Raw genomic sequence first — 60,948 nt, forward strand, 5'->3', positions numbered from 1 at the left:
GGCAGACGGTGGTGACCGTCTGCAGGAGGAGCTGATCGACGCAGAACCGTAGGACCGGGGAAGGGCGGTGGCCCGCCGGTACCGAACCGGGGAGCGAAGAGAAGCCAGCACCATTCGGCAGGGCCTACGGACCCCGACCAGGCTTGGAGTCGCCGTTAAACCGGTCAAATCCGTTAGCGACGGGAACCTCCGGGATTTCCCAGCAGCAAAGACCCAATTGAAGGCAACCGCTCAACCGTGAAGGAAAATACAGTCACCGCCAAGGCTACAGTTCCCAGGGCCAAGCCTGCGGGCAAAGGGGGCTCCCTCGGCATCTATCCACGCTGGGGAGCGGGTTACCGGTGGGAAGCCATCGGGGCCGAAAACACACTACAGGTGCAGGGAAAGGCAGTCACCACCAACCTACCGGGAGTGACCACCGCGGCCGTCTGCGGAACCCGTCCATCCAGCCGTTTGTTTTACCAGAGACTCCGTGTACGTTACTGGCTGAATGAGTACCACAGTGCTGTCTGGCACCGCGCTGCCCCCGCGACCCTGCACCTCACCAAACCCTGCCATCCACTCCCTCCAGTTACCCTCACCGTGCCCCGGGACCACCAAAACCCCCCCTACCCACGGAGGGGAGAGAAACATCTCGGCTGCTCCCTGTCATCGCTCCCGGGATCCCTGTCCAGAGCAGCGGTGGTGTCCCAACCTCACCACAAACCGTGGGTGGCGTCACGGACCGACTTCCTAAACCCCAAAAACTATCCCCTTTTCACTCACGGGCGAGGAGCGCCGCTCGAGTACCCGGATCCGGCCCACCGCTCGAGCCACCGAGCAGCCGCACCAGCAGCGCCGGACCCGAGCGTTAGCGAGAGCGCAGCGGCGGCGGCCTCCTCCCCGCCCGCAACAACTTGGCGTCACGAACAGGATCTTACCGCTCTACCGCCTGCTAGAGGTGTGCCTTGTGTCCCGCCGGAGGTGTCCGGCCGAAAAATTCCAGAATCCGCCATATTGGGTGTGGCTCCCTGGACAAGCCAGGGGCCACAGAGCACAACACCCACACACCCCACACTCCCTTTCAGGCACACCGAAGTCAGACACAAACCCTTGTTGCCTTCCTCCAGGGGCTGATGTTCACACCAGGGGGGTGGGCCAGGCGGTTGGCCCCGCCCACCGAGGAGTTCACAGTCCTGGAGGCGGGAAAAGCAGGCAGTTTAGTTTTGGAGGTGAAAGTGGAAGGAAGGAAAGTGGTAGTGGAGCAACTAACTGACAGCGTCCGGGTGTGTGGCCCGGGCGGTACAGCAAGGTTGGCAGACGGTGGTGACCGTCTGCAGGAGTGGCCGATCGGAGTCTACCGTAAGGACCGTGGACGGGCGGTGGCCCGGCGGTACCGGACCGGTACACAAAGAGAAGTCAGCACCATCCGGCAGGGGCTTACGGACCCCGGCAAGGCTAGGAGTCGCCGTGAATTTGCCAAATCCGTCAGCGAAGGGAACCTCCTGGGTTTCCCAGCAGCCAAGTCCCGACAGAAGGCAACAGTCCAACCGTGAGAGGGAAACACAGCCACCGCCAAGGCTACCGTTCCCAGGGCCAGAGCCTGCGGGCAAAAGGGGCTCCTCCGGCCCATATCCAAGCCGGGGAGCGGGTTACCGGTGGGAACCCATTGGAACCATTTACTGTACATAGGTGCAGGGAAAGGCAGTCACCATCAACCTGCCGGGAGAAACAACACCGCAGCAGCAGTCTGTGGGACTCGTCCATCCAGCCGTGTGTTTTACCGAGAACTGTGTCCTCATCATTGGCTGAGTGAGTACCACCGTGCCGTGCGGCACAGCGCTGCCCCCGCGACCCTGCACCTCACCAGGCCCCGTAACCCGCCTGCCATCCATCCCTACCCCATCACCGGGCCCCGGGACAACCAACCCCCTACCCATGGAGGGGAGAACTAACAACAAAGCTGCTCCCTGTCACCGCTCCCGGGATCCCCGACCAGAGCAGCGGTGGTGTCACCAATATCACCACAACCGTGGGTGGCGTCACGGACAATAACCAAATCCCCACAATCAATCCCCACCCTTTTCACTCACGGGCGAGGAACGCCGCTCGAGTCCCCGGGATCCGGCCCACCGCTCGAGCCACCACAGAGCAGCGGCAGCAGCCGAACCCGAGCAGTGGGAGAGCGCGGCGTCCCCTCCTCCGCCCGCGACAACTTGGCATCACGAACAGGATCCTACCGCTCTGCCGTCTGGTAGAGGTGCGCCTTGTTACCGCCGGAGGTGTCCGGCCGGAAAATTTGAGAAGCCGCCATCTTGGGCGCGAAAAATTCCCGCTCGAGCGTCTTCTCGAGTAGTGGAGGTGCGAAGGCCAAAACCCCGCCTTGTAGAGGAGGAGCCGGAAAGAGACTAAGGGGGACTGATGGCGTCTGGCCGCATGTAGCCCGTGGCTGTAAAAATAGGGACGCTGGGACCCCACGATCCGCTAACCCCTTCAAAGAATGGCCGCTCCACCCAGCTATGTGGAGGCTACCGAGCCGGTACCCGGAACAGCGGCATGGCTGAGGGCCTGAACGGCAGGGATCTGCCGACACTACCGGAGGCAGATATGTAGGCTAATAGAGCAGTGGACCGCGGAGGTGGAGGAGGTAGCTGCGGTCGCCCGGGTGTACGGAATGGAAGCAATGATGGAGGAGCTGGTGAGTGACCCACGCCCCTGTGTCCCCGAGGGACCGGCCACTGCGGCTGAGGGACCCGGTCTACCCCTGGCCCCAGGGCCGGATTAAGGTTGGTGGGGGCCCCTGGGCAGAAAATCTGGTGGGGGCCCAATAACGTTAACATTTTAACCATAACAGTAGAGCACGAACTGTAGCATTTAGATATAAATACTGCACCTCAGTCTCACATTCCCCCTCCTCAGTATACTGTGCCCTCACACTGGCCCCCATGCTGCCCCTTCTCTATACTGCCTACCTCCTTCACTATCCAGTCACTATACTGCACCTTAGTCTTGCATTCCCCTCCGCAGCATACTGTGTCCTCCATACTATGCCCTCACACTGGCCACCATACTGCTCCTTCTCTATACTGCCTACCTCCTTCACTATCCAGTCACCATACTGCACCTTAGTCTTGCATTCCCCTCCTCAGCATACTGTGTCCTCCATACTATGCCCTCACACTGGCCACCATACTGCTCCTTCTCTACACTGCACCTCAGTTTCACATTCCCCCTCCTCAGCATACTGTGTCCTCCATACTGTGCCCTCACACTGGCCACCATGCTGCTCCTTCTCTATACTGCCTACTTCCTTCACTATCCAGTCACCATACTGCACCTCAGTCTCACATTCCCCCGCCTCAGCATACTGTGACCTCCATACTGTGTCCTCACACTGGCCACCATGCTGCCCCTTCTCTATACTGCCTACTTCCTTCACTATCCAGTCACCATACTGCACCTCAGTCTCACATTCCCCCTCCTCAGCATACTGTGACCTCCATACTGTGTCCTCACACTGGCCACCATGCTGACCCTTCTCTATACTGTCTACTTCCTTCACTATCCAGTCACTATACTGCACCTCAGTCTCACATTCCCCCGCCTCAGCATACTGTGACCTCCATACTGTGTCCTCACACTGGCCACCATGCTGACCCTTCTCTATACTGCTTATCCCCCCTCCCCCACTACCCAGTCTCCATTCTATGCCCCTCACACTTTTCTTTCTCAATACTGTCCACTTACAATTTTCTCCCACCATACTGCTGCCTCACATTTTCCAATTGTGCCCCCCTGATTGCTGTGCAGGGGCAGATATGCCGCATGCCCCCCAAAGGTACGCCCCTGTACAGTGTACAGGAGAATACATGACTGGTACACGCAGGGCCGGCTCCATGTTTTTGTAGGTCCTGGGCGAAAGAGTCTCAGTGGGCCCCATCCACACATAGACATGCACAGATACATACACATACAGGCATACGTACACATACAGTATATATTTAAAGACAAATTCACAAAAACACATATAAACAGACATAAATCTAGACACAGTCATACACACCGACATACATAGATGACACATAGATACGCATCACACATGCACACACAGACACATTTTTATATTTTTATCTAATTTTTAATATTGGGAAGCCGGCAACAGCCTCATTCACCTCCCCGCTTGTCTCCATCCAACTCCTCCTGGGCATGTGTCTGTGCCACGCTGATTGGTGGCAGTCACTAACAGACATGGCCACACATAGAGAACACTAAGGCTATGTGTCCACAGTAAAAGGTCCCTGCGGATTTTTTTGCCTGAAAATCCGCAACTTTCGCGGCAAATCCGCACCCGCGGATTTGCCGCGGATTTACCGCGGATTTGCCGCGGATTTTGATGCGGATTTTATTTTTTTTTTTTTCCCCATTCAAAACAGAAAATCCGCACCAAATCCGCACCAAACAATTGACATGCTGCAGTTTGTTCCGCATCAAAATCCGCGGCAAAATCCGCAGCGGAAAAATCCGCAGCATGGGCACAGCATTTCCAAAATGCCATTGAAATGGCTGGGGAGTAGCTGTGCTGCAGATTTTCGGCAAATCCGCGCTAAATCCGCGTCAAAATCCGCGTCAAATCCGCGATAAATCCTGTAGCGTGGGCACATAGCCTAACACTGCTGTATATACATCACAAGAGAGGCTGGAGGCATACACATTACTGGGGACATCCATATTACTGAGGAAAGGGGTACATAGCAATGGGGGGCATACAGCTCTAGAGGGGGGCAGTGGTTCTGAGGTGGGGGGGACAAAGAGCTCTGAGGTGGGGGGATGACATGCAGCTCTGGGGATATGCAGCTCTGGGGTGTAGAGGACATACAACTCTGGGGGTATAGTATTATGCAGCCCCCATATTCCTCCATATAGTGTTATGAAGCCCCCATGTGGCACTATGCAGCCCCCATATGGCACTATGCAGCCCCCATATGGCATTATGCAGCCCCCATATGGCACTATGCAGCCCCCATATGGCACTATGCAGCCCCCATATGGCACTATGCAGCCCCCATATGGCACTATGCAGCCCCCATATGGCACTATGCAGCCCTCATATGGCACTATGCAGCCCCCATATGGCACTATGCAGCCCCCCATATAGTACAATGCACACCCATATAGCATTAGGCACCCTCATGTAGTACACAGCCCCTATATAGCACAGTGCAGACCCAGATAGCATTAGGCATCCTCACATAGTACACAGCCCCTATATAGCACAGAGCAGACCAAATAATATTAAGCACCTTCACATAGTACACAGCCCCTATATAGCACAGTGCAGAGCCAGATCGCATTAGGCATCCTCACGTAGTATACAGCCCGTATATAGCAAAAAGCAGACCCAGATAGCATTAGGCATCCTCATATAGTGTCCAGCCCGTATATAGCACAGTGCAGAACCAGATAGCATTAGACACTCACGTAGTTCACAGCCCCTATATAGCACAATGCAGACCAGATAGCATTAGGCACCTTCATGTAGTATACAGCCCCTATATAGCACAGTGCAGAACCAGCTAGCATTAGGCACCTTCATGTAGTATACAGCCCCTATATAGCACAGTGCAGAACCAGATAGCATTAGGCACCTTCATGTAGTATACAGCCCCTATATAGCACAGTGCAGAACCAGCTAGCATTAGGCACCTTCATGTAGTATACAGCCCCTATATAGCACAGTGCAGAACCAGCTAGCATTAGGCATCATCATGTAGTATACAGCCCCTATATAGCACAGTGCAGAACCAGATAGCATTAGGCACCTTCATGTAGTATACAGCCCCTATATAGCACAGTGCAGAACCAGCTAGCATTAGGCACCTTCATGTAGTATACAGCCCCTATATAGCACAGTGCAGAACCAGCTAGCATTAGGCATCATCATGTAGTATACAGCCCCTATATAGCACAGTGCAGAACCAGATAGCATTAGGCACCTTCATGTAGTATACAGTCCATATATAGCACAGTGCAGAACCAGATAGCATTAGGCACCCTCATGTAGTATACAGCCGCCATATCATTTAATGCACCCCCATGGTCGTCTGGCCACAGTGATTGTACATACTCACTTCTCCTCGTTCCCCCGCTCCTCCGGTCTCCTCAGCGCATCCACTGCTGTCGCTTTCTCTGACCTCTCAGCAGGCGCGCAGTGATCACGTCACCACGCTCTGCTGCAAAGCTGTCAGAATGCCGACAGACACAGCGAGGAGAATCATGAGAGAGAGCGCGCCGCTCCATCTCATCATTGCTCTCAATTGTATCGGCAGCTGCGATGCCGATACAATTGAAAGCGCGATCCTCGGTGGGGGGAGGCAGCGCGGGCACCGGGCCCCCCTTATTAGCGCTACGCCACTCCTGCCACCGTGAGTGGGCCCCCCCGGCATTTGACCGGGTTTACTGTGATACAGACACCAGATGTTATAGAATATACACATTATTATATACCATCTGATGTGTGTACACAGTATATCACACTGCTCTGTACACTGGATGTGATATACCATGTACAGATGTGAAGCCCCACAGGTGTTGTGTCGGTGCATTACCTTCAGGGACTCCACTCGGCTGGATCTTTGTCACAGGTAGGGAAATCTTCTGTTTTGATTGTCGTGACGCCACTCTCAGTATTGCGGTCAGTGGGGACCGCCACTGCAGGTTGAGGGACGCCTGGGGCTGATGGTGAGTGCAGTTAGTTGGAATAGCCTCCTGAGAGTGAGGCAAGCCCCAGGGCCCTGTGTAGGTGCGTAGTACCACAAGGCGCAGAATAACTCCACACACGCAGGATGTCTTTCAGGGGTTTTACTCACTTCAGATGGCAGGGTGAGTAACCCGGGCGTAGCTGGGATGAACCCGGCAGGAACCAGGTATCCTTCAGGCTGACTTCTGATGGTGACTACCAACTCGCCTTCCTTAGCCCTTGGTGGTTTGGGGTAACCCCGACTTTTAGTCCCTATGGGGGTCACCCAGGGAAGTTGCTGAAGCCTCTCTCCCCTTCGTTTGCCGTTTGCTTGTTGCCTGGGCCAGATCACTCCAGCTGCTTGCCTCCTGTGAACTATGGGCCCTAACTGTGGCTACGTGGCTGCGGCTTTTAGGTGTTGTGGTGTGGGCTTTGAGGGCCCCACACCGGCAGGTTTAGCAGGGAAAGGTGGATCTATCCCCGCTCCGGGATCTGCCGCCCGTTTGGGCCTGGTTCTCCCTAGCAGTCTCCTTACTTCCCACTCTGTGCTCTCTCTCTAGCTGGAGATGGGTTTCGGGTAGCCCTCCTAGGTGACCGTTCTCCCCCGTCGGTAGCCACTGCGCGGACGCTGTCAGACTGCAACAGCCCCAGGGGTAGGGGTCTGCTCCTCTCGGAGCTCACTGAACTGGCTCACTGCTCCTCCTCTCCTGTTCTTGCCTACGCCACCTAGCAACCAGGCTCTCTTACCACACCCCTTGAGAGGAGATGGAGGCTTTTGGCCCCCTCCACTATTCCAGTGGAGGTGAAGGCTTTTCCCCCTCCTGGGATCCCCAGGGGTCCTCTCATAGGTACATGTGTGAGACCTGATCACTATGCGCCTGTGTAGTCACACCTCGGTCAGCCTTCTGGATTACCTGTTCGTACTGTCCCCAGCATGGGTGCAGTACTCAGTGGTGCCTGACCAGGTCAGGGGCGCCACACACAGATATACAATGCCCTGCACTGATCACACCTGGACCTACAGGACCTCACATATTCTATATGTAATATGGGCCGCAGGGCCGGCTCCAGGTTTTTGTGGGCCCCGGGCGGAAGAGTCCCAGTGGGCCCCATCCACACACAGACACCGATACGAACACGTACATATACATATTTAAAGACAAACTCACAAAAATACATATAAACAGACAAATCTATACAGTCATATACACTTACAGACAGACACACACACACACAAACACAAGTCTGCTGCATACAGACAGACACACACACACACACACACAAGTCTGCTACATACAGACAAACACACACAACTCTGCTACAGACAGACAAACACACACAACTCTGCTACATACAGACAAACACACACAACTCTGCTACATACAGACAAACACACACAACTCTGCTACAAACAGACAAACACACACAACTCTGCTACATACAGACAAACACACACAACTCTGCTACATACAAACACACACAACTCTGCTACAAACAGACAAACACACACAACTCTGCTACATACAGACAAACACACACAACTCTGCTACATACAAACACACACAACTCTGCTACATACAGACAAACACACACAACTCTGCTACGTACAGACAAACACACACACAACCCTGCTACATACAAACACACACACAACTCTGCTACATACAGACAAACACACACAACTCTGCTACATACATACAGACAAACACACACAACTCTGCTACATACAGACAAACACACACAACTCTGCTACATACAAACACACACAACTCTGCTACATACAGACAAACACATACAACTCTGCTACATACAGACAAACACACACAACTCTGCTACATACAGACAAACACACACAACTCTGCTACATACAGACAAACACACACAACTCTGCTACATACAAACACACACAACTCTGCTACATACAGACAAACACATACAACTCTGCTACATACAGACAAACACACACAACTCTGCTACATACAGACAAACACACACAACTCTACTACATACAGACAAACACACAACTCTGCTACATACAAACACATACAACTCTGCTACATACAGACAAACACATACACAACTCTGCTACATACAGACAAACACACACAACTCTGCTACATACAAACACACACAACTCTGCTACATACAGACAAACACACACAACTCTGCTACGTGCAGACAAACACACACACAACCCTGCTACATACAAACACACACACAACTCTGCTACATACAGACAAACACACACAACTCTGCTACATACATACAGACAAACACACACAACTCTGCTACATACAGACAAACACACACAACTCTGCTACATACAAACACACACAACTCTGCTACATACAGACAAACACATACAACTCTGCTACATACAGACAAACACACACAACTCTGCTACATACAGACAAACACACACAACTCTGCTACATACAGACAAACACACACAACTCTGCTACATACAAACACACACAACTCTGCTACATACAGACAAACACATACAACTCTGCTACATACAGACAAACACACACAACTCTGCTACATACAAACACACACAACTCTACTACATACAGACAAACACACAACTCTGCTACATACAAACACATACAACTCTGCTACATACAGACAAACACACACAACTCTGCTACATACAGACAAACACACACAACTCTGCTACATACAGACAAACACACACAACTCTGCTACATACAGACAAACACACACAACTCTGCTACATACAGACAAACACATACACAACTCTGCTACATACAGACAAACACATACACAACTCTGCTACATACAGACAAACACACACAACTCTACTACATACAGACAAACACATACAACTCTGCTACATACAGACAAACACATACAACTCTGCTACATACAGACAAACACATACAACTCTACTACATACAGACAAACACATACAACTCTACTACATACAGACAAACACATACAACTCTGCTACATACAAACACACACAACTCTGCTACATACAGACAAACACACACAACTCTGCTACATACAGACAAACACACACAACTCTGCTACATACAGACAAACACACACAACTCTGCTACATACAGACAAACACATACAACTCTGCTACATACAGACAAACACATACAACTCTGCTACATACAGACAAACACATACAACTCTGCTACATACAGACAAACACATACAACTCTGCTACATACAGACAAACACATACAACTCTGCTACATACAGACAAACACATACAACTCTACTACATACAGACAAACACATACAACTCTGCTACATACAGACAAACACATACAACTCTACTACATACAGACAAACACATACAACTCTGCTACATACAGACAAACACATACAACTCTACTACATACAGACAAACACATACAACTCTACTACATACAGACAAACACATACAACTCTGCTACATACAAACACACACAACTCTGCTACATACAGACAAACACACACAACTCTGCTACATACAGACAAACACACACAACTCTGCTACATACAGACAAACACACACAACTCTGCTACATACAGACAAACACATACAACTCTGCTACATACAGACAAACACATACAACTCTGCTACATACAGACAAACACATACAACTCTACTACATACAGACAAACACATACAACTCTGCTACATACAGACAAACACATACAACTCTACTACATACAGACAAACACATACAACTCTGCTACATACAGACAAACACACACAACTCTGCTACATTCAGACAAATGCACACAACTCTGCTGCTCTGTGGGGCCCACACCCGCGGCTCGGCGGGGACAGCACCCGCGGCAGCACCCGCGGCTCGGCGGGGCCCACACCCGCGGCTCGGCAGTACAGCACCCGCAGCAGCACCCGCGGCTCGGCGGGGCCCACACCCGCGGCTCGGCAGTACAGCACCCGCAGCAGCACCCGCGGCTCGGCGGGGCCCACACCCGCGGCTCGGCAGTACAGCACCCGCAGCAGCACCCGCGGCTCGGCGGGGCCCACACCCGCGGCTCGGCAGTACAGCACCCGCAGCAGCACCCGCGGCTCGGCGGGGACAGCACCCGCGGCTCGGCGGGGCCCACACCCGCGGCTCGGCGGGGCCCACACCCGCGGCTCGGCGGGGCCCACACCCGCGGCTCGGCGGCGACAGCACCCGCGGCTCGGCGGGGCCCACACCCGCGGCTCGGCGGGTACAGCACCCGCGGAATCGGCGGGGGGGATTGGCAGGGGCCAGGGCATACATCTGGGGGGTTAGAAGCAGCTCACCGGGGCCCATAATGGGGAGGCGGGGAGGGCACTTACCCGATTAGGTCACGGTGGAGAGGGGGCCCACACAGCGCCGGACAGAAGCTCGCCTCCTTCATCTGTGGGACTGAGAAGGCGGTAGCTCCGCCCACAGATGAAATTCAAACCAGGATGTCTGCGCGCCTTAAAGTGACGGCGCCGCAGATTGCTGCCGAGGACTGCGGTCCCCGGAACTCGGCCGGGGACCGCAGAACTGTAAAGGCGAGTGGGCCCCGGCCAAGGGACAGGAGAACTGACGAGGCCGAGTGGGCCCCCCCGGCTCTCCAGGGCCCCGGCATTTGCCCGGGTTTGCCGGGTGCTGACGCCGGCCCTGATGGGCCATATAGTATAATGTGTGCTGCAGGCTCAGATGTGATCAGTGCAGGACTCTGTATAGTGATGTCTGTGCTGGAGATCAGTGTGAGTTATTGCAGAGGGGAGGGATGAGGCCGATGACCCGGCACTGACAGCCCGACCTGTACTGACAGCCCGACCTGTACTGACAGCCCGGCCTGATCTGCTGCAGTTCAGACTCCGGCAATAACTCACACTGATCCCGGGCAGAGCTGCCGCTGACACTATGGAATCCGGTCTGTTGTTATCAGCGGCGTCCTGCTCCTTCCTCACTGCAGCCCCCTGCCCGGCCGACACCATGATTAATAACATCATACTTACCGGGATCCACTGAGACCTCCGGTCCTCCCACAAGCTCCTCTACGGCAGGAACTTAGAAGCAGCAACAGGTGCGCGGTGACGTCATCCTAGCAGACGCAGCCCACAGAGCGTGCCGTGGGCGTGTCTGCAGAAAAGTGACGGCCGGGAATCGGGATTGAAATTCTTTAAAGGTACAGTGCGGTCCTGAACCACACTGCGGCGTTAATAAAATGACGCCCACAGTGATGGTGGTGGGGGCCCCCTCAGAAGCTCTTGTGGTGGGGGCCCCTGGGCGGGAGCCCCGTCTGCCCCGCCTATAATCCGGCCCTGCCTGGCCCCCATGTTGCCCCCGTCTTCCCTGCCCGTGCACCCCGCTGATGCTGGTCCGTCTAGCGTACATCCCCTCGTAACAGTAGCTGGAAGAGTGGCGAGCCCGGAGACTGCGGCAGCTGGCGGCAACCCGCCTGGAGTAGGGTCAGACGATAGTGACTCCGGACCTGACACAGAGCCTGTTTCAGAGGAGGATGAAGGAGTCATCGCCCTGGATGGCATGGAGGCCACTTACATTCCCCGGAGCGGAAATAACGGATACTGGGCGGCCCTTTCTCGTCGCGCTTGCTATGAGCTGGAGGGGCTGGTGCCTGTGTTCTTCCACCCAGGACCGGCGGAGGATGATGAAAGCACGCAGTGAAGCCGGCGGTCCTCCGCTGCAAGCTGTCCCCGTTGGGACCATAAAAGTACCGTTTAAATGAATGTAAAGAATAATCCATCGAAGAGTCACCTGATTGTCAGCTTGATTGCACCGGTCGTTGCCGGCAACTGGTCCCCGTTGGGACCCCTTTACCATATACGTAGAAACTACTACGGACAAGCCCGAGAACTAGCAGGGCAACCACAAACTTGTGGCATGTGAATAAAAATGTTTTATGCCTTTCACCGTTACCGGCTCCAGAGAGGCAGATTGGAGGAAGGGCCCGCAGTGGAGCAGGCTGGGGCCCAGCCACCACCGGAACCGGTGGCAATCCTCTGGGGGTTTCAGGGGTTCCCCATGGACGTGGGTCCCCTGAAAAGGACAGAACCCGCTCGGGCAACTTGTTCTGGACTGGGGTCAAGGGGTGCTGCCTGTTTGCTTAGGGGCAGCATCAGGGCCAGGTTGCTTGGGTGGGAGACAGCGGAAGCCGTAACCGTTTGCAACGTTAAAATAAGAGTACCTCCCGATGTGGGAAGATGTTATTTTACTTGTAATCACTGTATTACCGTTATCTTTTTCAGTTTGTGAAAATAAAACCGGTGATGGACGGGCAGCCCGCGGACGGTCTGCATTTTACTAAGGGGGAATGTGGCACCCTGAACAAGCCAGGGGCCACAGAGCACAACACCCACACACCCCACACTCCCGGTCAGGCACACCGAAGTCAGACACAAACCCTTGTTGCCTTCCTCCAGGGGCTGATGTTCACACCAGGGGGGTGGGCCAGGCGGTTGGCCTCGCCCACCGAGGAGTTCACAGTCCTGGAGGCGGGAAAAGCAGGCAGTTTAGTTTTGGAGGTGAAAGTGAAAGGAAGGAAAGTGGTAGTGGAGCAACTAACTGACAGCGTCCGTGTGTGTGGCCCGGGCGGTACAGCAAGGTTGGCAGACAGTGGTGACCGTCTGCAGGAGTGGCCTATCAGAGTCTACCGTAAGGACCGTGGAGAGGCGGTGGCCCGGCGGTACCGGACCGGTACACAAAGAGAAGTCAGCACCATCTGGCAGTGGCTTACGGACCCCGGCAAGGCTAGGAGTCGCCGTGAATTTGCCAAATCCGTCAGCGAAGGGAACCTCCTGGGTTTCCCAGCAGCCAAGTCCCGACAGAAGGCAACAGTCCAACCGTGAGAGGGAAACACAGCCACCGCCAAGGCTACCGTTCCCAGGGCCAGAGCCTGCGGGCAAAAGGGGCTCCTCCGGCCCATATCCAAGCCGGGGAGCGGGTTACCGGTGGGAACCCATTGGAACCATTTACCGTACATAGGTGTAGGGAAAGGCAGTCACCATCAACCTGCTGGGAGAAACAACACCGCAGCCGTCTGTGGGACCCGTCCATCCAGCCGTGTGTTTTACCGAGAACTGTGTCCTCATCATTGGCTGAGTGAGTACCACCGTGCCGTGCGGCACAGCGCTGCCCCCGCGACCCTGCACCTCACCAAGCCCCGTAACCCGCCTGCCATCCATCCCTACCCCATCACCGGGCCCCGGGACAACCAACCCCCTACCCACGGAGGGGAGAACTAACAACAAAGCTGCTCCCTGTCACCGCTCCCGGGATCCCCGTCCAGAGCAGCGGTGGTGTCACCAATATCACCACAACCATGGGTGGCGTCACGGACAATAACCAAATCCCCACAATCAATCCCCACCCTTTTCACTCACGGGCGAGGAACGCTCAAGTCCCCGGGATCCGGCCCACCGCTCGAGCCACCACAGAACAGCGGCAGCAGCAGCCGGACCCGAGCAGTGGGAGAGCGCGGCGTCCCCTCCTCCGCCCGCGACATGGGCGCGAAAAGCTCCCCGCTCGAGCGTCTTCCCGAGCAGTGGAGGCGCGAAAGCCCAAGCTCCGCCCCTGAAGAGGAGGTGCTGAGAAGAAACCAAGGGGAGACGGATGGCGTCTGGCCGCATGTAAACCGCGGCTATAAAAGCAGGGACACCAGGACTCTGCGGCCATCTTTGGTTCCTGGAAGAGGCCGCTGCAACGATGTATAGTCCGTCCGGCAACACCGTCGTCCCCGCGCCCGCGCCTGGTACGGCGGCGTAGGTGGAAGTCCGGACCGTCCAGCTAAGCAGCCGTCTGCAGGTCCGTGTGCAGCTCCTCCTGGAGGAGTGGGAGGCCGACATGGCGGATGTGGTGGCGGCTATACGGAGACGCGAGGTGGAGGAAGAGTTGGAGAGGTGGGTAAGCGACCCACGCCCCTGTAGTCCGAAGGCATCGGCCGTTGCGGCTGAGGGACCCGGCCTGCGCCCGCTCACCCTGCTGCCTCCCCCGCTACCCGTATTAGTTGCTACCACCCCGCCACTAGGCCCGCTACCTGCCCAACCGGTAGTGGTACCCTGCCCGTCCGCCCAAGCAGACCGACATGCAGTCGAAGCCCATAACCGTCTTGAACCGCTTCCCTGGAAGCTGCCGAAGACCGAGCCCATCAGCGGAGATGTACCGGAGGCACATGCAGTGACCGTGCCTGGTCCCGTACCGACTCCGGCAGCCCGTCCCGAGCAGGAAGAGGCGGAGGGCCAGCGGGAGAGGAACCCTGTAACCATCCCCCACACCTCGGCAGAGGCTGCACCGGGTCGTTGCTGTGAGGCAGCACCCCAGGCCATGACACCGCGGGATCTTCCACAGAGGGTGCCAGTGGTGGGCAGCGTGTTGGAAGTCTCGCGGGGCCCGACCCGCGCGCAGGGGCAAGCAGTAGCCCCTTACTGGGACAGGGAACCGACCCCGCTGGGCCGAGAAATTGCGGAGAGGGAAAAGCTGAAGGCTGAACTAATCGCTCGCACCATCAGAGAAAAAGAGAGCCTCCGCCGAGCCACCTTCCGAGTACGGGGCCCAATCCACGAGGGGCAAGTAAGGAAATTTGATGTCCGTCGGGGATACGGGTTCATCTATGAGCCGGGCCTGGAGGCCGAAGTTTTTGTAGCCCGCCGGGACATTAATGCCCACTTACCAGAAGACCACCCGGGCCGTAACATACTCCCAGGGGATTTGGTCCAGTACACGCGGCATTGCGGAGAGAGGGGCTGGTTTGCCCTGGACGCCAAACTGAGGGGCAGTCAGGAGGCCCAAGCACCGGCTCAGCCTCCTCCTCTGGCCGCTGTGGTGGACCTGCAGTAAGTCAGCGGTCCCTCCGCTGTGCAAGTTGTCCCCATTGGGACCATCAGAACCGTTATGTGAGTAAATGGAAAATAATCAGCCGAACTGTTACCAGATTTGCAACCGTGATTGAACCGGCCGTTGCCGGCAAGTTGTCCCTGAGAGGACCCTTTGCACCGTTGGCGTAAGGAACTACTTACGGACACGCCCGAGAACTTGCAGGGCGACCACAAACTTGTGGCATGTAAATAATTTTTGGCATAAATCCGTTACCGCCTCCGAAGAGGCAGATTGGAGGAAGGGCCCGCAGCAGAGTAGGCTGGGGCCCGGTCACCACCTGGACCGGTGGCCATCCTCCGGGGGTCAGGGATTCCCCGTGGACGTGGGTCCCCTGAAAGAGACCGTACCCGCTCGGGCAGCTTGGTGATGGACTGGGGCAAGGGGTGCTGCCCACTTCTTAGGGGCAGCATCAGGGCCAGGTTGTTTGGGCGGTAGAGAGCGGAAGCCGTTACCGTTAATAAAAATGTACCGTTAAGTAACGTTTAAGTACCGTACCTCCCGTTAAGGGAAGAGTCATAAAAAAAGGCTTGTTGAATGTTTTTATATGTTTTACCTTTTTGTTTCAGTTGTGAAAATAAAACCGGTGATTGACGGGCAGCCCGCGGACGGTCTGCATTTAACCAAGGGGGAATGTGGCGCCCTGGACAAGCCAGGACGTCACAGGTACTGCAACAACACACCCCACACCCCGGTTAGGCACATCAGTCACACACAAATCCTTGTTGCCTCCCTCCAGGGGCTGATGTCCACACCAGGTGGGGTGGAGCCAGGCGGTTGGCCCCACCCACAGAGGAGTTCACAGTCCTGGAGGCGGGAAAGGAAGCACTTAGGCTCGGGCAGAGCTAGAGAGTAGTTTTGGAGTAGGAAGAGAGAGGAGTAAAGTAGTAGTAGAGGAGCAGACTGACCGTGTCCGGGTACGTGGCCCGGGCACATACAGCAAGGTTGGCAGACGGTGGTGACCGTCTGCAGGAGGGGCCGATCGACGCAGAACCGTAGGACTGGGGACGGGCGGTGGCCCGCCGGTACCGAACTGGAGAGTGAAGAGAAGCCAGCACCATTCGGCAGGGCCTACGGACCCGACCAGGCAACCCGATTTGAAGGCAACCGCTCAACCGTGAAGGGAAATACCGTCACCGCCAAGGCTACAGTTCCCAGGACCAGAGCCTGCGGGCAAAAGGGGCTCCCTCGGCTTCTATCCACGCTGGGGAGCGGGTTACCGGTGGGAAGCCATCGGGGCCAAAAACACACTACAGGTGCACAGCCCCCCACACAGTATTATATCCCCACAGTCCCTAACATAAGTATGTCTCCACGGCTCCCACAGTCAGTATGATATCTCCACATCTCCCCAAACAGTAAGCTGTTCTTACAGCCCGCCACCCATTACTATATCCCCACAGCCCATAACACAAGTATAATGTCCCCACAGCTCCCACACACGGTATATCATGTATGACGTCACCACAGCCCTTCACACATTATTATCTCACCACAACTACTCATATAAGTATAGTGTACCCACAACTGCCACACATAGTATGATGTCCCCACATCTCCTCATACAGAATAATTTCCCCACAGCCCCTCAGACATATGATCTCCCCACAGCCATTCACACAATATGATCTCCCCACAGCCCCTCACATAATATGATCTCCCCACAGCCCCTCACACAGTATGATCTCCCCACAGCCCCTCACACATAATGATCTCCCCACAGCCTCTCACATAATATGATCTCCCCACAGCCCTTCACACAATATGATCTCCCCACAGCCCCTCACATAATATGATCTCCCCACAGCCCCTCACACAATATGATCTCCCCACAGCCCCTCACATAATAAGATCTCCCCACAGCCCCTCACACAATATGATCTCCCCACAGCCCTTCACACAATATGATCTCCCCACAGCCCCTCACATAATATGATCTCCCCACAGCCCCTCACACAATATGATCTCCTCTCCCCACAGCCCCTCACTCAATATGATCTCCCCACAGCCCCTTACACAGTAAAATGTCCTCATAACCTCTCACACAGTATGACCTCTCCACAGCTTCTCACACAGTATTATTTCCCCACAGCTCCTCACTCAAGTATAATGTCCCCACAACACAAACACATACCGTAGTATGATGTCTCCAAAGACCCTCACACAGTACAATGTCCTCATAACCTCTCACACAGCATGACCTCCCCACAGCTTCTCACACATTATTATCTCCCCATAGTTCCTCACTCAAGTATAATGTCCCCACAACACAAACACATACCGTAGTATGATGTCCCCAAAGGCCCTCACACAGTATGATGTCCCCACAGCTCTCACACATAGTATGATTCTCGCACACACACACAAGTATGATGTTCCCACGACCCCTCCTACAGTATTATGCACTCACACACAGGTATGAGGGCCCCATGGCCCCTCTAATAATACAACGTCACACAGCTTTTCACACAAGTATGATGCTCCCACAGACCCTCTGACATTGCTATGATCCCACAAATGTCACTCAGACAAGTAGTGAGTGGTGACTGATAATTAAAAGTAAAAAAAAAAACAAAAAAAAACTACTCCCCTCCCTATTCCCTCCAATGTGCTGCTTCTCTGTGTATGGTGTGTACTGACCCGTGCACAGCCGCGCACTCTTGTACCATCATCGCGCCTGCTGAGCCAAAGGCTGTCGGGACATAATATTGTATGAGGAGTTGTGTGGAAATTATACGGTATGGGGAACATCATACTGTAGGCAGCACGGTGGCTCAGTGGTTAGCACTGTATGGTGGCTCAGTGGTTAGCACTGCAGCCTTGCAGCGCTGGGGTCCTGGGTTCAATTCCCACCAAGGACAACATCTGCAAGGAGTCTGTATGTTCTCCCTGTGTTTGCGTGGATTTCCTCCGGGTGCTCTGGTTTCCTCCCCACTCCAAAAACATACTGATAGGGAATTTAGATTGTGAGCCCCAATTGGGACAGTGTTGCCAAATGTATGTAAAGTGCTGTGGAATTAACAGCGCTATATAAATGAATAGATATATTATTATTATTATTATTATTATTATTATTATATTATTACTGTGTATATAGGCAGGTGGCAGACAAGCAAAGGATCAGGGCAGGCGGCAGACAAGCAAAGGATCAGGGCAGGTGGCAGACAAGCAAAGGATGAGGGCAGGTAGCAGACAAGCAAAGGATCAGGGCAGGTGGCAGATAAGTAAAAGATGAGGGCAGGCGGCAGAGAAGTAAAAGATCAGGGCAAGTGGCAGACAAGCAAAGGTTCAGGGTAGGCGGCAGACAAGTAAAAGATCAGGGCAGGTGGCAGACAAGCAAAGGATGAGGGCAGGTGGCAGACAAGCAAAGGATGAGGGCAGGTGGCAGACAAGCAAAGGGTCAGGGCAGGCCGCAGACAAGCAAAGGATCAGGGAAGGTGGCAGACAAGTGTCGCAGGCGGAGCAGGGGACGCTGCGCTCTCCCACTGCTCGGGTCCGGCCGCTGCTGCTGCGGCTGCCGCTGCTCGGTGGTGGCTCGAGCGGTGGGCTGGATCCCGGGGACTCGAGCGGCGCTCCTCGCCCGTGAGTGAAAAGGGTGGGATTTGGATGGTGGGGATTTGGTGATTGTCCGTGACGCCACCCACGGTTGTGGTGAAGTTGGTGACACCACCGCTGCTCTGGACGGGGATCCCGGGAGCGGTGACAGGGAGCAGCTTTGATGTTAGTTCTCCCCTCCGTGGGTAGGGGGTTGGTTGTCCCGGGGCCCGGTGAGGGGGTAGGGATGGATGGCAGGCGGGTAACGGGGCCTGGTGAGGTGCAGGGTCGCGGGGGCAGCGCTGTGCCGCACAGCACGGTGGTACTCACTCAGCCAATGATGAGGACACAGTTCTCAGTAAAACACACGGCTGGATGGACGGGTCCCACAGACGGCTGCGGTGTTGTTTCTCCCGGCAGGTTGATGGTGACTGCCTTTCCCTGCACCTATGTACGGTAAACGGTTCCAATGGTCCCACCGGTAACCCGCTCCCCAGCTTGGATATGGGCTGGAGGAGCCCCTTTTGCCCGCAGGCTCTGGCCCTGGGAACGGTAGCCTTGGCGGTGACTGTGTTTCCCTCTCACAGTTGGACTGTTGCCTTCTGTCGGGACTTGGCTGCTGGGAAACCCAGGAGGTTCCCTTCGCTAACGGATTTGGCAAATTCACGGCGACTCCTAGCCTTGCCGGGGTCCGTAAGCCCTTGCCAGATGGTGCTGACTTCTCTTTGTGTACCGGTCCGGTACCGCCGGGCCACCGCCCGTCCACGGTCCTTACGGTAAACTCCGATAGGCCACTCCTGCAGACGGTCACCACCGTCTGCCAACCTTGCTGTACCGCCCGGGCCACACACCCGGACGCTGTCAGTTAGTTGCTCCACTACCACTTTCCTCCCTTCCACTTTCACCTCCAAAACTAAACTGTCTGCTTTTCCCGCCTCCAGGACTGTGAACTCCTCGGTGGGTGGGGCCAACCGCCTGGCCCACCCCCTGGTGTGGACATCAGCCCCTGGAGGAAGGCAACAAGGGTTTGTGTCTGACTTCGGTGTGCCTGACCGGGAGTGTGGGGTGTGGTGGTGTTGTTCTCTGTGGCCCCTGGCTTGTCCAGGGCGCCACACAAGCAAAGGATCAGGGTAGGCAGCAGACAAGAGACAGTGAGTAGGACACTGTGCTGGGAATTCAGGGGAAGCACAGAGGTGAAGTGCAGGAGGAGAGCAGTATTATTATAATAATTATTATTAGCTTTTCAGATGTGGATCAGCCTCACAGTTTCTCTGTATATAATATGTAAGAAGTAAAATATAAGACAATATCTGGATGACACCACAAGCGTCTCCCTGTATCGTTGCTCGCAGAGTCTGATGGGGGCATTTTCCATGAATCTCCTGTTACGTTAAAGCCGGAGGATCAGCGAGTATTTACGTTCAAATTGTTTTATCGATATCACTATGCGCCGGCATGGAAAGTGAACGGAGGCCTTTGATGTATTTATAGATCTTTCTGAACATGTCAAGTGTGTGAGAGGAAAAAGCAGGCCCAGCTCTGGGGGTATATAAAGACCCCGCACCCGCAGCACACCGAGCACCCAGAGGAACTGGTCTAGCCTCGCCGTCTACCTTGGGGGGTAAGTACTGCTTTGTATTCTCCTGTATTCGCCCCAGACTAGTTCATTAGGTAAATAAGTATATATAAAAATACAACAAACAAAAAATCTATTAAAATGTTAACAGAATTTTTAAAGTAATAATTAACATAATAAGAAAAAATTGTGATCACTAATGGACTCATAAATCTGAAAAAAAGAATAAAATATTAACATTAAAAGAAGAAATACATAATATATTATTATTTAATATTAATGTACAATTACCCACTACAAAAAAAAGTAAAGCAAAAATTGAACACTACAATATAAAGAAGGAAAAATTATAAAACTAAGAATAAATCAGAAAAAATAATAATATAAACGTATAACATCTAATTAAAAAATATATGTATTTATTATCATTATATTATTATTATTATTATTATTATTATTAATAATTTTAGCTAAACCACCGTACAATTTCCTAGGACAAATATATACGGTATATACATATATATAAATATATATATATGTATATATATATATATATATATATTTATTTATTTATATTAAAACAATACAATATATATATATATATATATATATATATATATATATATATATATATATATATATATATTGTATATATATTGTATTTATTATATATTAAAAATATAAAAAATACATATTCAGCTCTGGCAAAAATCAAGAGACCACTTCAAAATTGTCAGTTTTTGTGATTTTTCTCTTTATATTTTTCAGTAAAATGTAAGTTGTTCTTTTATTCTATAAACTACTGACAACGTCTCCGAATTTCCAAACAATAAATGTTGTCTTTATTTTCTGAAAATGAGAAATGGGGAAAATAACAAAACAATACAGTGCTTTCAGACCTCAAATAATGCAAAGAAAACAAGTTCATAATCATTTAGAAACAATACTAATAATGTTTTATCTCAGGAGGATTCAGAAATCAATATTTTGTGGAATTACTATGATTTTTAATCCCAGCTTTCCTGCGTCTTGGCTGCTTTCCACCGGTCTTTCACACTGATTTTGAGGAACCTTATGCCACTCCTGGTGCAAAAATGTAATCAGTTCTTCTTTGTTTGATGGCTTGTGACTATCCATCTTCCTCTTGATTACATTCCAGAGGTTTACCATGGGGTTCAGGTCTGGAGATTGGGCTGGCCATGACAGGGTTTTGATGTGGTGATCCTTCCTCCACATATTTATTGACCTAACTGTGTGGCATGGCGCATTGTCCTGCTGGAAAAAGCAGTCCTCAGAGTTGGGGAACATTGCCTGAGCTGAAGGATGCAACTGTTTTTCCAGGATAACCTTGAATGCGGCTTGATAACTTTGCAAACGACGTATGAATCAAGCCGCATACAAGGTTATCCTGGAAAAACAGCTGCTTCCTTCTACTCAGGCAATGTTCCCCAACTCTGAGGACTGGTTTTTCCAGAAAGACAATGCGTCATGCCACACAGCTAGGTTAATGTGTGGATGAAGGACCACCACATCAAAACCCTGTCATGGCCAGCCCAATCTCCAGACCTGAACCCCATTTAAAACCTCTGGAATGTAAATAAGAGGAAGATGGATAGTCACAAGCCATCAAACAAAGAAGAGCTGCTTAAATGTTTGCACCAAGAGTGGCATAAGGTCACTCAAAAGCAGTGTGAAAGACTGGTGGAAAGGATGACAATGTGTGACGCCCCTGGACTATCAGGTCGTCACAGGGTATTGCACAATCTGCCCTCCCGTGCAGTATCCACCTCCTTCTTGGTTTTGGGTCCCTAACCATATGGTGTTGCCTACATCAGCCAATCAAATCCTAGAAACACCCTGCACCACACCCACCAAACACACCAGTGGATGGCTTGAGTGGAATAGAGTCACCCACCAAAGGGGTTGGGGAGGGGAGGTTAGGAGTGTCAAGAGGAGAGAGGGAGAGTAGTCTGAAAGTGAAAGTGATAGGAGGTCGGGAGCGGGGCTCCTGGGAAACAATCTGTGTGGCAGACGGTGGTCTGGGCGTAAAGGAGTTGGTCCCCCGGTCGCAGGGCATCATGGCAAGGGACATGGATCTGTCGAGGAGGACAGCCGGTGGCCTTGCATCATCACCGGGCTGGGACCAAGACACAATGGGGTATGTGGACCCTAGGTCAGGGAGTAGCTTCAGACAACCCGATAATTTACCAGTAGAGAACGGAGTCTTCAAGATTTGTTTCCACCTGCTCCAGAATTGAGGCATTAGCGCAACGAGGGGGATAGGACTTTCCAATCCAAAACGGTCCAGAAAATCCCAAGTGTGAGCCCTGAGAGCAAGCTCCCACACTTAGCCATAGTGGGGAGCTGCACCCGGCAAGTTTCACACTACCGGGACCACCAAAGAAGTAAACTTAGTGCCAGGAGGCAGGTCACTGATCACCAGGCAGCACCATTGGGGACGGGACCCGAACTAAGCTCCCCTCAGCGGCAGCGGTGTCCAGAGACTTGTTTTACCAGTTGTCGTTGTCTGCTTAATGGACTGAGTGAGTACCAAAGTGAACCCCCTGCATCCCACGGCACCCCTTACTGAGTCCCGGGGTATTCCCCTACCGGTGGAGGGTTCTAACACCTGGCTGCCCCATTCCATCATCCCCAGATACTCTCAACTGCAGCGGTGGTACTCCTATTTACCACATACCACGGGTGGCGTCACAAGCTCTAATAAATCCCTTGTACATACCCCCCTTCATTTGAGGGGCCGCATGACCCCCGGGTCCGGAGACCCTTGAGCCACTGAGAACCCGGATCCGAGTAGCTCGGCTGCTGGCACGGGGGCGGCACACATGGTCTGACATTAACCTAAATTTCCTACCTAATGGTAATATCTTAAAGTTTTTAACCCCCATTTGATGGCTGAACACTCCTTTTTCACGATGGAGTAATCCTTCTCCTAGGAAGACAGTAAACTACTCGGGTACAATATTGAGTGTTCTTAGCCATTCGCTTCTTAGGACAAGACGGCACCTAACCCAACTTCTGACATGTCCGTCTGAACCACCTATTCCGTATTGAAGTCTGGTGCAACCAACACTGGCTGTTTACACAGGGCTAGCTTCATTAGGAGGCTGTCTCCGCTTCTAGAGACCACTTTACCATATCCGACTTTGTGTCCTTTAGGAGGTCAGTCAGGAGTGTGACTACCATGGGGAAGTTAGAGATGGAGCGACAGTAGTAGCCTCTGATGCTCAGGAAAGCTCTAACTCGTTTGTTCAAGAGCCGTTAAGGCCAGTCCTAGTTGGCATCTGTCGCGGGCGGAGGAGGGGACGCTGCGCTCTCCCACTGCTCGGGTTCGGCTGCCGCTGCTGCTGCGGCCTCTGCTGCTCGGTGGCTCGAGCGATGGGCCGGATCCTGGGGACTCGAGCGGCGCTCCTCGCCCGTGAGTGAAAAGGGGTTTGGCTTTGAGGATTTATTGTCCGTGACGCCACCCACGGTTGTGGTGATTGTATGGACACCACCGCTGCTCTGTATGGGGATCCCGGGAGCGGTGACAGGGAGCAGCAAGGTTGTTGGTTCTCACCTCCGTGGGTAGGGGGTGGTCGTCTTGCAGGGTGCAGGGCTTGGTGGGGTGCAGGGACGCGGGTGGCAGCGCTGTGCCTCACGGCACTGTGGTACTCACTCAGCCTGAGACGGGGACACAGTTCTCGGTAAAACACACGGCTGGAAAGACGGTTCCCACGGACGGCTGCTGTTGCTTTTCACCAGTAGTTGACGGTGACGGTCCCTTTTCCTGCACCTAAGTCTATGTTGGTAGCGATGGGTTCCCACCGGTAACCCGCTCCCCGGCTTGGATATGGGCTGGAGGAGCCCCTCTTTGCCCGCAGGCGCTGGCCCTGAGAAACTGGTGCCTTGGCGGTGGCGGTGTCTCACTCTAACGGTTGGACTGTTGCCTTCAATCGGGACTTGGTTGTTGGGAGACCCAGAGGTCCCCTTCACTGACGGATTTGGCAAATTCACGGCGACTCCTAGCCTTGCCGGGATCCGAAAGGCCCCTGCCAATGGTGCTGGCTTCTCTTTGTATACCGTTCCGGTACCGCCGGGCCACCACCCGTCCACGGTCCTTTCGGCAACCTCCGAGCAGCCTCTCCTGCAGACGGTCACCGCCGTCTGCCGACCCTGCTGTCTCAGTCCGGGGCACACACCCGGACCAACTTCAGGCTTCCTCAAGTGTCACTTTCTCTTCCACTTTTACTCCTCTCTCTTGCTCCTTTACCGCTTCACTTCCACTTCACTCCTTCACTTCCCTAGCTTAACTCTCACTCACTACAACTGATCTCTATCTCTGCCTGGTTTTCCCGCCTCCAGGGCTGTGAACTCCTCGGTGGGCGGAGCCAACCGCCTGGCCCACCCCCTGGTGTGGACATCAGCCCCTGGAGGAAGGCAACAAGGATTTTTGTGTAGCTTCGGTGTACCTATCCGGGGTGTAGGGTGTGGTGGTGTCATGACCTGTGACCCCTGGCTTGCCCAGGGCGTCACATTCCCCCTTAGCAAAAATTCAGACCGTCCGCGGGCTGCCCGTCCAACACCGGTTTTATTTTTCTGAAAAGATAAAAAAACACAAGACAAGTATAATAACATCATCCCTTTTAACATCATGCTTTTATTAACAAAAGTACACTGATAAACCTCACCTCTGGTGACTGATAACAGAGCTGGTCATGGGATGTGGCTTCAGTCTCTTAACCCTAGAACGCATACCTGGGGCCTCGCAGGACTGCTAGGTTACTTGTTTTCTTTTTTTCTGCAAGATTACTTTAGTTAGAATTTTGAAACTCTAGGTATTCCTCAGGTATATAGTTGTTAGTAATTTCCTGTTATTTCAGTTCCAGTTATGTTATTTGCAAACAGGCCTAAAAGGCCCCAGGTATGTGAAAGTGTAGAATTCTATGGCTGCGCATTCTAGGGTTAAAAATTAGGAGATCCCCACCTTTCAGGATATCTTCGCCCCTGGAGGTCCCAGGTGCAAGATACCGTGGTCATGTTTCCTATCTCAATTTTACCTTTCTATAGACAGGAAATATGATATGGTTGGCATCATCCAGCTGGCTGATATTAATTTGGGACTGATGCTCAGGCCGCACAATTATGAAAAAATATTCATGTCCTTCCTCTCGGGATCACAAAACTGAAAATGTGCCTCCCATAATTATCAGGTCAATACAAACCCATTATATCTTACTGGCCGCTGGTGTCGAAACGTCTGGTACCATTTTTTGAAATTCAGTAGATGTGACTTCAGAGGTGACAGAAGTGACGCTTTCCAAGCTCTGTATGCACAGATCCAAATCTTCATGTCTGGACTGCTACATATGCTGGGTAGCATTACCTGTCCACAACAGGAGGTCTTACCTTGATGGAGCTTGAAGTGTCAGCTGTCCATCTCTCTTCTCCAGTTATAATTAATCCCATATGTCCGCTATCCAAAGATGGATTATGGATTTTATAACTTCTCTATGGCATAGTGATATGTGCACACTGAGGGGGTTTTTTTAGGAGGTTTTGGAGCAGAAAGACGATGGTTTGGCCATACTTGCCATCGATATTGCCACCTGTCCTATACTTGGCTGTAGTAGCTGATCATGTGGGTGCCAGGTCCTCCCGGTGATATTTGGTGCCTTTATCCTTATTCCCGCCATGTGCACTTTTGCTCATACTTATGACTTAGTACACAGCTTTGGTAATCAGAATGACATCCCTCCTTCTTTACACTGCAGGCTGCATGCAGAGGTTGTGAATGAGGTAGTTAGCATTGCATTATTCCTTATACATCAGATATACGTTATCATCCGTTTTTCCAGTCGGGTAGCTCAGGTGGAGATTGCATTTGCAGCGATTTTTGGCTCCTATTTGGCAATTATTCCTAAGTAGATAAACATCTGAGCCCGTGCGGCATTCAGGAGCCGCCGGCCAAAAACCTGCAGCCGTGCTCTCTGCGGACCGGTTGTGCAGCTGTCAGTCATGTATCAGTGTGCGCTGCTCTTAATAAGGGAGGACAGGCAGTTTTAGAATATGGATTTTTTTTCCCCATCGACCAGGAGTCGGGTCATTATTTCTATCCGCTCTTTATTTTTCTGTAGCGGTGACACATAGCGAGACGGCGGACGGCTAATGAGCCACCAGGATCTGACGGATTACAATGGCCCGATGGGAAAAGGTGGCCTTGATTCCCACTGGGTCAGGAGTTCAGCTCTTATGAAGAAAGAAAGATCCCGAGGAGCCGATTGATGTGGAGGAGAAATAGAAGGATCCTAATACTGAGAAGAACAGGCTCATCGGCATTTTACATAAAGAACCCAATGATTGAAATGGATATTGTGTAATGCTTCAGTCTTCCTGCAGGAGGTGCTACAGGGAAACTGAATAATTGCTGAATGCCCGATATAAAAAAGCTCCCAAGCACAGAGATCTAACACATTGTCTATAGGACTGCCAGTACCATAGACAATGAATAGAACGATGGTGAGTATCCTGATGATAGGTGATAAATTGCCAAATTGGGATGATCCCTTTAACTATATTATTAGTAAATCTCTAAAATAAGGGGGTCTCCGCAATTCAGCAAAAGAATCACATAAACATAGGATATGAGATAACTCACTGATTGCTGGATATTCGACTGCTGGTACCTCCACTAATCCCAAGAATGGGGCTCTAAAATTCCTCATTAGAATGAGCAGTGGCCACTATCATTGTATTCATTGTCTATGGGAGTGGACTCCGCAATCTTCGTCAGTCCCATAGATAATCTTTTAGAGCCCTGTAATGTACCAGGGAGGAGAAGTTGCGGGTAAGGGTTGCAGTCCTCAACCCACCCCGGCACAGTACAGACACGGGGGGCAGAGTGGTGTATGGAGTGGGTGTGGAGGTGGTACCTGTCCGCAGCTGCTCATCTGGGGTTTCATCCGGCTTCTCTGGATCCCGTTCACTCTGACCGGCATCACGCGCCGCACTAACGAGTAACGAGTCCACCACCGGTCACAACTGTAACAACTTTACTGTAAATTCACTTACAACACGACTTCCAGTTCATTACGGCAGTTTTTACACCAAGGTCTTTCACAGGCATTGCTTTCTTCACAGAACCCGGCTCCTTCGCTACGGCCACCAAGGAGGGGAGTGATGGGCACTCTGTCTTCCTGTTTACTAACATTCCGGCTTCGTACAAGTGAGAGGACCCCTAAAGTCCTTGCTCCCGGCGTGCTAGGGACCTCGCCAGTCAACACTGGCCCCGTGTCCTGTCCGCACTACTAACGGCAGCCGGCCTAAGAAAAGGGGGTGCACTTCTTTTACCTTCTGTAACTGAGGGGTTATCACTTTGCTTCAGTCTACGTGACTCTTTCTCACTTGCCTCCTTTCTCTGCCTGGACCCTCCACACCGCACTACTCCACTCCATTACTCCTGACCCTGTAGGTCCCCTCGCTCTTGTCACTCCTTCTCTATCTGCCTCAACCAGGAAGCACTCTTTCCTATATTCTCCTGTGCTGAGGACTGTCCTCCCCTATTAACCCATGCCGTCCTATCACTCCCTCTACATTTCCTTACATTGAGGGACCAGGGACCTAGTGACACCTAGTGGCAGCCGGACAAATTACACCGGAAATATGCACATATAACATCTACATTTAGACCATAACATCTTCAGGGGCAGTAGGGGCACCCTCTTACAGCCCCATTCTCTGGATCAGTGGGAGTCACAGCAATTAGACCCCCAGCAATCAGAATAACATGAACGTATCCTCAGGATATGAGATTCCTTGCCAAGCTGGGAAAACCCCCTTAAGCCAGTTCCAAACCTTAAAGGGGTTGGTCATTGATGGTTTATCCTTAGGATGGGTCATCATTGTCTGATTGGCCGGGGTCTGACACCCTGCACCCCTGGGGTCTGACACCCATTATCAGAAGACGGAGCAGCTCCAGAACTGAGCATTTCCGGCCTCTTGCTGACACCGCCGGCACCAAAATCAGCTGATCGGCGGGGGTGCAGGGTGTTGGATCCCGGCGGATCAGACATTGATGACCCATCCTACAGTAATTATAGATAACAGGAGTGGACAACACATTTACCTATGAAGAACTGAAAATATGGTTACTGGGCTTTCTTACTAAAATTGCAATGTTTACATTTATGAAAATGTATGTACTCTAGCGCAATACAGCAACACAAGTCTGTCCTGCCCTGGTACATTGCAGCAGATCCTCAGCTGTGAGCAGGTCCAGGTCAGGTCTGACTCTGAACAGGAATGTTTCCATTTATTGGTTACAAGCAGACAGCGAGCAATATCAGTGTATGGGTCTGTGTCAGTCCGTGGAGCAGCTGTCACTCTGATGGCAGCGCAATGACAGCTTGTTATATGGGTCTCTGGAAAATACAAGGTGCAGGAGCCGTCCCCTGCTAATAATACACATGTACCCGCAGCTCAGGAGGATGGAGAGCCTAATAATAGTACACCCCATTATGTAGGGCTCACCCACACATGGCAGACGTAACAATGCGACGAGGACCATTCATCAACATTTACTCGGATGTTTAATGAGGGTCACATTACAGTAAACCTAGAACCATAGGACGTCCACAGCCCCTCACAATGGAAAACTGACGCCCCGGGGTGTAAAACCGCAGGATTATATATATAGTGCAGGATTAGGCTACACTACACAAGGTCGGCACTACCCAACCTGAGAATCATCACTCTGCACTCCATGTGTCATAAGTCAGAATGTCATCTTTTTGCATTTAGTGGTAAACATTGTATCCTTTGCTTCTATCTTTACACCCCAAGTGAAAACAGCCCCCCCAGTATGTAAAGCAGGAATCCTCTATCCCTGGAGTAACAGTAACAGCAGCCCCCCAGTATGCAACGCAGGAATCCTCTATACCTGGAGTAACAATAACAGCAGCCCCCCAGTATGCAATGCAGGAATCCTCTATACCTGGAGTAACAATAACAGCAGCCCCCCAGTATGCAATGCAGGAATCCTCTATCCCTGGAGTAACAGTAACAGCAGCCCCCCAGTATGTAAAGCAGGAATCCTCTATCCCTGGAGTAACAATAACAGCAGCCCCCCAGTATGCAACGCAGGAATCCTCTATCCCTGGAGTAAAAGTAACAGCAGCCCCCCAGTATGCAATGCAGAAATCCTCTATCCCTGGAGTAACAGTAACAGCAGCCCCCCAGTATGCAATGCAGGAATCCTCTATCCCTGGAGTAACAGTAACAGCAGCCCCCCAGTATGCAATGCAGGAACCTTCTATCCCTGGAGCAACAGTAACAGCAGCCCCCCCAGTATGCAACGCAGGAATCCTCTATCCCTGGAGTAACAATAACAGCAGTCCCCCAGTATGTAAGCAGGAATCATCTATCTCTGGAGTAACAGTAACAGCAGCCCCCCCCCCGTATGCAAAGCAGGAATCCTCTATCTCTGGAGTAACAGCAGCAGCAGCCCCCCCAGTATGTAAGCAGGAATCATCTATCTTTGGAGCAACAGTAACAGCAGCCCCCCCCCCAGTATGCAAAGCAGGAATCCTCTATCTCTGGAGTAACAGTAACAGCAGCCCCCCAGTATGCAAAGCAGGAATCCACTATCCCTGGAGTAACAGTAACAGCAGCCCCCCAGTATGCAAAGCAGGAATCCACTATCCCTGGAGTAACAGTAACCGCACCCCCCTGTATGCAAAGTAGGAATCCTCTATCCCTGGAGTAACAATAAAAGCAGCCCCCAGTATGTAATGCAGGAATCCTCTATCCCTGGAGTAACAGTAACAGCAGCCCCCCAGTATGCAACGCAGGAATCCTCTAACCCAGGAGTAACAGTAACAGCAGCCCCCCAGTATGCAAGCAGGAATCCTCTATCCCTGGAGTAAAAGTAACAGGCTCATACTGAGCCTGATGAAGAGACCTGAGTAGTCTTTGTCTGAGTCTGAGTTAAGCTTTGCTAACTATACAAACCATTTGTATGCAAGCCACCTTGGTGGAAGGAGCTGCTGTGGAGTCTCCTGGTGACGTAGCCTCACCATTTTGGTTGTTTATCCCCTGGTTGTCTCCCCTACCCTCTTGTCACTTTAGTACAGTGGTGGGTCTAGTGAACCTCACCTGCCTCTCACTAGTCAGGGCCTCTATATGGTTGTCGCAGGGATTCAGGTAGCTGCTCATGACAGTTGCAGAGACTGTATAGGGATTGGCTAGGAGAGTAGGGACAGCTCAGGTTAGGTTAGGAGTTGTCCATGTACTCTCTTACTAGTGCCAGGGCCCTCTGTTACTGTTTCCCAGGTGTCCCCCTTGTCTGTGGTGTTTTTGAGGTGTTTTTTTGTTGTGCATCAGACTTAGGTTGTTCTGAACACGCTCGCCACGCTTGTTGCGTGACAAGTCACTCCTAGTTCCCCAGTAGTCAAAGCAGCCCCCCTGTTTCCCAGTAGTCACAGCAGCCACCCCTAGTTCCTCAGTAGTCCAGCAGCCACACCTAGATCCCCAGTAGTCCCAACAGCAACACCTAGATCTCCAGTAGTCCTAGCAGCCACACCTAGATCTCCAGTAGTCCCAACAGCCACGCCTAATTCTCCAGTAGTCCCAGCAGCCACACCTAGATCTCCAGTAGTCCCAACAGCCACCCCTAGATTCTCAGTTGTCCCAGCTGCCCCACCTAGTTCCTCAGTAGTCCCAGCAGCTACACCTAGATCTCCAGTAGTCCCAGCAGCCTCCTCTAGTTCCTCAGGTGTCCCAGCAGCCACCTCTAGCTCCTCAGCAGTCCCAGCAGCCACACCTAGTTTATCAGTAGTCCCAGCAGCCACCCCTAGATCTCCAGTAGTCCCAGCAGCTACACCTAGTTCCTCAGTAGTCCCAGCAGCCACCCCTAGATCTCCAGTAGTCCCAGCAGCCACCCCTAGATCTCCAGTAGTCCCAGCAGCTACACCTAGTTCCTCAGTAGTCCAGGCAACCACGCCTAAATCTCCAGTAGTCCCAGCAGCCACACCTAGTTCCCCAGTAGTCACAGCAGAGTTCAGGAAGCTTTGACAACACACAACACAAACCAATGTCAATGTTTAGATACTGAGGAAGAAGCAAGCCGTAGCCCTGACTTGTTGCTTCTCATCCCTAGGTGCCTCGTTGCTGTGGAAATGGGTCGTGGGAACAGTATTGGGACAGACAACGTCCAACGTGAAAATAATCTTCCCATCAAAATCTCTCCAATAAAAAATGTCAATAATAACAATAACAAATATAAGAAATGTGTGAAGGGAACACCTCAGTGTAATCCTGAAGATCTCATCGCAGGGACAAGAAACATAAACCTCACCAAGTCCAAGACTCTGAACGTCCAGAACGTCAATGTATATGAGTTACAGAAGAGAAACCACCACAACGTACACATCTCCGGTGTAACATCCAACCAGCCGGTCGCTGACCAGAAGCCCAGATCCTTCCAGATCAGAAGACATCCAGACGAAACAACGACAAATGTGGGAAATAGGAAGGAAGTTTTCACATTCTGGTCAACAAAGGCCGAGGCTCAAGATAGTCCAGTGGTCACGACGTCTCCTGCCAAGACAAGTGGAGTCCTCACAAGTGTTACATCTAAAAAGTCCAGTATCATTACAGCTGACGATCAGCGCCGGGCAGGAGATCTCTGGAGGAAACCTACAAACCCTTGTAAGAGGAGGAGACGTCAAGAGCTGTTAGGAGAAGCAGATTTTACCCACATCGATGATCATGTACTCTCCGTGAGCAGCCAGGTACTATTAATATGTTCACCGCTCTCCAGAGAATGGATAGGCTGCATTCTCAGTGATGTCACCACTCTCTAGTGAATGGATAGGCTGCATTCTCAGTGATGTCACCGCTCTCTAGTGAATGGATAGGCTGCATTCTCAGTGATGTCACCGCTCTCTAGTGAATGGATAGGCTGCATTCTCAGTGATGTCACCGTTCTCTAGTGAATGGATAGGCTGCAATCTCAGTGATGTCACCGCTCTCTAGTGAATGGATAGGCTGCAATCTCAGTGATGTCACCGCTCTCTAGTGAATGGATAGGCTGCATTCTCAGTGATGTCACCGCTCTCTAGTGAATGGATAGGCTGCATTCTCAGTGATGTCACCGCTCTCTAGTGAATGGATAGGCTGCAATCTCAGTGATGTCACCGCTCTCTAGTGAATGGATAGGCTGCATTCTCAGTGATGTCACCGCTCTCTAGTGAATGGATAGGCTGCAATCTCAGTGATGTCACCGCTCTCTAGTGAATGGATAGGCTGCATTCTCAGTGATGTCACCGCTCTCTAGTGAATGAATAGGCTGCAATGTCAGTGATGTCACCACTCTCTAGAGAATGGATAGGCTGCAATCTCAGTGATGTCACCGCTCTCTAGTGAATGGATAGGCTGCAATCTCAGTGATGTCACCGCTCTCTAGTGAATGGATAGGCTGCAATCTCAGTGATGTCACCGCTCTCTAGTGAATGGATAGGCTGCATTCTCAGTGATGTCACTGCTCTCTAGTGAATGGATACGCTGCATTCTCAGTGATGTCACCACTCTCTAGTGAATGGATAGGCTGCATTCTCAGTGATGTCACCGCTCTCTAGTGAATGGATAGGCTGCAATCTCAGTGATGTCACCGCTCTCTAGTGAATGGATACGCTGCATTCTCAGTGATGTCACCGCTCTCTAGTGAATGGATAAGCTGCATACTCGGTGATGTCTTTGCTCTCTAGTGAATGGATAGGCTGCAATCTAAGTGATGTCACCGCTCTCTAGTGAATGGATAGGCTGCAATCTCAGTGATGTCACCGCTCTCTAGTGAATGGATAGGCTGCAATCTCAGTGATGTCACCGCTCTCTAGTGAATGGATAGGCTGCATTCTCAGTGATGTCACTGCTCTCTAGTGAATGGATAGGCTGCATTCTCAGTGATGTCACCGCTCTCTAGTGAATGGATAGTCTGCATTCTCAGTGATGTCACCGCTCTCTAGTGAATGGATAGGCTGCATACTCGGTGATGTCTTTGCTCTCTAGTGAATGGATAGGCTGCATTCTCAGTGATGTCACCACTCTCTAGTGAATGGATAGGCTGCAATCTCAGTGATGTCACCGCTCTCTAGTGAATGGATACGCTGCATTCTCAGTGATGTCACCGCTCTCTAGTGAATGGATAAGCTGCATACTCGGTGATGTCTTTGCTCTCTAGTGAATGGATAGGCTGCAATCTAAGTGATGTCACCGCTCTCTAGTGAATGGATAGGCTGTAATCTCAGTGATGTCACTGCTCTCTAGTGAATGGATAGGCTGCAATCTCAGTGATGTCACCGCTCTCTAGTGAATGGATAGGCTGCATTCTCAGTGATGTCACTGCTCTCTAGTGAATGGATAGGCTGCATTCTCAGTGATGTCACCGCTCTCTAGTGAATGGATAGGCTGCATTCTCAGTGATGTCACCGCTCTCTAGTGAATGGATAGGCTGCATTCTCAGTGATGTCACCGCTCTCTAGTGAATGGATAGTCTGCATTCTCAGTGATGTCACCGCTCTCTAGTGAATGGATAGGCTGCAATCTCAGTGATATCACTGCTCTCTAGTGAATGAATAGGATACATTCTCACTGATGTCACTGCTCTCTAGTGAATGGATAGGCTGCATTCTCAGTGATGTCACCGCTCTCTAGTGAATGGATAAGCTGCATATTCGGGGATGTCTTTGCTCTCTAGTGAATGGATAGGCTGCAATCTAAGTGATGTCACCGCTCTCTAGTGAATGGATAGGCTGCAATCTCAGTGATGTCACCGCTCTCTAGTGAATGGATAGGCTGCAATCTCAGTGATGTCACCGCTCTCTAGTGAATGGATAGGCTGCATTCTCAGTGATGTCACCGCTCTCTAGTGAATGGATAGGCTGCATTCTCAGTGATGTCTTTGCTCTCTAGTGAATAGATAGGCTGCAATCTCAGTGATGTCACCGCTCTGTAGTGAATGGATAGGCTGTATTCAGGAAAACAGACAATTCATATAGTTAATTTGTATTTTTTTGTACCTTTTTATAGATCCAATCGGGAAATATTTCTATACAAGAAATCGTACATAGAATCACAGCAAGATCCACCAATGACCTTGAAAAATTACGGGCGATATGGATTTGGATTTGCCATAATATCAGTGAGTCCTTTGCATCTTTACCAGACGTTCATGAAAAGGATGGGGCATAGAAAATAAGACAAGGGGGAAGGGGAAGGTTTCTAATGCAGTAAGCTGCCTCTCAGCAAGACCAAATGTATTTATTAATAGTTTCTTCACAAAGGGATGTTTTTCTCTTGGTCAATATTCATGTCCGATTCCCCCACAATACATTTCCCCCACACACAGTATGATTCCCCCACAACACATTTCCCCCACACACAGTATGATTCCCCCACAATACATTTCCCCCACACACAGTATGATTCCCCCACAATACATTTCCCCCACACACAGTATGATTCCCCCACAATACATTTCCCCCACACACAGTATGATTCCCCCACAATACATTTCCCCCACACACAGTATGATTCCCCCACAATACATTTCCCACACGCACAGTATGATTCCCCCACAATACATTTCCCCCACACACAGTATGATTCCCCCACAATACATTTCCCCCACACACAGTATGATTCCCCCACAATACATTTCCCCCACACACAGTATGATTCCCCCACAATACATTTCCCCCACACACAGTATGATTCCCCCACAATACATTTCCCCCACACACAGTATGATTCCCCCACAATACATTTCCCCCACACACAGTATGATGCCCTAATGTTCTCCCTAACAGTGCCCCCCACACTGAAGGTCAAGACCCCCCATATTATGTTGTCTGACCCATATTTTAATGCCCCACAATCCCCTCCACCCATCTCAGAACTTGTTATTGGCTGAAAAGGCAAATCTCAGCTAGTGCCATATTATGAGCAGAAGAGATCTGCAGGTTTCCTGCAGCCAGTGCTGCGTGTGTCCAACTGCAGCAGGTGTGGTCTAGTGATGTCATCGCGTCTCCTGTGCCAAGCCTCAGACAGGGCACAGAGATGGCTTTTTGCTTCATCATGTATTCTGCTGTACCTACAGCGGGTGAATAAGTATTAAACACGGCACCAATTTTCAGATTATGGCCCCAACAGTGCTCACTGAAATCTTTTCTAATTTAGAAATTCTTCTTTCACCAATGCCATCAGTATATTTTGCAATGGTAAGGTTTGGAAGGTTTTGAGACAGCTCACTAGTTTCACCCATCATGAGTTGTTTCTTGTGTGGCACCTTGGTAATGAGACACCTTTTTATAGGCCATCACTTGAAGCAGCCAATATTATTTGTCAGTAAGTGGCAGGATTGCTTTTCTAATTACTGATAGATTTCATGACTTTCCATGGCTTTTTGCCCCACTCTTCTTGTTATCAATACTTTTTTTCAGTGACATTTCTCATTATTACACATAATTTATAGAATTCTATGGTTTCATTTATTTGCTTGTGTGGATTGGATGGATTGTTCCTGACATTTGGTGAGAAATTCATGTCAATAGCACCCTTAGAAATATATTTATTAAAAAATTGGTGACGTGTTCAATACTTATTTCAACCGCTGTATGTCTTGAGGATGCAGATGCAGTGGAAACTGGGACATACCATGGCGCTGACCTCCCCAAATTTGGGAAAGTCCGAATAGATTTGGGACTGTTACACATTTTGCCTTGAGGCTAAGGAGCTTTAACTTACACCTTGTGAGCCCGCCTGATTCCTCGCAAGATGTCAAGGTGTCTCCATGTTGTGAGGCCTCAGTTATTCAACCTTTTTAACAGTAAAACTGGCTTTCTTGCCAACAGAAACCAATTAGAGTTCAGCTTTCTTATTTCCAGGGCAGTGTGAGAAATGAAAGCTGCTCTCTGATTGGTTGCTATGGGTGACATGACAACTGAATCGTTTTTGCTGGCTGAGGCCTGGTGCATTTTTGACATTTTTTCAGATATTTTAGGAAGGAAATTAATAAAGTCTGAATATATGTTATATTCCCGTATTTTAGTATCTGCATCTCGTGAGAAGAGATAATTGTTTTTACCCCCATTACTCATGATTACTGTCAGAATTCATTGTCTGAGCGGCGCCCGGGTGTAATCATATTAAACTGCATGTGACTGCCATGATTGATCTTCTCTTCCCAAGGTTATGACGTGGAAGGATTTCTAGGAAATTCGCAGAAATTGTACAGAACCGAGGATGTTCTGGAAAAGAGGAGAGGAGTGTGTGCCGGATACGCCGGGCTGTGTATGGAAATGTGCAGGTATGACGGCCATAGAGGAAAGTGCGGTATAATACATACCGTACAATGTGCAGGTATGGTGACAATGGTGGAAAGTGCGGTATAATACATACCGTACAATGTGCAGGTATGGTGACAATGGTGGAAAGTGCGGTATAATACATACCGTACAATGTGCAGGTATGGCGACCATAGAGGAAAGTGCGGTATAATACATACAGTACAATGTGCAGGTATGGCGACCATAGAGGAAAGTGCGGTATAATACATACAGTACAATGTGCAGGTATGGCGACCATAGAAAGTGCGGTATAATACATACAGTACAATGTGCAGGTATGGCGACCATAGAAAGTGCGGTATAATACATACGGTACAATGTGCAGGTATGGCGACCATAGAAAGTGCGGTATAATACATACAGTACAATGTGCAGGTATGGCGACCACAGAGGAAAGTGCGGTATAATACATACAGTACAATGTGCAGGTATGGCGACCATAGAAAGTGCGGTATAATACATACAGTACAATGTGCAGGTATGGCGACCATAGAAAGTGCGGTATAATACATACAGTACAATGTGCAGGTATGGCGACCATAGAAAGTGCGGTATAATACATACAGTACAATGTGCAGGTATGGCGACCATAGAAAGTGCGGTATAATACATACAGTACAATGTGCAGGTATGGCGACCATAGAAAGTGCGGTATAATACATACAGTACAATGTGCAGGTATGGCGACCACAGAGGAAAGTGCGGTATAATACATACAGTACAATGTGCAGGTATGGTGACCATAGAAAGTGCGGTATAATACATACAGTACAATGTGCAGGTATGGCGACCATAGAAAGTGCGGTATAATACATACAGTACAATGTGCAGGTATGGCGACCACAGAGGAAAGTGCGGTATAATACATACAGTACAATGTGCAGGTATGGTGACCATAGAAAAAGTGCGGTATAATACATACAGTACAATGTGCAGGTATGGCGACCACAGAGGAAAGTGCGGTATAATACATACAGTACAATGTGCAGGTATGGCGACCACAGAGGAAAGTGCGGTATAATACATACAGTACAATGTGCAGGTATGGTGACCATAGAAAAAGTGCGGTATAATACATACAGTACGATATGCAGGTATGGCGACTGTGGCGCCCTGGCCTAGCCAGGTCGTCACAGATAACACACACCCCCACCCCCACTAGACAGTAACATTAGCCAAACACAAAATCCTTGTTGCCTCCCTCCAGGGTCTGATGTCCACACCAGGTGGGGCGGAGCCAAGCAGTTGGCCCCACCCGCCGAGGAGTTCACAGGCCTGGAGGCAGGAAAAGTGACAGTTGGAAGTTAGAGGTTGAAGTGTGAGGAGTAAACACTTGGGTGTCTGGGTTTGTGGCCCAGGCACTGACAGCAAGGTTGGCAGGCGGTGGTGGCCATCTGCAGGAATAGTGAATCAACGCAGAACCGTAGGACCGGGGACGGGCGACGGCCCGCCGGTACCGACCGGCGAGCGAAGTGAAGCCAGCACACACAGGCAGGGCCATCGGACCCCGACCAGGCTTGGAGCCGCCGACAATAGTCAAATCCGAGTATGACCGGAACCCCAGGGGTTTCTTAACAGCAAAAGTCCCGATAGAAGGCAACCGCCCACACCATGAGGGTAACAGCTACCGCCTAAGGCTAGAGACCCAAAGGCCAGCGCCTGCGGGCAAACGGGCTCCTCCGGCACCCATACACCGGGGAGCGGACTACCGTTGGAAATCCATCGTAGTCAAACAAGTACACAAAGGTGCAGGGAGAGACAGCCGCCATCACCTGTCCGGGGAGAAACACAGCAGCCGGCTGCGGGACCCGTCCATCCAGCCGTTTGGTTTACCGAGGACTTTGTGCATCTCTTGCTGAGTGAGTACGCCCGTGCCATCCGGCACCGCGCCGCGCTGCCCCTGCAACCCTGCAGCTCACCAACCCTGCCTCCCCGTCTCACCACCGGGCCCCGGGACCACCGACCCCTACCTACAGAGGGGGAAAACAACATCCCAGCTGCTCCCTACCATCGCTCCCGGGATCCCCGTCACCAGCAGCGGTGGTGCCCATCTTCACCACAACCCGTGGGTGGCGTCACGGACTAAATCCCTCAAACCAACCACCCCTTTCACTCACAGGCGAGGAGCGCCGCTCGAGTCCCCGGATCCGGCCCACAGCTCGAGCCACCGAGCAGCAGCCGCAGCAGCGCCGGACCCGAGCGTTAGCGAGCGCTGCGCAGTGGCGTCCTCCCCGCCCGCAACAACTTGGCGCTGTGAACAGGATTGGACCGATCTACTTACCAGTAGAAGTTCGCCTTGCAGTCCCCGCCGGCGGTGTCCGGCCGAAAATTTTGAAGCGCCACCATCTTTGGCGCGAAAATCTCCCGCTTGAGTGTCTTCTCCGAGCAGGGAAGGCGCGAAAGCGAAGCCCCGCCCCAAACAAACGGAAGTGCCGAAGAGAACCAAGGGGGGGCGGGTGTGAGTCTGCCTAATGTAGCCGAGGGCATGAGAAGCGGGGACGCCAGGACCCTGAAATACATATCCCGTTCCTGGAGGCCGAGCAAGCAGGATGTCCGCTCCGTACAGCAGACCCACGCCCCGGAACAGCGGCATGGGTGGAGGCTCGGGTGGCGCAGTTAAGCCGCAGGCTGCAGACCCGGCTCCAGCTCCTGGTGCAAGAATGGGGGGCTGGAATGGTGGAAGTTGTGATGACCGTGCAGGCCCGTGAGGCGAAAGCAGAGTCGGAGGAGCGGGTGAGTGATCCACGCCCCTGTGTCCCAGAGGGACCGGTCGCTGCGGCCGAGGGGCCTGGTCTGCCATCGCTCAGCCAGCTGTGTTCCCCGCTGCCCGTATTGGTCGGAACCACCCCGCTGGTCGGCCCGCTGTCCCCGAACCCGGCAACCGATGACATCGCTCCCGCCTGCGAAGATCCAACTGCAGGTGCTGCCTGTGAATTACAGCTTGCCCGGCCCGCACCGACACTGCTCCCCTGGAGGGTGCCTGCTCCCCAAAGGGAGTCGTCCGTCCCGGAAGCGGCCGCACCCGAAGAGGCCCCGGTAGTCCTCCCGGCCAGTATCGAGGTAGAAGATAGCCCGCATCAAACCCAGAAAGTGACGCTGACCGCTCCCAGCTCCCGGCCTCGGCTGAGGCTGCGGAGGGTTGCCGCTGCAAGGCAGCAGAGCAGGCCGCGACACAGCGGTAGCCCCCTACCCAGAAGGTGCCGGTCGTGGCCCGCATCGGGGGGTACCTGCTGGGCCCAACCCCCGCGCTAGAGGAGCCGCCATGTTGGAAGCGGCGGCCAAACCTGATGGGACGACAGGCAGAGGCCCGGGAGAAGGCTGCGATCCTGGCCTGTACTGTAGAAGCAAAGGACGCTGTCCGGAGGGCCTCTCCTGAAGCTCGGGGCCCGATCTTTGAAGGTCAAGTCCAGCAGTTCTACCCCCGGCGAGGATGGGGGTTTATTCATGAGCCCTGCCTGGGGGTCGAAGCGTTCTTCTCCCGTCGGGACGTGCACAGCCAGCTGCCCCTGGGCCATTCGGAGCATGACCTCTGTGCGGGCTAGTTGGTCACCTATACCTGCCACCTGGGAGAGAGAGGCTGGTTCGCCCTGGATGTCCAAAGAAGGGTGAGCCATGAAAACCTCGAGCAGCCCCGGTTACCTCTTCCGCCGTACAGTCCCAAAGCGGATCCGGAGGAAGTAAGAGGCGGCGGTGACCTCAAGTAGTGGCAGCGGTCCGGCGTTGCATAAAGTTGTCCCCCGTTGGGACCCTCAGCAGTTCAAAGAATGGATCAAAATCAACCGCATTTCATCTGATTGTCGTCAGTGATTAACCCGGCCGTTGCCGGCAAGTTGTCCCCGGAGGGACTCTGTGTGCCTTTACCACCCACATGAGGAACTACTCATGAACACGGCCGAGAACTTGCAGGCCACCCACGAACTTGTGGTCTTGTAAATAGTTTTGTGGGATGGATACCGTTGCCGCCTCCGGAGAGGCAGATGGGAGGAAGGGCCCGCAGCAGAGCAGGCTGGGGCCCGGCCACCACCAGGACCGGTGGCCATCCTCCAGGGGGTCAGGGGTGCCCCTTGGACGTGGGGTCCCCTGAAGTGACAGTCGGGTGCGAGTTACCGTACCCGTTCCCGCTCGGGCAGCCTGAACCTGGACTGGGGTCAAGGGGTACTGCCCACTTCTTAGGGGCAGCATCAGGGCTAAGTTGCTTGGGTGGGAGAGCGGAAGACATCCGTCCGTCCGTCTGTATTAAAATGTTTATATGTGCAACGTTTGAAGTGACCTAACAAGTATGCTTATGATTGAAATGTTTACATGTTATTTATGTTTTTACAGTTTTGAAGAAAAAAAATAAAACCGGTGATGGACGGGCAGCCCGCGGACAGTCTGCATTTCACCAAGGGGGAATGTGGCGCCCTGGCCTAGCCAGGTTGTCACAGATAACACGCAAACACCCCACCCCCACTAGACAGTAACATTAGCCAAACACAAAATCCTTGTTGCCTCCCTCCAGGGTCTGATGTCCACACCAGGTGGGGCGGAGCCAAGCGGTTGGCCCTGCCCACGGAGGAGTTCACAGGCCTGGAGGCGGGAAAAGTGACAGTTGGAAGTTAGAGGTTGAAGTGTGAGGAGTAAACACTTGGGTGTCTGGGTTTGTGGCCCAGGCACTGACAGCAAGGTTGGCAGACGGTGGTGGCCGTCTGCAGGAGTGGTGAATCAACGCGGAACCGTAGGACCGGGGACGGGCGACGGCCCGCCGGTACCGCCCGGGGAGCGAAGTGAAGCCAGCACACACAGGCAGGGCCATCGGACCCCGACCAGGCTTGGAGCTGCCGACAATAGTCAAATCCGAGTGTGACCGGAATCCCAGGAGTTTCCTAACAGCAAAAGTCCCGATAGAAGGCAACCGCCCACACCGTGAGGGTAACAGCTACCGCCTAAGGCTAGAGACCCAAGGGCCAGCGCCTGCGGGCAAACGGGCTCCTCCGGTACCCATACACTGGGAAGTGGACTACCGTTGGTAATCCATCGTAGTCAAACAAGTACCACCGACCCCTATCCACGGAGGGGGAAAACAACATCCCAGCTGCTCCCTACCATCGCTCCCGGGATCCCCGTCACCAACAGCGGTGGTGCCCATCTTCACCACAACCCGTGGGTGGCGTCACGGACTAAATCCCCAAACAAACCACCCCTTTCACTCACGGGCGAGGAGCGCCGCTCGAGCCACCGAGCAGCAGTCGCAGCAGCGCCGGACCCAAGCGTTAGCGAGCGCAGCGCAGTGGCGTCCTCCCCACCCGCGACAGCGACCATAGAGGAAAGTGAGGTATAATACATACCATACAATGTGCAGGTATGGCGACCATAGAAAAAGTGTGGTATAATACATACAGTACAATGTGCAGGTATGTCGGCCATAGAAAGTGCAGTATAATACATACAGTACAATGTGCAGGTATGGCGACAATGGAGGAAAGTGCGGTATAATACATACGGTACAATGTGCAGGTATGGCGACCATAGAGGAAAGTGCAGTATAATATATACGGTACAATGTGCAGGTATGGCGACCATAGAGGAAAGTGCGGTATAATACATACGGTACAATGTGCAGGTATGGCGACCATAGAGGAAAGTGCGGTATAATACATACAGTACAATGTGCAGGTATGGCGACCATAGAGGAAAGTGCGGTATAATACATACGGTACAATGTGCAGGTATGGCAGCCATAGAAAGTGCAGTATAATACATACGGTACAATGTGCAGGTATGGCGACAATGGAGGAAAGTGCGGTATAATACATACGGTACAATGTGCAGGTATGGCGACCATAGAAAGTGCGGTATAATACATACAGTACAATGTGCAGGTATGGCGACCATAGAGGAAAGTGCAGTATAATACATACAGTACAATGTGCAGGTATGGCGACCATAGAGGAAAGTGCAGTATAATACATACGGTACAATGTGCAGGTATGGCGTCCATAGAAAGTGCAGTATAATACATATCGTACAATGTGCAGGTATGGCGACCATAGAAAGTGCGGTATAATACATACGGTACAATGTGCAGGTATGGCGGCCATAGAGGAAAGTGCGGTATAATACATACGGTACAATGTGCAGGTATGGCGACCATAGAGGAAAGTGCAGTATAATATATACGGTACAATGTGCAGGTATGGCGGCCATAGAAAGTGCAGTATAATACATACGGTACAATGTGCAGGTATGGCGACCATAGAAAGTGCGGTATAATACATACGGTACAATGTGTAGGTATGGCGGCCATAGAAAGTGCGGTATAATACATACGGTACAATGTGCAGGTATGGCGGCCATAGAGGAAAGTGCGGTATAATACATACGGTACAATGTGCAGGTATGGCGACCATAGAGGAAAGTGCAGTATAATATATACGGTACAATGTGCAGGTATGGCGGCCATAGAAAGTGCAGTATAATACATACGGTACAATGTGCAGGTATGGCGACCATAGAAAGTGCGGTATAATACATACGGTACAATGTGTAGGTATGGCGGCCATAGAAAGTGCGGTATAATACATACGGTACAATGTGCAGGTATGGCGGCCATAGAAAGTGCAGTATAATACATACGGTACAATGTGCAGGTATGGCGACCATAGAGGAAAGTGCGGTATAATACATACGGTACAATGTGCAGGTATGGCGGCCATAGAGGAAAGTGCGGTATAATACATACGGTACAATGTGCAGGTATGGCGGCCATAGAGGAAAGTGCGGTATAATACATACGGTACAATGTGCAGGTATGGCGACCATAGAGGAAAGTGCAGTATAATATATACGGTACAATGTGCAGGTATGGCGGCCATAGAAAGTGCAGTATAATACATACGGTACAATGTGCAGGTATGGCGACCATAGAAAGTGCGGTATAATACATACGGTACAATGTGTAGGTATGGCGGCCATAGAAAGTGCGGTATAATACATACGGTACAATGTGCAGGTATGGCGGCCATAGAAAGTGCAGTATAATACATACGGTACAATGTGCAGGTATGGCGACCATAGAGGAAAGTGCGGTATAATACATACGGTACAATGTGCAGGTATGGCGGCCATAGAGGAAAGTGCGGTATAATACATACGGTACAATGTGCAGGTATGGCGGCCATAGAGGAAAGTGCGGTATAATACATACGGTACAATGTGCAGGTATGGCGACCATAGAGGAAAGTGCAGTATAATATATACGGTACAATGTGCAGGTATGGCGGCCATAGAAAGTGCAGTATAATACATACGGTACAATGTGCAGGTATGGCGACCATAGAAAGTGCGGTATAATACATACGGTACAATGTGTAGGTATGGCGGCCATAGAAAGTGCGGTATAATACATACGGTACAATGTGCAGGTATGGCGGCCATAGAAAGTGCAGTATAATACATACGGTACAATGTGCAGGTATGGCGACCATAGAGGAAAGTGCGGTATAATACATACGGTACAATGTGCAGGTATGGCGGCCATAGAGGAAAGTGCGGTATAATACATACGGTACAATGTGCAGGTATGGCGGCCATAGAGGAAAGTGCGGTATAATACATACGGTACAATGTGCAGGTATGGCGACCATAGAGGAAAGTGCGGTATAATACATACAGTACAATGTGCAGGTATGGCGACCATAGAAAGTGCAGTATAATACATAGCGTACAATGTGCAGGTATGGCGTCCATAGAAAGTGCAGTATAATACATAGCGTACAATGTGCAGGTATGGCGACCATAGAGGAAAAAATGTATGCTCTAATATATCAAGTACAATGTGGAAGAAGAGCATCCATAGAAATGTGCAGTACTACACATCCTAACAATGTGCTGGTATGGCGACCATTAAAGAAAGGTGCGGTATTATACATACGGTACAGTGTGCAGCTATGGTGATCATAGAAGAGATGTACAGTATTATAAATACAGTTGAAACCCTTAGTTTCCCTCCGCTCTCTATAAACCTGCAGATGTGTCTTTATAGAGAGCGGAGGGAAAAACATGCAGATGTGTCTGTATAGAGAGAGGGGGGAAAAACCTGCAGATGTGTCTGTAAAGAGAGCGGAGGGAAAAACCTGCAGATGTGTCTGTATAGAGAGCGGAGGGAAAAACCTGCAGATGTGTCTGTATAGAGAGCAGAGGGAAAAACCTGCAGATGTGTCTGTATAGAGAGAGGAGGGAAAAACCTGCAGATGTGTCTGTATAGAGAGCGGAGGGAAAAACCTGCAGATGTGTCTGTATAGAGAGAGGAGGGAAAAACCTGCAGATGTGTCTGTATAGAGAGCGGAGGGAAAAACCTGCAGATGTGTCTGTATAGAGAGAGGAGGGAAAAACCTGCAGATGTGTCTGTATAGAGAGCGGAGGGAAAAACCTGCAGATGTGTCTGTATAGAGAGCAGAGGGGAAAACCTGCAGATGTGTCTGTATAGAGAGCAGAGGGGAAAACCTGCAGATGTGTCTGTATAGAGAGCAGAGTGAAAAACCTGCAGATGTGTCTGTATAGAGAGCAGAGTGAAAAACCTGCAGATGTGTCTGTATAGAGAGCAGAGTGAAAAACCTGCAGATGTGTCTGTATAGAGAGAGGAGGGAAGCTTCTGATTTCATCTGTATAGGACAGTGTGCAAGTATTGCGAAAAATAAAGGTACCAAAAATGTTGTCTTTCCATACAGGGTGCGGGAGTTTTCAGAAAATCGCATTCACTTTTCTTCGTGTGAACATGGTCTGAAGCTGCAGATTTCTCGCCTAACATACCATTATGAATATTCTATCACACAGGGAGACCGGAATCGCCTGCAGAGAGGTTTGTGGCTTCAGCCGTGGAGCGGAGTCCTGTGACCGCGTCAGTTTCCACAGGACGAAGTCCAACCACATGTGGAACGCGGTGCAGCTGGCGGGACAGTGGCACCTCCTGGACGCCTGCTGGGGGGCCGGGACCGTGGACCTCCAGGAGGGAACATTTATACCAAGGTTAGATCACATCATGCACCATAGTGAAGACAGCGCGGGGGAAATAACGTAAAGGACCACCCTGCTCATAGTGCAGTAGGATAGCACGCTATGGCGGTGTATGGGCGCTGTAAGGTTGGTAGTATAGTAGGGGGATAGCGCTGTATTTTGGTAGTTTGGAAAGGGGATAGCATAGCACTGCATGGTGGTAGTATAGTAAGGGGATAGCACGGTATGGCGGTATTATAGTAGGAGGCTAGCACTGTATGGTGGTACTATGGTCGGTTGATGATATTATTTTTATGCAGAATGGTGGTGTATGTTATAGCACTATGTAGTGCAGTATTATTTCAGCACTGTATAGCAGTAGCATAGTAAGGTGATAGCACAATATGGCATTGCTATATAGGTGGTAGTACAACATGGTGACAACACTGTATTGCAAAGCTATTTAGACACTGTGTGGCATGTTTGGATCCTATATTCTGGTAATACTACTACACACTGTATATCGGGGGTACAGGGTGATGTTTAGTGCGGCACAGTTTTATTCAGAGGAATATTCCTCCTAATAACGTGGTATGACCATGGCAGATGACAAGCTTAGTAGATCTGATGGTACGTGGGATATACATACATTGTATGGTTTCCTTTATGATTTGGACCACTTGATTCAAATGCATCAGTAGGGGTCTTCTGTATGTTAGGGTGGGCTGGCAGCAATAACAATGCCCATTGTAATTCTATACAACCTATAGGCGCTGGTCTACTAAATATAGTAGACCAGCGCCTGGGAAGGAAGTTTTCCTAACTTTTTGAAGTTGGGGAGAAAACCAGTAAAGATAATTCCAGTAACATCAGGGGGACAAACAAACTGCATAGGGGGCCAATATGGTGTGCTTCATCCCTTTAAGGCCCAAGGAAGGGTTAACTGATAATTCTTGCTTTTAACAGATACGAAGACTTTTTCTTCCTCACCGATCCCGAGGATTTCATAGAAACTCATTGGCCCGATGACCCGACTTGGCAGCTGCTTGACTCAATAGTTTCTTTTGAAGATTTCGAAGAGAAAATCTTCAAGACCTCGGAGTTCTTTAGACTTCAGCTTTTCATCATCTCTCCAAAGGTTTTCCACCTTACAACAGGTACAACCGCAAAATCCAATCGTTACTTGTTAAAATTGTGTAAGATCAAGGAAGGAGAAAATTATATAAGATTAATAAGGCAAGTTAACGCTTCTCGAAAAATTATGAATTTCCCTAATATCAGAAATGGTGCCGGGAAAGTCAATAGGCAAATTTTGGCCATTTTCTACAGTCTGATGTACCCAACTGACTGCCATAAACAGCACCTGATGGGTTTTCAGGGCATCAGCAATAACCAAATAATTCCAGTAGCATTACATGAGAGATTTCCATAGATTTCCACTATTTTAGGTAGTGCACATTTATGTAAATCCATTATTTATGCTTTTAAAAGATCCTCAGGGGCGGAGCTTACAAAAAAAGGACCACTATACGCTTGTGTGAAAGAAAAACTTTGACCCTTCTCTTACGCTTGTGTGAAAGAAAAACTTTGACCCTTCTCTTTTTCTTGGTATAAGGGCACATTTTCAATCCCTCCCATAGGAAAAAAATTCTTGCTTATCTTTAAGATACAAAACCATGATTTGTTTCAAGATTCCTTGGGGGTGTGGCTTAGAAAAATAAAGAACAGCTGTTAAAATTCCCCTTTTTTTGGATTAAGGGCACATTTTCTAACCTCAAAAATTGTACTTAGTTTCAGGATACATAATCATTTGTGGGCTCATGGGTCCTTGGGGGTGGAGCTCATTTGCTGCTTGGGTTCCTCAGGGGTGGAGCATGCAAAAATAAAATGCTCCTGTGTAAAAGAAAAACTTTGACCCTTCTCTTTTTCTCGGGATAAGGGCACATTTCTAATCCCTTCCACAGACTAAAAGTCTTGCTTATCTTTGAGAAACACAACCATGCTTTGGTTTCTGGACTTCTTGGGGGTGGAGCTTAGAAAAAGAAATGAAAGAACAATATGTTGTCTCATCCAAGGAAAAAAGCTTTCAAAATTCCCCTTTTTTAGATTAAGGGCACAGTTTATAGCCTGGAAAATGTTGCTTACTTTCAGGATACATAATAATTTGTGGGCTCAAGGGTCTTTGGGGATGGAGGTCATTTGTTGCTTGGGTTCCTCAGGGGTGGAGCTTACAAAAAAGAACAGTATATGATTTTGTGTGAAAGAGCCTTTTTGAGCCTTCTCTTTTTCTTGGGATAAGGTCACATTTTCAATTCCTCCCACAGAAAAAATAGTCTTGCTTATTTTTAAGATAAACAACCATGCTTTGGTCTCAGGACTCCTTGGGGGTGGAGCTTAGAAAAAGAAACGAAACAACAATATTTTGTCTTATGCGAAGGAAAAGCTTTCAAAATTCCACCTTTTTGGGATTTTATAACCTAAAAATACAGCATGTTGCTTACTTTAAGCACACAATCATTTGTGGGCTCAGGGCTCCTTGCAGGTAGAGATCATTTGGAGTTCAGGTTCCTCGGGGGTGGAGCTTTTAAAACATCATAGAAGAATATTTGCTTATTGGTGGAAGACAAGATTTGAAAATGTATTGTGTCTGAGTTCAGGGGCATTTGCTCACCACTTATACCTTGCTGGTTGATATAATCATAGGTGGAGCTCACTCTACCTGCTTCTCATGACACCTTCTCCAGATGGGTGTATATTACATACTTACTACTTTTTATAGCATCTATAGAGTTTGCAACCCAGTTAATATAAATATACATTGTTGTTACTGCTCCACCTTCCCTACTGTTCTTATGCCTTGTGTATCCATGAAGCAGGAGGATCTGGACTTAATTTGACCACCCAAAACCACCCTATAGATCCCTTACCAGACACTATCTTAGAGCATTAACATACAGGACACATTTTCTGTTCTCGGGGCTCCTGCCGCTCCATGTGGCTTCCATAGGAGGGAGAATCTGCAGCATTTTGAGATTTTTTTTTTTGTTCTTGCCGAGGATGAGATTTCTGAGCATTGTTTTACCCTAAGCTTTATGAGGCCTTTGTAGAAGCGGATACCAGCAAAGCAGGAGCTCCAATTATTTCTGTGATGCGGTGCATAGGCATTAAAGGATTATTTTCACAGTTTTGCAGAGATCTCGACAGAAATTGTTTTGAAGAGATAATTGTTAGAGTGTAAATATTGGAAGGCTGCACTTTACATTGAAATAGAATATTTTATTGTATTATTATTGTTATTTTATGTGGTACAAAATATTCTGAATATCCCTGCAGTGCTGAGGGCCGTATCTACCCCCCTCCCCACTGGACACCAGGTCACCTTCCTCTACCCCCTCCACACTGGACACCAGGTCACCCCCCCTGCACACTGGACACCAGGTCACCTTCCTCTACCCCCTCCACACTGGACACCAGGTCACCCCCCCTGCACACTGGACACCAGGTCACCTTCCTCTACCCCCTCCACACTGGACACCAGGTCACCTTCCTCTACTCCCGCCACACTGGACACCAGGTCACCTTCCTCTACCCCCTCCACACTGGACACCAGGTCACCTTCCTCTACCCCCTCCACACTGGACACCAGGTCACCTTCCTCTACTCCCGCCACACTGGACACCAGGTCACCTTCCTCTACCCCCTCCACACTGGACACCAGGTCACCTTCCTCTACTCCCGCCACACTGGACACCAAGTCACCTCCCTGTACCCCCTCCACACTGGACACCAGGTCACCTTCCTCTACTCCCGCCACACTGGACACCAGGTCACCTTCCTCTACCCCCTCCACACTGGACACCAGGTCACCTTCCTCTACCCCCTCCACACTGGACACCAGGTCACCTTCCTCTACTCCCGCCACACTGGACACCAGGTCAAATTCCTCTACCCCCTCCACACTGGACACCAGGTCACCTTCCTCTACCCCCTCCACACTGGAAACCAGGTCACCTTCCTCTACTCCCGTCACACTGGACACCAGGTCACATTCCTCTACTCCCTCCACACTGGACACCAGGTCAACAACTCCCTATACCACTCCACACTGGACACCAGGTCACCTTCCTCAACCCCCTCCACACTAGTCACCAGGTCACCTTCCTCAACCCCCTCCACACTGGACACCAGGTCACCTTCCTCTACTCCCGCCACACTGGACACCAGGTCACCTTCCTCTACTCCCGCCACACTGGACACCAGGTCACCTTCCTCTACCCCCTCCACACTGGACACCAGGTCACATTCCTCTACTCCCTCCACACTGGACACCAGGTCACCTTCCTCTACCCCCTCCACACTGGACACCAGGTCACATTCCTCTACCCCCTCCACACTGGACACAAAGTCACCTCCTTGTACCCCCTCCACACTGGACACCAGGTCACCTTCCTCTACCCCCTCCACACTGGACACCAGGTCACCTTCCTCTACTCCCGCCACACTGGACACCAGGTGACATTCCTCTACCCCCTCCACACTGGACACCAGGTCAACAACTCCCTATACCACTCCACACTGGACACCAGGTCACCTTCCTCAACCCCCTCCACACTAGTCACCAGGTCACCTTCCTCAACCCCTTCCACACTAGTCACCAGGTCACCTTCCTCAACCCCTTCCACACTAGTCACCAGGTCACCTTCCTCAACCCCCTCCACACTAGTCACCAGGTCACCTTCCTCAACCCCCTCCACACTAGTCACCAGGTCACCTTCCTCAACCCCCTCCACACTAGTCACCAGGTCACCTTCCTCAACCCCCTCCACACTAGTCACCAGGTCACCTTCATCAATCCCCTCCACACTAGTCACCAGGTCACCTTCCTCAACCCCCTCCACACTAGTCACCAGGTCACCTTCCTCAACCCCCTCCACACTAGTCACCAGGTCACCTTCCTCTACACCCCCACCTCCGCCCCCCCCACTGGACATCGTCACCTTCATCTACCTCCTCCACACTGGACATCACTACCTTTCTCTACCCCCTCCACACTGGACATCGCCACCTTCCTCCACCCTCTCCACAATGGACACCAGGTCATCTTCCTCTACCCCTATCTAGTGAGTGCAAGGTCACCTTCCCAGACCCTCTTCCACCAGACACCAGCTCATCTTCCAATACCCCTTTCCACTGGACACCAGGACATGTTCCTGTACCTCTCCACAGTAAATACCAAGTCATCTGTCTATGTCTCTGTCACTAGACACCAGGACCCATACGCTTTCCTCACTAAACACCATGTCAACTTCCTTTATCTTTTCTTCCTTGGACACAAGGTCCAAAATCCGTTTCCCACTACAGATTTGTACAGCTTCTTATATGTCTTTGTCAGCAGACATCAGGTCACCTTTCTATACCCCCTCCACACTGGACACCAGGACACCTAAGTCACCATGCTCAATAGATGCTGAGTGCTTACATATTCTCTAGTTCTTCTCACTGCCCCTAACCACAAGTGATATTACTTTTTATATATCATTCACACCACACCATATGGGATTATATACTATACAGTGTGTCCACCCATATCTTGTACACTGCCATTAACCTGAGAACGGCGGCAGCTATAGGCATAGAAGTGGTGTCTAGGTATAGTAAAGTAGCCATGCGCTACGCAATGAAACCACCTATAGCGCCACCTGGTGGAAAACAACGGAGTTAGCATTTTTATCTCAAAAACGGAACGAGATAGAGAAAAAAATGAATTACAAAGTTGTAGGGCATCATCAATTCAATACAAATCCACACCTTGCATACAGAAATGCTATGATTAGAACGTGTAAAACGCACAAGGCTGCGGACGTGAAGCGATACCTCATGGAGCCCTTCCTACAAGTCATTGGGTATGGTGGCTGTGTGGAGTGGCCTCCACGCTCACCTGACCTGACCCCACTGGACTTCTTTCTGTGAGGTCACATCAAACAGCAGGTGTATGCGACCCCTCCACCAACATTGCAGGACCTACGACGACGTATCACAGATGCTTGTGCAAACGTGTCACCTACCATATTGCACAACGTGCAGCAAGATACAGTATGCTGTGCAGAGGCCAGATGTGCATTGCAGCTGACGGGGGACACTTTGAGCATCAAAGTTAAATGAGCGCCATATGAGTGACCAGCATTCAATGTTTTGGGGGGGTCATGGGTTTCATATCATAGCATTTCTGTGTGCAAGGTGTCGATTCGTATTGAATTGATGATGCCCTTCAACTTTGTAATTCACTTTTTTTCTCTATCTCGTTCCGTTTTCGAGATAAAAATGCTAACTCCGTTGTTTTCCACCAGGTGGCGCTATAGGTGGTTTCATTGCGTAGCGCATGGCTACTTTACTATACCTAGACACCACTTCTATGCCTATAGCTGCCGCCGTTCTCAAGTGAATGGCGGTGGACAGGATATGGGTGGACACACTGTATATTAATTCATAAACCACCCTAAAACAACAGGGAATATACATTTTAACCCTGTAATGTGTCTTGTTGCATAGCATACTGTACTTATGTGTTACCTATAGATCATTCTAGATTATCAGAAATATTACATTCTGCCCCCAACTCACTTCGGGTCATAAAGCATAGAAAGCATTAACCCTTAAATTACCGTAGACCAGTATACAGTATATATTCAGCATTAACCCCTTAGACAACAAAGATCAATCACTATTATTGCTTACCTTTGACCCCCCCCCATCCTTAATGGATTCAGCCCAAGACGTTGTATACAGAATAAAAGTAATAACAGAGATCCCGAATGCTCCCTGCAAAAAATCTGGATTTACGCGGCCTTTATGATTTGCTTATTAATGGATTTCCAGGCTATAACCGCAGACACTTTCTTGGCAGCGGCTGGATCTGGGTCAGTCGTTGTTTTCCTTATCTCTGCTGAACACCCTCACCCAGGGACGATGAATGCCAGCGAGAACAAAACCGCCACGGGCGCCGTCTGATGCCAGGATCAGCTCTGCCCATTATTATGCCAACCTGCCCATCGCTTTATATTATTGTGCATGCCAATGGGAGACCTCGGAAAATCTGCATGGATGTAATCCCTATTATAAGAATCCTCTTAAATATTTTGCAATGAGTCCTCGTCGGTTCCAGAACTCTGCTTGCTGAAAGCGAATGGAAACACTCATTATTGAAATTAAATACTGAAAAACTTATCCTCATCTAGTTCTGCCCCCAAAGGTGCAAGGGGTGGTACTGTAGAGTGGCACACTACGTGAATTACCTGACTGACTCTGGACACCTTGGCACAGTACATAAAATTACCTGACTGACTCTGGACGCCCCTGCACACTACGTGAATTACCTGACTGACACTAGATACTCCGGCACACTACGAGAATTACCTGACTGGACAATCAGACACACTACATGAATTACCTGACTGACTCTGGACGCCTTGGCACAGTACATAAAATTACCTGACTGACTCTGGACGCCCCGGCACACTACGAGAATTACCTGACTGACTCTGGACGCCCCGGCACACTACGAGAATTACCTGACTGACACTAGATGCTCCGGCACACTACGAGAATTACCTGACTGACTCTGGACACCTTGGCACACTACGTGAAATACCGGACTGACACTAGATGCTCCGGCACACTACGAGAATTACATGACTGGACAATCAGACACACTACATGAATTACCTGACTGACTCTGGACGCCCCTGCACACTACGTGAATTACCTGACTGACACTAGATGCTCCGGCACACTACGAGAATTACCTGACTGACTCTGGACACCTTGGCACACTACGTGAAATACCGGACTGACACTAGATGCTCCGGCACACTACGAGAATTACATGACTGGACAATCAGACACACTACATGAATTACCTGACTGACTCTGGACGCCCCTGCACACTACGTGAATTACCCGACTCTGGACGTCACGGCACACTACATGAATTACCTGACTGACTCTGGACGCCCCGGCACACTACGTGAATTACCTGACTGGACAATCAGACACACTACATGAATTACCTGAGTGACTCTGGACATCCTGGCACACTATATGAATTACCTGACTGACTCTGGACGCCCCTGCACATTACGTGAATTACCTGACTGACACTAGATGCTCCGGCACACTACGAGAATTACCTGACTGGACAATCAGACACACTACATGAATTACCTGATTGACTCTGGACACACCGGCACACTACGTGAATTACCCGACTCTGGACGTCACGGCACACTACGTGAATTACCTGATTGACTCTGGACACCTTGGCACAGTACATAAAATTACCTGACTGACACTGGACGCCCATGCACACTATGTGAATTACCTGACTGGTCACACCGGCACACTATATGAATTACCTGACTGACTCTGGACGCCCCTGCACACTACGTGAATTACCTGACTGACACTAGATGCTCCGGCACACTACGAGAATTACATGACTGGACAATCAGACACACTACGTGAATTACCTGATTGACTCTGGACACACCGGCACACTATATGAATTACCTGACTGACTCTGGACGCCCCTGCACACTACGTGAATTACCTGACTGACACTAGATGCTCCGGCACACTACGAGAATTACATGACTGGACAATCAGACACACTACGTGAATTACCTGATTGACTCTGGACACACCGGCACACTACGTGAATTACCTGGCTGACTCTGGACAATCAGACACACTACGTGAATTACCTGATTGACTCTGGACACACCGGCACACTACGTGAATTACCTGACTCTGGACGTCACGGCACACTATATGAATTACCTGACTGACACTGGACACCTTGAAACACTACGTGAATTACCTGACTGACTCTGGACGTCCTGGCACACTACGTGAATTACCTGATTGACTCTGGATGACCTGGCACACTTCGTGAATTACCTGATTCTGGACACCCCGACACACTAAGTGAATTACCTGTCTGACTCTGGACGACCTGGCACTCTACATAAGTTACCTGATTGACTCTGGACGTCCTGGCACACTACGTGAATTACCTGATTGACTCTGGACGTCCTGGCACACTACATGAATTACCTGATTGACTCTGGACATCCTGGCACACTACATGAATTACCTGATTGACTCTGGACGACCTGGCACACTACATGAATTACCTGACTGACTCTGGACGTCCTGGCACACTACATGAATTACCTGACTGACTCTGGACGTCCTGGCACACTACATGAATTACCTGATTGACTCTGGACATCCTGGCACACTACATGAATTACCTGATTGACTCTGGACGACCTGGCACACTACATGAATTACCTGATTGACTCTGGACGTCCTGGCACACTACGTGAATTACCTGATTGACTATGGATGTCCCGGCACACTACGTGAATTACCTGATTGACTCTGGACGCCCTGGCACACTTCGTAAATTTCCGGAGTGACTCTGGACACACCGGCACACTACGTGAATTACCTGATTGACTCTGGACGCCCTGGCACACTTCGTAAATTTCCGGAGTGACTCTGGACACCCCGACACAACACGTGAATTACCTGATTGACTCTAGATGCCCCGTCACACTACGTGAATTACCTGCTTGACTCTGGACACACCGGCACACTATGTGAATAACCTGATTGACTCTGGACACCCCGGCACACTACATGAATTACCTAATTGACTCTGGACACACCGGCACACTATGTGAATAACCTGATTGACTCTGGACACCCCGGCACACTACATGAATTACCTAATTGACTCTGGACACCCCGGCACACTATGTGAATTACCTGATTGACTCTGGACACCCCGAAACACTACGTGAATTACCTAATTGACTCTGGACACCCCGCCACACTATGAGAATTACCTGATTGACGCTGGACGCCCCGAAACACTACGTGAATTACCTGATTGACTCTAGACGCCAGATGAGGTTAACTCTGTATTTTCACAGTTAAAAGGGCCTGGCTGCTAGGGTTCTGTTCTCCTGCTCCTGTTGTCTGGTTCCACTCCCTTCGAGGATCGGTCTCTAGTTACAACACTGTTCACACCTTGTGTCTCCAGCCACACTCGAGGTTTAAGTTCTCTCGCTAAAAGTCTCTTGTTTTCCATTGCCACAAACCACCCACTGTATGCGACCCTCAGCACGACAAATAAAATACATCTGTCACGTATCCCCACTAGGCCTTCTCTGACTCCTTCCAGAATGAACCGTCACTTTCCCTTTCAGCTGACCCCTCCCAGGGTGGGCTAGTCCCAACACTTAACTACTTCTGTCCCTGTAGTCCACATTGATGCAATTGGTGTCTTCATGGGTAGGAAAGCGATAACCAAAGTCCACCCCTCTTACATTACGAGAAAGTAACACTCCGGTGTCAATATGACACAATTAGTGAAGATTTTCATTGGTTTGACCCAATTTTTAATCGATTGTTGTTTTCTTTCGATACAGAAAATGGCGAAGTCAAAATATCACTCGGCTGTTCACTCGCAAGGGAATATAGTTATAAGATTTTCCAGCTCTTTGATAACAGCAGAACTTTGGTAGAAAAGACCTTCGGGATACTGAGCATCCAAGAGACCCTCATGACCCTACGAATTTTCCCCCCTTCGCATGGACAGTACGAGCTGATGATATTTGCCCGGCCTGTTAATGCCGAATATCCATACAAATGGGTTTGCTCCTATCAAATTGATTGTCCTCAGCCACAAACTTCTCTAAAGTTGCCTGAAAATCCATATCACTTCTGGGGGCTAAATCACAAAGCCAAAAACTTTGGGGTCATGGGCTACAACTCTGGTGAAGATCTTGGGGTCATTGGTCACAATTCTGGTGAGGATCTCATCATAGCGGACTCCAGCTCACTCAAGGTTACATTTAACACGTCCAGACCCCTGGTGGCAACCTTCCAACTAGCCCACCCAGAGATGTCGGAGGTTTTCAGTAAAAAATGTCTGGTCTCACAGATGGAGGACAACCAGCTTGGATGTTGCCTTCTCCTGCCGTTCCATGGATACTACATATTGTCCGTGTTTGTCAAAGACCTGGAAACCGAAAACTTTCAGAATGCAGCTAATGTTCTAATCAAATGTAAGACCCCGATAAACCACAATGAACTCTTCCCGCCCAATCTGAGCGTCCACTGTGGACCCGGAAGCAACTCAAGACGTCAAGGTCTCACCAATCCGAGCCACACATCTCCTATCATAGGGACAACCACCGGGAAGTGTAACATCACCTTCCATACCTTGTGGGACTTGGAGTTATATCCTCTTTTAGAAAATGGTAAATTGGTGAACAGCTTGTGCTCTCTGGACAGACATTGCTTCCTTACCCATCTGGACCGGAAGATCAGCTTGACCGTCCATCTTCCAGAGTCGGGACGTTACAAACTCAGCATTTTTACTAGACGTCAAGATGGCCAAGAAGCTCGGGAGTTTTCACATGCTTGTGACTACGTCATTGACTGCTACTCCAAAAGGAGCTTACTGCCCTTCCCGAAAGTGTACACGGCGTGGGGCCACGGCTGCGCCTTACTCCAGCCACGAGTTGGACTCCTTCCCGTGGAAAGTTGGGAGACATTTAGAGTGAAGATTCCCGGTGCTTGTAAGGTCCTCGTCATTGGTCCCGTGAAGGCGGAACTTCAGCTTACCAAAAACAAGATCTGGGAGGGGAAGGTCTTCACGGGCGCCGCTGGCTCCATTATTAAAATAGCTGTGAAAGTGACGCCCAACGCCGCCACAATGGACATTGTCATGTCATTTAAAACCCAAAATGACAGAATGGATACGACTTCAGGGTAGAAAACCTCAAAAGAATATACCTTATGAAGTGTCCTGGTCCATATACAGTGTGTCCACCCATATCCTGTCCACCGCCAGTAACTTGAGAACGGCGGCAGCTATAAGCATAGAAGTGGTGTCTAGGTATAGTAAAGAATCAATGTGCTAGGCAATGAAACCACCTATAGCGCCACCTGGTGGACAACAACGGAGTTAGCATTTTTATCTCGAAAGCGGAACGAGATAGAGAAAAAAAGTGAATTAAAAAGTTGTAGGGCATCATCAATTCAATACGAATCGACACCTTGCATACAGAAATGCTATGATATGAAACCCATGACCCCCCCAAAACATTGAATGCTGGTCACGCATATGGTGCTCATGTAACTTTGATGCTCACAGTGGCCCCTGTCAGCTGCAATGCACATCTGGCCTCTGCACAGCATACTGTATCTTGCTGCACGCTGTGCAATATGGTAGGTGACACGTTTGCACAAGCATCTGTGATACGTCGTCGTAGGTCCTGCAATGTTGGTGGAGGGGTCGGATACACCTGCTGTTTGATGTGACCTCACAGAAAGAAGTCCAATGGGGTCAGGTCAGGTGAGCTTGGAGGCCACTCCACACAGCCACCATACCCAATGACTTGTAGGAAGATCTCCATGAGGTATCGCTTCACGTCCGCAGCCTTGTGAGTTTTACATATTCTAATCATAGCATTTCTGTAGGCAAGGTGTCGATCCGTATTGAATTGATGATGCCCTACAACTTTGTACTTCACTTTTTTTCTCTATCTCGTTCCGTTTTTGAGATAAAAATGCTAACTCCGTTGTTTTCCACCAGGTGGCGCTATAGGTGGTTTCATTATAGATACTTTACTATACCTAGACACCACTTCTATGCCTATAGCTGCCGCCGTTCTCAAGTTAATGGCGGTGAACAGGATATGGGTGGACACACTGTATAGGTCTTATCATCGGGTCCCTTTGTAGATTGCATCTGATTGACGTATGTCTGGCATCAAAATCCCGTTAATTTCCTCCACAGTGGAAGCCACGTCTCACAGCTATGGATCATAGTGGGCGATGCCAGTAGGGAGTGTGTAAATGGGCTGTGATATGGAGTGTCAAAGTGGAAAACCAGCAGAAATTGCCGGTTGGGGGGTGCACGATCATATACATGGCCTCAAGTATGAATATTAATGACGATAAACCCACTGATGTGTGAGAGCTGCTGGAAAATAAAAGTTTCCTTAAAATACTGATGTAATTTTTTTTCTTTTTTATTTTTGTTTCCTTGTTTCAAAATTTTACACCATTTGGCTTTTACAGGTTCTGATTGTAGAAGGAGTTAACTGAGAATCCTTCAGTGAGCTGGTTCTCTTTTATAGGTCTTTTCTGAACTCCAATTTATAAACACACGACCAAATCAAAGTTGAGCTCAACTTTGTTGTGGTCTAAGGCCACAAATCAGCAAAGAGGTCAGATAAAAGAGTTTTGTACTCACAATGAGAATGAGCTTACTGACAGATTCTCAGTTAGCTCATTTTGCAGCCAGAAATGTGAAAGGAAGCCTCATTTAAAAGCCAAAAAGTTATTTTTCTTTTTAATGAAACACAAATGAAAAAAATAATTTTAGTCCAAAATCCATGCATTTATGTAAAAAAAAAAAAATTGTCTGTGAAGTGACAATTTTCTTTAAAACTCCCGATTATTGCATTGGTCACTGCATCATCAATCAGGTAAGGAATGCGAGAGGTGTCTGCCATCTCTGCCAGGTCATCCCTCCTACTCACTGCCCTTTATCTGCCTGTACGACAACTGCCTGCAGCAGAAACCTCTCCCCTCTAATGTCGTTTTTTATTTTTGACATTTTTTTCTTAAAGTTAGCGTTACCTATTCTCATTTTGTTACCTAAATATTTTAGGCTAACTCATCATCACTTTTTGAAATATTGCGAAAAAAAAAATATTTTGCTCAATTACCCTGGACTGCAGACTAACGTGCGACATTTTAAAGTATCATACAAGTTTGTGTTCCAAAAGGTGCAAATAATGGTGGAAAAAAAAGTGCAAATTTCCTCAATCCTCCTTAATTTTGCAAAAAAAAAAAAAATATACAACAAGGCAAAATTGAAAAGTCTCTTATAAAACAAAAACGGCAAAAGATGAATTTTGGGTAAAATGTTTGTATATTCGGAGCACGGTTGCCTCCAAGCTCAGTGAAGGAAAGTGCTCGACTGGGGCTACACGGTGACATTTGAGGCGAAGTAGAAATTCCAGACCTTTTTAGACCTCTGTGAAGACAAGTCGCTTGCTCTTTGCAATGAAGTCTATGGTATGTGAGTCGCCTGCGGTTTGAGACAGAAATCCAATAGTTTCATGTGAGCCCAGCAGCCAGCGTCAAGGCGTATCTCGTATACTGGGTCACCAACTAATGATGGCTCTACCTGGACTGAACAGCTGACAATTTTATGGGCTGGGCAGGAAACTACTACGAGGAAATTAAAAATCACCTGAAGATGGCATGACCCCATAATCCAAAATTGACAGCACTTCCTGACAGACAAGTGTTAACAGGTGCATGCCAAACATGACATACACTAACAAATAAACAGCTGCACTCGGAGACGCTAAGGTATATAGACATTGAATATAGGAACTTAAATATATATCATTGGTAAGGAAATAAATGTAAAAATTGAGGACATGTAGTGTGTAAAAAAAAAATGCCAGTTTTATGTGAGCCCAGCTGCCAACGTCAAGGCGTATCTCATATGCTGAGTCCTTACCTAATGATGCCTCTACCTGGGCTGAACAGCATACAATTTTATTGGCGAGCAGAAACCTACTACTAGGAGATTAAAAATCAGAAAAGTGTGAACAGGTGCATAACGAAGATGCAATAAACAGCTGCACTCTGAAACTCTAAGGTATACAGACATATATATGAACTTGGACATACATTACTGCTAAGGAAATAAATAAAAAAATTGAGCCACGTAGTGTATAAAAAAAGATCAGTATTATGTGAGACCAACCGCCAGCGTCAAGGTGTATCTCGTATACTGGG

At 50.0% G+C, this 60,948-nt stretch overlaps 1 protein-coding gene across 1 annotated transcript; it reads left to right on the top strand.

Moving 5' to 3' along the window:
* Nucleotides 1-20,627: 20,627 nt before the first annotated feature.
* LOC142274791 (kyphoscoliosis peptidase-like) lies at nucleotides 20,628-57,984 on the top strand. The gene is made up of 7 exons (XM_075332569.1): nucleotides 20,628-20,722; nucleotides 31,830-32,463; nucleotides 34,760-34,871; nucleotides 36,920-37,037; nucleotides 45,892-46,083; nucleotides 47,017-47,207; nucleotides 56,547-57,984. Exons 2-7 carry the CDS (start codon nucleotides 31,849-31,851, stop codon nucleotides 57,896-57,898), a joined length of 2,580 nt encoding a protein of 859 aa, XP_075188684.1. The 5' UTR covers nucleotides 20,628-20,722; nucleotides 31,830-31,848; the 3' UTR covers nucleotides 57,899-57,984.
* Nucleotides 57,985-60,948: the final 2,964 nt, after the last annotated feature.

The sequence above is a fragment of the Anomaloglossus baeobatrachus genome, chromosome 1 (assembly GCF_048569485.1).
Source record: "Anomaloglossus baeobatrachus isolate aAnoBae1 chromosome 1, aAnoBae1.hap1, whole genome shotgun sequence".
Lineage (NCBI taxonomy): Eukaryota > Metazoa > Chordata > Amphibia > Anura > Aromobatidae > Anomaloglossus > Anomaloglossus baeobatrachus.

Coding starts and splice junctions, on each gene's coding strand:
- LOC142274791 (XM_075332569.1), top strand. CDS start 31,849: ATGGGTCGTGGGAACAGTATTGGGACAGACAACGTCCAACGTGAAAAT. Junction 32,464..34,759: donor TACTCTCCGTGAGCAGCCAG/GTACTATTAATA, acceptor ACCTTTTTATAG/ATCCAATCGGGAAATATTTC. Junction 46,084..47,016: donor GAGGGAACATTTATACCAAG/GTTAGATCACAT, acceptor TGCTTTTAACAG/ATACGAAGACTTTTTCTTCC.